This window comes from Pyrgilauda ruficollis, unplaced genomic scaffold (assembly GCF_017590135.1).
Source record: "Pyrgilauda ruficollis isolate IOZ18807 unplaced genomic scaffold, ASM1759013v1 scaffold79, whole genome shotgun sequence".
Lineage (NCBI taxonomy): Eukaryota > Metazoa > Chordata > Aves > Passeriformes > Passeridae > Pyrgilauda > Pyrgilauda ruficollis.
This window is the reverse complement of record NW_024529821.1, coordinates 2,811,992-2,883,238: the sequence shown is the minus strand read 5'-3', so window position 1 is coordinate 2,883,238 and position 71,247 is coordinate 2,811,992. Positions and strand designations below refer to the sequence as shown.

The 71,247-nt window shown below is 41.3% G+C and overlaps 3 protein-coding genes across 4 annotated transcripts in view; 2 read left to right on the top strand and 1 right to left on the bottom strand.

Moving 5' to 3' along the window:
* RBP2 (retinol binding protein 2) overlaps nt 1-7,557 on the top strand; it is a 7,924-nt gene extending 367 nt beyond the window's left edge. Inside the window, exons 2-4 of the mRNA XM_041487016.1 lie at nt 2,447-2,625; nt 5,637-5,738; nt 7,434-7,557. Coding sequence (XP_041342950.1) covers nt 2,447-2,625; nt 5,637-5,738; nt 7,434-7,487 — 335 coding nt within the window. The 3' untranslated portion in view covers nt 7,488-7,557. The remainder of the gene's footprint in view (nt 1-2,446; nt 2,626-5,636; nt 5,739-7,433) is intronic.
* Nucleotides 7,558-26,292: 18,735 nt separating this feature from the next.
* Nucleotides 26,293-40,169, top strand: COPB2 (COPI coat complex subunit beta 2). Of its 2 annotated transcripts, none has more exons than XM_041486893.1 (22): nt 26,293-26,431; nt 27,595-27,732; nt 27,984-28,070; nt 28,934-29,060; nt 29,623-29,771; nt 30,885-31,031; nt 32,074-32,173; nt 32,303-32,445; nt 32,664-32,863; nt 33,244-33,354; nt 33,600-33,688; nt 33,765-33,871; nt 34,154-34,297; nt 34,945-35,075; nt 35,367-35,574; nt 35,804-35,914; nt 36,685-36,899; nt 37,175-37,267; nt 37,347-37,527; nt 37,644-37,712; nt 39,343-39,432; nt 39,823-40,169. In XM_041486893.1, the coding sequence occupies exons 1-22, from the start codon at nt 26,429-26,431 to the stop codon at nt 39,916-39,918; spliced, it is 2,739 nt and encodes a 912-aa protein (XP_041342827.1). In that variant the 5' UTR covers nt 26,293-26,428; the 3' UTR covers nt 39,919-40,169. The 2 variants fall into 2 exon arrangements, with proteins under 2 accessions (XP_041342827.1, XP_041342826.1); XM_041486892.1 differs by having other exon boundaries at nt 39,340-39,432.
* Nucleotides 40,170-40,658: 489 nt separating this feature from the next.
* On the bottom strand, nt 40,659-47,114 carry MRPS22 (mitochondrial ribosomal protein S22). The gene is made up of 8 exons (XM_041486894.1): nt 47,006-47,114; nt 46,632-46,792; nt 45,727-45,891; nt 43,837-43,980; nt 43,293-43,376; nt 42,242-42,387; nt 41,080-41,188; nt 40,659-40,834 (listed from the first exon to the last, which is right to left on the bottom strand). Exons 1-8 carry the CDS (start codon nt 47,103-47,105, stop codon nt 40,742-40,744), a joined length of 1,002 nt encoding a protein of 333 aa, XP_041342828.1. The 5' UTR covers nt 47,106-47,114; the 3' UTR covers nt 40,659-40,741.
* Between the last annotated feature and the right edge of the window lie 24,133 nt (nt 47,115-71,247).

Genomic DNA, 71,247 nt, shown 5'->3' with positions numbered 1-71,247 from the left:
TAACAGTGCAGCCACAAGTTGGTTAAAGAGCAATAAGATGTTCTATAGCAGTAAATTAACAATAATGCCATTATTTAATTAGTGCTTTGAACTAGTTATGGTACAGAGATGAAAAATTTGATGCTTTAACTGATTTTCTACTAGTTTTACCAAAGAATCTTAATCCTAATTGATTGATCTGTTCAGATTGAATTAGAAGAAATACATAAATGCATAAAAATAAACTCTCATCATTATTCATCAACAATTGAAAGCAGTTAAAATTTTCTCAAAGCTTTAACTCTCTTAAGAGAGAAAGGCAAGTTTCACTATTCATGGTTTTTAGCTTTTGCATTTGTGGAAAAAAAACTCAATAACTTCAGGGACATCTGTAAATAATATGCATATACACTTGTGAGGGACAAAACGAGAGAGTGCTTGAAAATGAGAATGATTAGGACAATGCCTTGAATTTCAGGAGAAAGATACACATTAATTGAAGTGATTTTTGTGCATATATAAACTATAACTTATATCTACACAATCAGCTTTAGTAATTTTAAATTGCCAGTGAATAAGCAAAAACAACCCAACACCGAAACCACTGCAAAGATGCATATGCTGTAGGTGATTCTCAGAAATAAATGGCAGGGAAAGGGTTAAAAGATATTCTTCGGCTCTTTTTCTCTCCATTTTACATTTTGTTGCTATTTTAAGTATTAATGTGCTCAGATTCAAAGCACACAGGTTTTGATGGGTGTTTTTAATTCATCTGTCCTTTTAATTAATACATACACATTTCTATACTTTAATTAAAGATTAGGTTTGCCCTCTAAGTTAGAAAGTTTGATTTTATCATAAACATGTTACAAAGTATTTAAATATACTGTAATAGAACTACATATCATTTTTATTGCTTGTATTGTTCAAAATGCAGTTATGAAAACCATGCTTTAATAAAACCTCCCTGATTTTTCTCCAGGAGCTACAAGACCAATATATTAGTCAGGAATAGCATTTCTTTAGAGGTCTAGACATTTTTCCCCTCAGAGAGAACTAAATTTTATGTTGCCTGGCTATAAATCAGCCCCGGAGATAGCTTTAATCCACCACAGCAGATAAAATATACCCAAGAAGACTTGAATATAAATACTGAACAAGACCATTATTCCCCACGTTTAAAAGTCACATTTTTTTCAAGCCTATCCTCTTACTCAACTCGATTAGTACTTCCCAAGTAGGATAATGAATCCAGCAGAAGGAAAGGGCCCCGTTAGTGAGTGGCAGTGCTGGGCTGGCAGTGATTAACACCCACGTGAAGCCGCCAGAGGAGGGCCAGCAAACCAAACCCATCTTTCAGTCTCTTGCAGAAGCATGGGAGGGATCTCATTCGCATACAGCACCACAATAAGATCCCCTGGCAGCTGGTCAGAAATGTTCAGTGCAGACAGGGATGCTGCTGGCACTGGGGCAGCCTGCGATGGTGTCAGGGATGTTCTCCCTGTGTACACCTCATTGTGAACAAAATAAGGGTGTCAAGGACATGAGCACTGCAGCAAATGTTGACAGAATATGAAACAGAAACTGTCAAATGCTCTGCACAAATGCCCTTTTTTGACTTTTCACTTTGAATGTGTCTCCTTTTGAACTGCAATTTATTTGTGCGTCTGCTATCGAACAATAATGGATTTCGCTTTTTATTTCATTGCTTCTTTTTTCATTAATATAAGTTTCATTCTTTTAAGCTAATTAATTAACCTCTTGTATACTCCCAGACTATAGGTTCATCATAAAAGTAATATGCCCAGGTCCTCTTGATTACCTACCCAGTCTAACATGTTAAATCTCTGATAAGGAATGTTATTCTAAGATCCTTCTTTAGTGAGGCAAAAAAGGCACTGTCAGGCTTAATAGCCCCTCTTGTTTCACATTCTCAAAAAAATTCAGGTGATTAAACACACCAGCATCTATTCACTCCTGGCTGTGTGTTGTATGCTCACAACATTCCCACGGATATCCCGTTAATAAATAAATGTATTATCGGTGGAAGAGCCTCAAGTTGAAAGTGTACTTGTAAACACAAGATGATTTTTCTTTGAAATGATCTTTTTCTCTGAAAAATGTTGCACATAAAAGCACCATTTGTGGAACTATGTTTGACTTACTTTATTTTTTAATGTGTAAATATAAATGTTGTGGGGCTTTATTTTCGTTAGCAAATACTGGAATTGCACGTAAAAGCACCATTTTTGGAACTATGTTTGACTTACTTTATTTTTTAATGTGTAAATATAAATGTTGTGGGGCTTTATTTTCGTTAGCAAATACTGGAATTGCACGTAAAAGCACCATTTTTGGAACTATGTTTGACTTACTTTATTTTTTAATGTGTAAATATAAATGTTGTGGGGCTTTATTATCGTTAGCAAATACTGGAATTTTCACTCTCTTTTCTGGTTTTTGACAGGTATTGATTTTGCAACTCGTAAGATTGCGAAACACTTGAAACAAACAAAGGAGATTGTTCAAAATGGAGACAATTTTAAAACCAAAACACTCAGTACTTTCAGAAACTATGATTTGGATTACACTGTGGGGGTGGAGTTTGAGGAGCACACCAAAGGACTGGATAACCGATCAGTAAAGGTAAAACCTGGGGCTGATATTCATACTACAGGCAGCACCAGGAGCCTGCAGCTCCCAAAATCAGCTGAATACATTAAGTAAAACCCCAATATTTTACAGACATCAGAGGATTTTTATGAAGCAGAAGTAATTTGCACCCTGAGACAGTTTTCTTTCCTGCTACAGGCATTTATTAGAAATGCAAATCAGGATGGCTACTGAGATACACGAGGACAATCGTTAATTAGGTTTTTCTAGTGGGGGATTTTTCCAGCTTTTCTGATACACCTTATGTATCTAGAAAGTAGCAAAATAGTATTTTTACTTATGCATCCTCCTTAAGGAAACAGGGGGTTGACCCCTGTGAATTTAGGACTGCATCAATAGAACTTTTCACTTTGGGATGGCTGGGTTTGCACTGGTCAGTCTCAGCTGGGCAGTTTAACAGTTGGGCATTGTCAAAAACAAACCTGCACTCAGCTTTTACTCTTAGGGGAGCTTTGGGAAAGGGCAAGGAAAAGATGTGAGCCAAAGGCTGGAGCATGGCAGGGCAGGAGGGCAGGGAGGCAGCAGTGTGTGCTTTACTGCCCTGGGGATAACTGGAGGAGGCTGAGCTCAGAACTGCCCCAGGAAGCCGTGCCCATTTGTTCAGACACCTCTCGGGGGATTTGTGGGCAGCACCTGTATTAAGGCCATGTTGTAGCCCCTGCCCTACCTCCTGAGGCAGTCTCAGTTCCTGGGGGATTCAAACAAGACTCTCTCAGAGAAGTCAGGGAAGAGACCAATACACACGAGCACTGATTCACTCCCTGAATTCAGCTTCATGTTGCTGTATCAATGCTGCCTCTGTTTTACTTTCTTCTCACCCTAAAAGCTTAAGCAACACTTTCAGATGTAGAAAGGCCAGTAGATCTTACATTTCCATTGGCTGTCCCTGTCGGAGCCTTGCTAATCCAGCATCCCCTTCCTCCCTTGGTCATCATTCACTGAATCTCCGTTACCAGCTCTGCTGATTTCCACACCTCTATCTCCACACCTCTCTTCTGTCACTCAGCTCCCAGCTGCCAAACTCTGAGAAGCTGAGATCAAAACTCTCTGTCAACAAGACCTGTTTGTTTTGGCAATTGCCATAGGAAAAGTGGCAGCATAAAGGACATATTTACATTTGAACTCACATAATCCTTTACTGGAGGGGCACAAATTTAGCAGAAGACATGGTTTGTTCACCATGGATCACTTTTGATTCTCAAACTAACTTTGTGCAGTGTAACTCCTAATTATTTCTCATTCACAGCACTGCAAGCTGTCAAAGAGTAAGACCCATTTTTTTTCACCATCCTGAACATCCCTATATCGAAATTTTCTTTCTGTCTCCTTCTCCAATGGGCACTGAGTGGAACTAATTCCTGTAACAAAGTCTATGCTTAAAAACACTGCTCCCACATCTCTTCAGATCAGTTGAAGGCATTGCTAAGGATCTAAGGACTCATTAGTTTCATCCTTAAATCCATCAATTAGTGCTCCTCTAGTGCTCATCACCACTACAAAAGCCTTGCTCTGCAAAGAGGGAAGGAAGGAAGGAAGGAAGGAAGGAAGGAAGGAAGGAAGGAAGGAAGGAAGGAAGGAAGGAAGGAAGGAAGGAAGGAAGGAAGGAAGGAAGGAAGGAAGGAAGGAATTGTTCATTTATAACCCTACCTGATTTAATTACTTTTGCCTAATATTAATTTCTAAACAAATCATGTTATTTGTTTCTAAAGGGGAGAAGGAAAAAGAACGCATGTCACGCCATTACTTTCTGAATTGCTCTAAAATTATTTTCTGGTCATTTTATTAACAAAACAATGCCTCAAATACATTAAAGTTAGATGAAGGTAATAAAACTGATAGGCAACATTTAAATGTTGCATGGATAAGAGGGCATGGATAATTTAAAGAGCATGTAGCTTGAAAATTCCGTAAATAAGAAAGAAATTAACTGAAATGGAATGAGTTTTGTCTCATTATTAATGGAAGGCTCCCTCATAAGAGAAATAAATCATCCAGTGCTGGACTAGAAAATGAATTAAGCTCCCAATACACTTGGAGCTTTATAATAACTGAGCTTTCATGGACTGTAACTAGTGCCTAATAAAGAGTTGTGTGATACATGGTTAAATATGCCCCTAAAGAACAGTGGTTCAAATGCAGAACAATTCCAGCAGAGTTGCTTTGAATGTGCCCTGGCACATCTGTATACAGATAATTCAGAACTTTTCCTTGCTGAGGGTTATCCTGCCCCTGGACAAGAATGAGCATACCCAGGACCTTTTCTGCCTCTGCTAGACTGAATTATGCCAGACCAGGAGATGGTTGAGCATGGAAGGGATCTCCTGAGAGCACCAGGTCCAACCTGTCTGCTCAGGCAGGGCCAGTCACTTTGTCCACCTTATGATCACATCTCTTTAAATTTCTTACTAATTGTTTTAATGCTGCAGGAACTGACTTGTGAAGAGTGTGCCATCAGACGTTTCAGAAAGTACATTAAAATATACAAACAAATTTAGTGTATGAGAAGATAGTAATGTACTGTTCCTCTTGTTACTTTATTCAGAGCTGGAAAAGGTGTTAGCACTGCACTTTGCAGTACAAGCCTTCAAGTCTTCACTCATGAAACCCTATAACTTTTTTCATTAATGGCTCTAAATAGCGAGGAAAAAATGCACTTTGCATATATTGCACCAGTAGCTGTAAATCCACTCAACAGTTCACCAGTTAGTGTGAACACTTGTTACTCATGTATGTGAAGAAACACATGGAAATAACAACAAAGCACTGCAAAAGCTTCCCTCTGTCACACTGCTGTCATCCTGAATGCATTTGGGTTTTGTTTAAATGCTTTGGGTTTTTTTTGTTTGTTTGTTTGTTTTTTTTTTATGAGGAAGTTGGAGAATGATAGGAAGAAACTAATTCTGTATTCACATTGTTTGAACTTATTTTTATATGTTCATAAACTTCTGGTTGACATAACTGAGTTAATTATCTGATTCATGCAGTCCCTGGTGACCTGGGATGGTGACAAACTGGTCTGTGTTCAGAAAGGTGAGAAGAACAACAGGGGCTGGAAGCACTGGATTGAAGGAGACATCCTGCATCTGGTAAGGGCTGCTCCACAGATCCACAGCACATCACTGAGGCTGCAGCACAGGCTCAGGGTTTCCATTTCAAAGGATTGGGGTTTTTTTCTAGTTAGAAAGGTCTTTAGACAGTTCTGATCTCTGAACTCTAAGGAAATTTCTCCTCTGTTTCAACTCAGGAATGCTCAATTTCTGTCCACCTGATACCAATTAAGTCACAACCCTGCAGTGTTTTTTTTGCTCCAGTCCACTTCCCTCCAGCTCTCAACCCTTCCTGTTACCTTGCACCTCTAACATAATCTTGTTCTTATACAATCACTGGTAGGGGGAAAAAAAAAAAAAAAAAAAAAAAAATCAGATTACAAGATAGATGTTATTGTTTTTTCTGAGCAAAGCAATATGAAATTTTAGCACACTGTGCCATAATACAGATCAGAAATGCCTGGATATTTAAGAGGATCCCACAAAAAAACCCTATACTGCAGTTATTTTTTCTTAGTTCAATAATAAATTCAAACACCTAAAGTAGCAAGCTGTAGCCTGAAGACAGATGTGGTGAATCTGAGAGGCCAGAAAAGCCTGTGCAGGAAATCAGCAATCAGTGATGTGCAGAAAGATTTCAAAATAACAGTATTGTAGAGTCACACAATCATTAATGTTGGAACAGACCTCCAAGATCACAAAGTCCCAACTTTGACTGAACAACACCATGTCCATTAACCCACATCACAAAGTGCCACATCTACTCATTTTTGGAACATTTCCCATCATGATAATGATTGCAGAGTTTCCTGGGAAAGCAATCAGAAAATGGGCATGATAATACTGGGTGGCACAGTAGGTGAGTGGAGAGAGATTCTTGAGGAAAGCCCACTGTTCTCTCCTAAGCTTTGCTGTGAGCTATCTGCTCCTTCACAGGTTTGCTTTACTTGTGTGGGCAGTCACAGTGGGGCACATCTTCTGCTGAAAGGGCAAAGACAGGAATTCAAACCCAAAAAGAGCCACCCAACTAAAATCACCTGTCCAGTGCACCTCTCCAGCTGTCTGAACACACATCCAAAAGCTGACCTAAAATGTTCTACGTGCTGGCACCAAGATTTGCACTGAGGCTGGTGGAAATAAAGCCAAGCAGATCCTTATGGCAGTCTTCAGAAAGCGTCCTGCAGAACTGGCCCTTTGCTGGCCACCTTTTTCAGTCCCTTCAAAGCCCTGTGTGGCACAGGAATGCTGGCTGATGGCACCAGCCAAACTGGCTGCACTGCAATGTGCCAGCCTTTAAGGGGCCATTGCAGCCCTGGGCAGCAATGCTGCATTGTTCTGGCCCCTAAGAACGAGCTGGGCACACCTCTGAAGCAAATCAGCTTTTGAAAGCATTCCTCTTTTTTGTTTATTTCCTTGAATTTTGAGGCAACATGAATTATAAACTATTACACTATAGAACACGAAAAAGTCTTGAATTAAAGCAAAATTTTAATGCACTGTTCATGTTCATTCTTCTTAGAGTTCAATTCATGTTTCAAAAACTAATTACTGCAACATGAAGTGCATACCTGCTGTTTGGTTACATGTAATGCACTTTTCTTACTGTTCTCTATTTCATAAGAATAAGTTTTTAATGCAGTGGTTCAGCTGTAGCAATTTCTGGTGGGATCTGATATATATGTGAAATAAAACTTCTACCACTATATACTTACTAATTGTTTTAATACTGGGCAGGAACTGACATGTGAAGACCAGGTGTGCCATCAGACATTTAAGAAGAAGAACTAAAATGGAGCAGAAAGCCTCCCAGATTTCAAAATGTTATGCTGTTATGTTTTGTCTAAAAAGAAGAATGAAGCCAGATTTTCATTCCTTTGACACTTCTATGTGAAGATATTATGTGCCTGTTTATGGAAACAAACACATTTTATAGAAATAACATCAAACAGTTATAAACTTCATAAATTCCTTTGCCTTTCAGTCTAGAGTTAAATAAAAGTAATTGTCTTTCAAATTATGTTTCCCTCCATCTTTATAATGATTTCCAGAGGAATGTCCATTAGCAACAAGGCTGAAAATTAACAGTCACAATTATTTCAGTCACAGTCCATGTCTCCATACTGCTGGATTATCATAATGTCTCTGGGTGACTGAGTAACACTGGATATTCACTGGACTGTTTCTACTTAATTTAGTGCTGGATCACTAAGTCCACAGTTTCAGGCAACAGAATGCCTCACTGAGCACAATACATGTCCTTTCACATCAGGACTGTTCCCTTGGATTTGGCCCAGGTCTAAAGCTGCTGCTGGTTATCACTGGATCAATATCTCACGGCCTTTGTGAAGTGCTGCAGCTCCTCCGTACAATCCTAACATGGATCAATGACAATGCTGTAACTTCCAGTTAGAACTGGCAGCCTAATAACCATGCCAGTGGAGAAATCTGCTGTTTGAAGCAAACCCTGCATTGAAGAGTTGCTCCATGGTGTGAAAACTAAGGCACACTTAGGACTGTGAGAGGGAAACTGCAGTGTATACGCAGTCTGCATGTACCCTGTGCAGAAAGAGTGCCCAGCATACTGCAGTCTTCACCTTGTACCACCTTTCAGAGACTGTAAAAAGAAAAATCTTTTCCATGCAATTCTTCTCAGTTTTATTCAGGGTTTTTCAAAAGAATTCATGTTCTTTGCTAAAGGCAAGTTTAAGTTAACCATGGATGATGAACACTACTTCAGTAGATAGAAACTTTTATTATTCAACAAAATGTGTGCACACCTTCCCCAGAAGAGCTTGTATGCCCAAAAGCTCATCTGCTTTTTCCAATGACATGAATTATTCTAATAAAATACACTGTCTTTCCTACAACCTTGCCTTTCAGATATAAAAACTTTCACATCAGCTTTAGCACTGTTAAGTTCTCTCTTGTCCAGAAGCCCCCATCCTCTGTATAGTATGGGAGGAGTGAAAATCCACAGAACAGATCAGTGGATCAGCAGAAGTACAGAAAATATGTGAAAAAGCTTTGGCAGAAATGGAGGAGCATATGCTTTCTCCTCATCTCCACCTGCTCCTCAGCCCACTCACTGTCAATAGCTCAGGATAGGGAAGGAGGGAGTCTCCCAGCTGACAAGTAGGTTACTGCTGCAAAAATCTGATTAATGTACCACCAATACTTCTATGCCATGGCCATTATCCTGGTTCCAGCTGGGTTTGAGCTAATTTTTATTCTAGTAGCTAGTACAGAGCTGTGTTTTGGATTGAGCATGAGAATAATGCTGACATCACACTGATGGTTTAGTTGTTCCTAACTAGTGCTTCCTCTAAATCAAGGACTCCAGGTTCCCTGTTTTGCCTGTGAGGAGGTGCACAACAGGCTGGGAGGGAGCAGAACCAGGTGTCGACTGGGTTTGACCAGTAAGGGATATTCCACATCTTAGAATATCATGCTGAGCATATAAAGCTGCAAGAAGGAAGGGGGAAACTGCTGTGTTTGGGATGGCATTGCCCAGTAATTCCTTGGTCTTCCCAAGGAGCTGTTACACGAGACAGACCCCACTGTCCTGGACACGGCTGAACATCCGCCTGGGAAGTGGAGAATGAACTCCTTGTTCTGCTTTGCTTGTGCAGGCAGCTTTTTCTTCACCCATTAAACTGTCATTAGCCAGCCCTGGAGTTTTTTCAGGGATTGGCACTATGCTGCTTAGTTGCTGGCTGGAAATAAATCACAACAGGCACAGAAGTGCATATGTCAGGATATTTTTATGAATTGGACTTTGCTTCTCCTGATAAAAGTTCACTTGGTATCAAACTTCCTCTGTCCATTGCCTGGGCAATGCTTTCATGTTAGCTTGCACAGAAGAAACTGCACTTGGAGTTAGTAAACTCCTTATCTTTTTTCTGATTCAGCCCTGATCTGGACTTTTCAGTAGAAATGTATTTAGTTCACAGTTCTAAGTCCCTGCTAGTTACAAGGATAAAAAATTACCACAGCTCATTAAGCTTTCAAAATATTATCAGAATGTAATCACTAGGAAGCAAAATGTGCGTGTTTTAATCAGTGACATTTCTCCTGGTTTGTTCTTGCCAGGAGTAACCCTGTTTGTAAATTCACACCAAATCATAAATCCAAAGAAAACCTTTCATATATCACAAGGAACTACCATCAATTCACTAATGATGAGTTCATGTTCTTTGCTAAAGGCAAGTTTAAGTTAACCATGGATGATGAACACTACTTCAGTAGATAGAAACTTTTATTATTCAACAAAATGTGTGCACACCTTCCCCAGAAGAGCTTGTATGCCCAAAAGCTCATCTGCTTTTTCCAATGACATGAATTATTCTAATAAAATACACTGTCTTTCCTACAACCTTGCCTTTCAGATATAAAAACTTTCACATCAGCTTTAGCACTGTTAAGTTCTCTCTTGTCCAGAAGCCCCCATCCTCTGTATAGTATGGGAGGAGTGAAAATCCACAGAACAGATCAGTGGATCAGTAGAAGTACAGAAAATATGTGAAAAAGCTTTGGCAGAAATGGAGGAGCATATGCTTTCTCCTCATCTCCACCTGCTCCTCAGCCCACTCACTGTCAATAGCTCAGGATAGGGAAGGAGGGAGTCTCCCAGCTGACAAGTAGGTTACATCTGCAAAAATCTGATTAATGTACCAATACTTCTATGCCATGGCCATTATCCTGGTTCCAGCTGGGTTTGAGCTAATTTTTATTCTAGTAGCTAGTACAGAGCTGTGTTTTGGATTGAGCATGAGAATAATGCTGACATCACACTGATGGTTTAGTTGTTCCTAACTAGTGCTTCCTCTAAATCAAGGACTCCAGGTTCCCTGTTTTGCCTGTGAGGAGGTGCACAACAGGCTGGGAGGGAGCAGAACCAGGACAGCTGACCCAAACTGGTCAAAGGGATATTCCACATCTTAGAATATCATGCTGAGCATATAAAGCTGCAAGAAGGAAGGGGGAAACTGCTGTGTTTGGGATGGCATTGCCCAGTAATTCCTTGGTCTTCCCAAGGAGCTGTTACACGAGACAGACCCCACTGTCCTGGACACGGCTGAACATCCGCCTGGGAAGTGGAGAATGAACTCCTTGTTCTGCTTTGCTTGTGCAGGCAGCTTTTTCTTCACCCATTAAACTGTCATTAGCCAGCCCTGGAGTTTTTTCAGGGATTGGCACTATGCTGCTTAGTTGCTGGCTGGAAATAAATCACAACAGGCACAGAAGTGCATATGTCAGGATATTTTTATGAATTGGACTTTGCTTCTCCTGATAAAAGTTCACTTGGTATCAAACTTCCTCTGTCCATTGCCTGGGCAATGCTTTCATGTTAGCTTGCACAGAAGAAACTGCACTTGGAGTTAGTAAACTCCTTATCTTTTTTCTGATTCAGCCCTGATCTGGACTTTTCAGTAGAAATGTATTTAGTTCACAGTTCTAAGTCCCTGCTAGTTACAAGGATGACTTGGTATCAAACTTCCTCTGTCCATTGCCTGGGCAATGCTTTCATGTTAGCTTGCACAGAAGAAACTGCACTTGGAGTTAGTAAACTCCTTATCTTTTTTCTGATTCAGCCCTGATCTGGACTTTTCAGTAGAAATGTATTTAGTTCACAGTTCTAAGTCCCTGCTAGTTACAAGGATAAAAAATTACCACAGCTCATTAAGCTTTCAAAATATTATCAGAATGTAATCACTAGGAAGCAAAATGTGCGTGTTTTAATCAGTGACATTTCTCCTGGTTTGTTCTTGCCAGGAGTAACCCTGTTTGTAAATTCACACCAAATCATAAATCCAAAGAAAACCTTTCATATATCACAAGGAACTACCATCAATTCACTAATGATGAGTCTGAAGAGGGAAAACAAACATTCTTCAACTGGTTTCTTATTATGCTCACTAATTCTGTCTAATGGTTATGGTTCAGAAGTAAAGGAAGCAGGCAATTGAGCACAAGTAGACTTTGATTAGGAGGAAACTGGATCTGACCCTATTTTTTTGCCTAGCTCGAAAATGAAAATTTCAGACTTTTTAACAGGAAGTGAGGAAATATGCAAGATTTTTACTCTCCAAAACAACATTTTATTTTTGCACAGACTGATACACAAGAACTTAACAACTGCACGCACAGCACTGGAAACAGAGGAGATACTCTTTCTGTTGCATCATAATTCCTTTCAAAGTTATCCTTGTTTGTATCATATTTGTGATGTTGGGCTGGTCTCTAAGCTGTTCAAAGTCCCTTATCTCCTTGTCAGCAGATTAAATACTTGTGCTGGAGGAACAGACCTTGCTGGTAAATCAAAGAATGTTCATTCACATTTTTTCAGCCCTGTGGCACACAGTGCTGTCTCAGCTGTTTTGAAGGATTACCATTTGCATGGATTCTTTTCCTCACAGAGAATATTGCTCAAATACAGCCCCAGGAAGGGAATTTATCAGCAACCTCCTGATCCAGTGTAGTGGGTTGACCCTGGATGGATTCTTGGAACCCACCACACAGAGGAAACTTCCAGCAGCTGCTCACAGAAGCCACCCCTGGAGCTCCACCCTGCCAAAGCTTGGCCATGCAAACCCAGCAAATCCAGAATAGAAAAGTCTGAGCAATTCAAAATCACTTCCTCATAAGTGCAGTAATGGGGAAAGAATCAGTACCATTACCTGTCACTGGGCTTTTCAAATGACAATGACAAAGCTGTGTGGAAAAAATGTTTATGGTGGAATTTCTAAAAAACTTCTGCATTGAGCCAACTGGCTCTGCATTGAGCCAATTTCTCTTCCAGAAAGTTAAGCATTTTATTGCCAACTGCTAAAAGAAGAGAGCAACACTGCAGGCAGAGGCTGTAGAATAATGTTGTTAATGTTCCTGACAGTTGTGTTCTGTGGCAAAGCCCTGCAGTGCTGCCTTCCTCTGCAGCTCTGGACGGTCACAGACATGCACAGAATGCCTTCTGAATTTGCCATGGATATCCTGGATGCTCTGCTGCTGTGCTGCTTGTGAAAGATATTCCACTGCCATCTGGCAAGAAGTCTTAAGTTTTTAAATCAGTATTTACTTCAAGATCTGATGGAGACAAAATTAAACAAAAAAATGTTGCTTAGTAAGATTTATTTGTATTCTTTTAAGCAAGGGTATATATTTTTCTTTAGTGGGGAGAGATTGATAGAAATTATTTCTTTAGCAAGTTTTTATTCCACTAGAAGACATTATTTTCTTTAATTTGTGACTGATTTAAAGGGCAGAGGTTGCAGATACTTTAGTTTCAGCTTGCTGATTACTTTTTATGCAGATTGTGAGGATTAGAAGAAATCATTTTGTGAAAATGAGATTTAAAATCATACTAATGAGACAAGCTTTTCACTAGCTGCAAAAATTTTGTCAGTTATTCTCTAAATAGCACATTTGCTTTAATTATATCTCACACTGCAGTGCTTCAGTCCCCATTAAATAGAAATGGGAATGCAATAGATGACAGTAGATATTCCAGAGTTCTTCAGGGTGGAGGAATCCTTGGAAAGATGAGGAGCTTTGTCTTATGTGAGAGCAAACATGGCTTCACTTGGAGAAAGACTATAAACATGGAAGGAATAGGGGCACACTCTCCTCCAGGCTCCAGGAGAGGAAAAGATCGACAGGACAAGAAGGAGCAGCGTTGTGTTGTGCTTTCCAGGCTGTTAGTTATGCTAAGTTGTATATTGTAATTATATTGTAAGTTGGTTTGTTCCATTCACCCCTGTGGTTGTGTAAGGGTTCTACCCAGGTTGTCTCCTCCCCTGCAATCCTTGTCAGTCTCCCTGTCCCCTCCCCTGTTACCCCAGTTAACATTGTATCCTTTGTTTTGTCCCACCCGGTGCCCTGTCCGTCACTCACTACCCATCCTCTCCATCCAGAAGCTTCTCTCCTGGGCATCAAGTGATTGGTTTAGGGGCTGGGGCCCCTCCCCATGTCACTCCCCACTGGTCCCACACCAGTGTCCTTCTTTCCCTTTCCACTTCCCTCTGTGCCTCCATTGGTTGGAGGGCAGGCCCCACCCCTGTTGCCACCCCCCTTTATAAGTCGCTGTAAGCCCTTTCCCACTGTCTTTGGTGTCTGGATTCTCTGGACTTTTCATCTCTGTGCTCCTCCCAATAAACCCTGTTTCACCTGAATTCAGAGTCCACTTTCTTCACTCCCGTCAGCATCGGCCCAGAGTCCTTCAAGGCATTCGTGCCTAAGGCTCTCTCCTTGCAAGCGCAGGTCAGGAGAGTGCTCCCTCCCCCTCGCTGTGGCTCTCGTGCCAAAGAGCTAGCCTGGGGCAGCCCTCAGGGAGGGCTTTTGGATGCACGTGGCTGCAGAGCAGCCTGGAACTGCAGCATGGAAACTGCAGCTGGCCATCAGAACAGTGCTCTGCTCTCCAAAGAGCTGAAGGGCTGGAAGAGACCAGCAGGTGAGCCTGGAGAGTCTCTGTGGTCCCACCACAGAATCCACTTTCTTCCATCAGCAAACCTATCAGTGTGCCTGCAGCAACATGTGGCAAAAAGACTGGCAAGAAGATCCCACAGATACTACAATTCTGACTGCTTTTATGGGGGAAAAGGGTCAAATAGAGTCCCTGCAGCAAGACAAAGCTACTACTGTATGGCAAGACCCAGAAACAGGAACACTGGAAGTTCTCTTTACCTGTTTTCATGCTACTGTTCTTCAGATTTCTGCTGGGTTTCGTTTAGGTTAGTCTTTCAAAGAAAGGCTTCCTGAATATCTGATAAACCCTTCACAAAGGCTTTTCCTGTAAACTTAGTTATGACTTCAGAATTAAATCATGGCATGGAAGTTAAATGGGATGGCTCCCTGCGAAAGCTGCAACAGGCATACTTTGAATTGCTTTTTAATGTGCAGCGCCCTTGCTGCTTTTGTCACTGCACCCAAAGTTAATTGTTTCCCTGTAATTTCTTAATTGTGACCCCTGTTTCCTCTGTTTCATTCACTTTTGGATATGCACATGTCCTGTATCCATGTAGTTCTAAGATGTGGCCGCCTCCCACCATTTGGGACACTTGTCCCCCTTATATTCAGTCTTCTGGGGCTTGGGGCTCAGGAACGGAGATTCTTCGCTGAAAGCCGAGAGTTTTAACACACCCTCCCCCCTTAGTTTTTGTTCTTTTGGCTTCTCTTCGCAGCCTTATCATTTTTGGCTTCTGGCCAGCCGCCTCCCCTAAGGTGCAGTTTCTGTATTAACGGAAGAACCTGGCTTCACCCATGGTTATGTCAGAGGAAAAGTCCGGCTCAAAGCCACTCTAATCATTTCTTCCATTTTGAGTGCTCTATTTGCTGGCATTCTTTCACTTACTCAAACTTTTTCATCTTTCCCCTCCTCCATCCTTTCTCAATTTCTAGCTGAGGAGGATCAGTGTTTTTACAGCTTCTATTGTTTCAATGCTAAAAGGGTTAAAAGCACAGCCTGTCTTGGCAGCGGCTGGGCACTTTGCCCACCCCTTCTCTTCCCGACCGCTTATCCTTCTCTCCAGGAGGGCTGCCCAAACTATCCCAAAAACTCCTCCACTTCTGCATCTTGCAGCAGCTCCGGCTTCCCTTCCTCAGGCCGCAGGCCTTCCCCCCCCCACTCCCCCACCCAGACACAGCTAGGGGGGAGAAGTCTAGTCTGCTCACTTGCCAAACTCCAAAATTGGTGGTTCTGCTGCTCACAACAGTACTTGTTTCATTGTCTACTTTACAATATTTAATATTTTTTCTACTTTCAAAATGGTATGATTCATCTTTTTCTGTCTGTCTCTCTAGGACCTGACTTGTTTTCTCAAAATTTGCTCATCTTTCCCTATACACGTGTAGGGAAAAAGAACTTTAATAACAAAAGCATATGTTTTCTCTTGAGGTGCCATAAAGCCAAAGATTGCTTAAATTTCCCAATGATCAGACTAAAGCAGTGCTCTTCCAACAGGGCAGCAGTCCTAAAGGCCAACTGAAGAGTTTAGTGTGCCTTTTCTGCACACTGCCTGAACATCCCACCACTCCATGGTAGTGCTTTCCAGCTTGAGCAGAGAAAGGTTATTGAGCTTTGGCACAAAAGTGAGTCACAGTTGTAATAAAAGTCACTTGGTGTAACAAGTGAGACAACAGTAGGTTCTCAAAATATATAATTTTATCTTTTCTTGATATGGTTTTAGTTAATTTTCAGCTTTTTAAATAATTATAAGGGTGTCAAACTAGATATTGGAGCTTGTTTTGCAAGTCACAGCACTTGCAGGGAGTCATTTATTCAGTTCAGCCAGATCAGATCCTGACCAGGCCTCTACTGAAAGCAGACTGTAGACTCTGAAGCTGCAGAATTTAATGCATTCAAAGTATCAGGGTCAGAAAAATGCTTATTGCTATTCACTATTGTTGATACAATAAATTAATGCAGTGAAGCTCCTGAATGTTTAGAGACAGGGTTTTAAGTTAAAACATTTTTCTTTTTGTTTAGATATTAAAAGAAGCAGCTAAAAATAAAGGCATGTGACATGTGGCATTTTTTCCTGTCATTTAACAAAAAAGTTAGAATTTACATTTATTTGCATACACGTGTCATATTTCTTTAATAATAATGTACAGCTTAATTTAAATTAGACTTTCGTTTTCTAAACACTTTTGAGAAGCCAAAAGCAGTCAAATAGTCAGGAAAAACACCTGGAGGATGAGTTTTGCTGGTTAGAGGATTAAGGCAGAGTTGAATTGCTCCCTTTGTGAAATAACAGCCTTGGCTCTCTGAAAACACAGATTGCTGTTTGCTGCTAATGGGTGCCTTGTGTAGCATTACAGCAAATTGCTTTCCTTGATGGCATAAACTGAATATACAGCAAACACGAGCACTTAGTTAAAATGTTAGCACAGCCAGAGTCGCTGAATGAAAATAACTGTTTTCCACAGCAAGGCCCTGGATGATCAGAACGGAAGGATTTCTGTTTTAGGGGACTTGTGACATCCAAAACAATAAGCAGCTCCAGGTTTTCTGTGGCCCCACTGATTGCACAGGGGTTCTGCAGCAGAGCAAAGGACAGAGGCTGGGACTAAGGGACAGTGGAGGAGGAGCTGAACCCTTGGCCACATCAGTGTGGTTCCAGTGGAAGCCCAGGCAGCTTCAGCCTTTGCCTGAGCTTGGCTTTCTAGGTTTTTATAACTGCCTTCTTCACAAGGATAAATCTCTAGGTGCTGTTAATACAGTTTTTGTCATCTGTTTCAAATAAGAAAGTCAATCCTTCATGAAGTCACCCAAAAAAAAAAAAAACAAAACCCAAACCTGTTTTGCTTACTGTGTATCTCAATATAAACAAATATAGGCAAGGTCATGCATGAAAACACCGTAACAGCTTCTCAGATCTCAGGTTTTATTTATAAAGTATGTGACAGAACTCTGTTCCTGTCCTACTGCAAATAATTTAAATAAAAAGAGACCCAGAACATATTTGGAATCTTCCAGTGAAAAATTGAACACATTTTGGCACCTTGGAATGGGTTAAATGAGTCCCAAATAGCTCACCTCTTGCTGCAAATTTGTTCCCTAATGGAATTGACACGGATTAAAATTCTTTTCTAGAATAAATCAGTATCACAACAGTGCAACAATTTATCTCATATTCTGGGCTTGCAATTTATTCCAAATATTTGCAGTCCTCTGCCTTAATGGCCAGCAATAGAACAACCAAGAGTTCTCAGTCCATCCACTGCGGATAGAATTCTGCAGCCAAGTGTGTTCCCAGTCTCACACCCAGCAGCCAGTTTTCCCTTAAATAAGTAGTTTTCTCAAATATTAGGTCAATGCTAGAGCATTTGAGGGACATGTTTTGTTTATTTTCTGGATTCCACTTGGACTTAAGGACCAAAATATGAAAATATTTCTATCAATTGATCTCACTTTGTTAAAAGGTTATAATTATCGTTCTTCCCTGACCACTCCATAGGTTTTGGAAATGAAACCATTAAACTATTACTATCCTATCCTTCCCTGCCAGCTGCCTCAGCAGTAATTAATCTCCACTGACTGAGGAGCATAAAGGTGCTTTTATCACCATTTTCCTCCTGCATTATAATGATTATATAGCAAAAAAAAAAAAAAAAGGGGGGGGGAGGGGCGGAAAGCACCAGAGAATATCTTTTGGTAGAAGATTTCATGTGAGAACTTCTATATCCAGTTCAATGTCAGGTCTTCTTATCTGGCAGTATTTAGAGAGCAAAAGAAATAAATCTTGGTTTCTGTAGTTCCCTATAAAGTGGAGGTTGTAACTTTTAGAAGTTACTTGGAGCCACAGAAGAATTTGCAGCATCTACTCTGGAGATAAATGCTTTAACTTAGTTATATTTAGTTTTTTAACAGCACTTATATGAGTAGTACAATAAGCACTCTTTTCTGTACTGTTACCTTCAGCATAGAAAAATTTCCTTAAATTTCTGGTCTACACTGCAGAGGGTTATTGCCAAAAAACTCCTTTTGTCACAAATCTATAAACACAAACAAAGACAGCCAACAAAGCCCAGTTTGTCTTGTGCAAATCAAATCTACTTTCCCAAACAGCAGAATTCTCTCAGCCAACACACAATCACTAAAGATCCTGCTGGCAGAATGACACAGTGTCTCCAGTGTTATTTTATAAACATTTCCAGCATCTATTTGCATCCAGAGTCAATCTTGTGAATCCCATCTCAGAGGAGCCCTCAAACAACTCCGGCACTGATTTCTTCTACATTGAATGCAACAATTGTCATCAGTTGTCATGGAATAGGTCACATCAAAAATCAGACAGCATTTTCATTCAAGTAATTTTGTAACTAATTTTAAAAAGTTTCAAACAGTGGATGGCACCTCTTCCAGTTACAAACCCATCCAACAAACCTTGATTTTGTCAGCGAAACAGACAAGTGTGCACAGGACAGAGCAAAATCCTAAAATCTGTTATATTTGGGGTTTTTGTGGTAGGTGCAGTGCAGCCCCTGGACACAGGAAAAGGTATCACAAAGGAAAAAAGCCTTGTCGGCTGATTTGATGCCAGGAACCGTTCCCATGCCGTTGTCTGCCCACATATATTTACACTGAAGAACTGCTGAACCAAAATTGAGGGAATTCACCTTTTTTCACTGAAAGACTGGAGTTAAAAGGAATCAGTGAAAATTTAAATAATTTTATTTACTTCAGCAAAAGACATTAAAAACTATCTTTTAGAAATATGTGATAGATATTTTTTTTCCCGGACAGATTTACTACAAAACCAGTTTTGGGATTTTGTGTCCAGACATCAGAGAAGAAAAAGAAATGGAGATGAACAGAATCAAGGCGCCATCGAGTGGTGAATCTTGCACTCACACTGCCCTCTCCCCTCAAACCAAAAATAGTCATTTTTGTCATACCTCTGTGGAAAATTGAATAACATCCTTGTCGTTTATTTTCAAGAACAGAACTGTTCAGATAATTTTTGTACATGTTGTTAAAACTCCTCAGTTTTAATTTGGAAAGCCATATAAGAAATAATCCATCTCCATTTTAGATGGAAGAATTGCTAAAGGATATAAAAGTATGTGTGGGTGATAGTTATTATCACTGCTTGGAGGGAGGGGGAAGCTGACTGTATTACAGAATGGCAAGAACAGCAGCACAAGTGTTGAACCAGAAACCTCTAGCATTAAAAGTCTAAACCTTTTAAGTCTAAACCGAGATTCTTTGCTGATCCTCACTCATCAACAGATTTTATACTTCATCTTTGGGAATTAATTTGTCCAGAAGATCTGAATGCTGCAAATCCTGTGTCAGGTTCCATTTATGTATTATACTGAGCAAAAATTGAAAAAGAGGTATTCAAAGATAAAAAAATTCATTGCTATAGTCTGAGTTTAGAAATTCAAACAATGGGCAGAGATTGTTGAGATAACTTGCAGTCTTCAGACTACACAAAGAAGGTACACACCAGACACTAATGTTGTTGGATTTTTTATATATGACTGTATCTCTGAAAAAATTAATGATCCAGGTTCTACTAGAAATGGGAAAACAAAGAAATAGTGCTTGTATAAGACTTGTACATATAAATATATTGTTTTATTTGCCTCTGGCAGTATGTTATTTATGTATGATTATTGTAAAAGAGCAAGGATAAAATTTAATATAGCTTTCATCACGGCCTGCTCTCCTACATAAACAACTTGTTACTGGGTTATTGTGAAGAAAAATCTTCCGATACAAAGACACGCATTCAGTGCTGCAGAAATGCCACAGAACCCTGTGTGCTGCTGGTTTTCTGAACACAATGCAAACTCATACAACATGCAGCTCCAATCATAAATGTAGAGGGCTTTGACCTTTCCTAGAAAAACACCTACATATTACACTGCTGTAAATTAATTTTAAAATAATAATAGGTTTGGTTTTTTTTTTCTTTTTTTATTTCCAAACCTGTTGACAAAGCCACCTTCCATTTGACAGGATATCTTGAGAGAATAGTGTTGGAATATGGGCACATGTGGGGTCTCTAGAAGGTTCTTCTGATACCCTGTGTAAATTACCAAGACACAGCAGCAGGATTTGGTGTTCTGTGCCTAGCACACCACAAGGCAGAGCTGCCTTTGAGCCCTTGGGAAACGACTGCTATCAAATGATAAAGACAAAGGACTTTGTGCCTTGGGATCTTAGTGACAACGGTGACACCTGTGCTTTAAACCCAATCCCCTTTTCTTTGTTTGCTGATGAAATGCACACGTGGAAGGTATTGTCTGATATCACTGCACTGCCACAAAAGCAGTTTTACCATCATTGTTGCTCCTTTGAGGCAGACACCATGTAGGCTGTTGGACAGGATATTGAGATCCTCAGATTCTGGATTATTCTGGACATTGTACAGACATTGCAGTAGGAGCTGAAGCCTCACTTCTGCATCTGGAAAATGCAAAACTGCCAGATCAAGAGAAAAAAACCTACTTTCTTCCTTAACAAGCTACAGTCAATTATCAAAGTCTGGCCACGAACCTTTCACGTTGACTCAGTGTCCATAGTGATGCTCTTAAATTTCCTTTTATTACCACTTTGTATCTGGATAAAAAAAAAAAAAAATCTCTATGTCAATTTTGTCTAACTTTAATAGAAAACAAACACAGTGTTCTCAGTTTTCCAGGGTGCTGGCAACCCATGCTATTCAATAAACAATTTCTGCAAGCTTATGGAAAATCTGATGCTGAATCCTTTCCCAAGAATGCTCCAACTCTGCAGTCAGCAGCGATAAGTTAAAAATATATAAAAGCAAATAAAAATGGAAATCACAGAATCTCTTTGTCCTGAAATCAATGTCATTACAGAAATTTTTAAGTAGCTACTGGACTGATACTCCCCAGACAAGAAGAAGTCATTTTAGGATTTCTAGTTCATGTTATCTCAAGACTATATTCAGGGCAAACTAAACTGCTCACTGAATCAGATCTTAGGAACAGTTTGGCAGATTTGAAGATGAGCATTGAAAATGGAATAAGTTTATCTGAAGCCTCAAAACTCAGTAAAAGAACATTAGCACCAACATTCAACTATAGAGGAAGGCATTGTAAATCTGATAAAGAAATTACAAGCTCCAAACTTGGAATACCTGGGAGGATATAAACTGCTGCCTTCTGAAGCACTTCTGTGGTTTAAGGCCTGCCCTATTGCCACCAATCTTAATGGAAATGGAATCATGCCAGAATTGGAACTGTGGCCTCCAGGAAATAAAACAAGAAGCAAGTGTTAATAAATCAGGAGTGCTAACAGGTCAATCAGGATGGTTCTTGCTAAGTGATTACATGAATGACATAAAGATAGCACTTATCTAATGAATCAAATGGGCCCAAAGAAGCTGTAGCACAAGAGGTCAAGAACTGGAGTCTTTATATTATGTACAACACTTCAGTCTCTCTCACTGACAACCTTTTTTTTTTCCTCAGAGTTGACTGTTTAAAGACATCTCTCCTTGTTATTAGCATGTGGGTATCACATACTACAGTGCTACCACAATTACTACTTTTGATTTTCTCTTTAAATTAAATCCGTATCAGATGCTGCTGAAAGTATGCTGATTATCCTGTTGCTGATTTTAAAGAAGGTGGTATTTGTGTTCACTTAAAACCCCTTAAAAATAGTAAACCTTTCTACTGAAATTTGAAGACAGTCTGAAATAGGTTATCTTGTTGAGACAAAGACTCCCAGTACAAAAAATCCAAACCCATGTGGCTGAGGTTTGGCAGAATTGTGAGTTGAAAAGGCAGGTCTGTAATGAAAGTGTCAGGCAATACTATTTTAGATGACACAAAATACAAAACTTCCAGTCTCTCCTTTACTGACTGCAGTAGCTCATTCCTCTGCATGCACCACATACATGATTGCATTTGAAGGAACAGCCATTTTTAGAAACAATCATTTTATGCATCATCAGGCTACTACAGGCAGGTTGCAGGTTTTGGAGGGATTATATTTGTTCTAATCTGAACTCCAGCCTTTTGGCAGTTTTTATTTCTTTACTGGCATTTAAACTCCTCATTATTCTAGTCAGGTTAATGTTTGGTGCGTGGGTCAGGATTGTATCCAAGGCTGGGATGTTTCCTAGAGAGCAAGAGACAGGCTGGGCAGCTCAGACTAAAGGAGACAAAGTGCATTCCACACCACAGCTGTCCCTGAGCCACCAGAGAGTGAAATGCTGTCCTAACAAGGGAGGCTTTAATGCAGATTTACAGCAGGGTTTGTCTCACAGCTCTGCCACCTCCACGTTAATAACACCTTTCCTTTAAACCCACCACGTTCCATCAATCTTCACTGGCTGCCAAGTTAAGGCTGCAACGAGTTTGCTTCAGTTCACTGCACTGCAAGTATTAACCCCTGGCAATCAGATGCCCAGCACATTAATTCCACATGAAATAAACACTTCACAGTCCTGTAGAGCTGACCTGAAGGGGTGAGTGCCTCTGTTTCTCCTAAAATAAAGGACCTTATGAGAACAGTACAGCACTTCAGGTTACAGGGTAGCTCACTTAGGGAATTGGTAAACCACCAACAACAGCTCAGTTAGCCAAGCCCTGAGACCCTGGGGAGCTGAGCCCCAGGTGAAATTCAGAGATCCCAGGAGGGGCCACAGAACCCTGTGACGAGAACCAGCAGTGCCTGGAGAAAGAATTTGTGTCCTGGGTACATCAATCAGGGCAACAAAACCCTGGACCCCAGGACTGAGCTGCCTACTGCAGCAAGCAGCAGCACACATATTTATTGCATATAAATATTACATGTAATACATATGCATTACATTATATTTATTATAGCTAATATTAATAATAAATTACATTTATTATTTATTTTTAGATATGGTTCTACCTGACAGCACTCCAGAGCTGAATAGGAATTTTCACACATACGGGATGTACCACATAGATATGACTCTTGTTTCCAGATCTCTAGTCTTTACTTGAGAGAAAAAGAAAGTGGACTGGTAATTTATTGTTAAAACAGCAGTTAGAATTCATTTGGTACACTAAAAATAAACAATCAGTGCTTGTGATTGGCATCCCAAACTGTTTTCATCTCTCTGAAATAATGATACTGTACCTTTTTTTAAACCTTAAAATGCTATCTCCTACTTCCAAAATAATTTTTATTGCCAAATAAATTCAAAACCTGCCAATAATTTTACAGCCAAAATAATTAAGCTGAGATCTCAGAAAAGTAAGGTTGAGTGGATTGGCTCTCCTGAGAGACAATTATTTGGCTAATAACAAAGGTTTTTAATGCTTTGCACTGAGAACTTTTAAGAGATTTTAAAGTAGCTTTGCACCTACAGGAAATGTGTCCTGCAACACCCTATTAGCAGTTCCTCTGTTACACACTTGTGGACACACCTATATCCACACTTACAGAAATGCTGGCTGTGCTCCAAACAAAAAGGACTTGTGGAATGGCCCTTCCCACTGCACTGAAAATGTTCTGTACAGCTTTATTCTGGTTTTTGAATGAAGCCAGGCCTGCGGCTGCACAGGCCTGTGGCTTCTCATCTGCAGTCATCTCATCATTTCCCTGCATCATCCTCTCCCCTTTCCCTGTCTGTGGTCTATAAGAAAGCTGGTAGCTTAAGGAGAGAGGCAAACTCAGGTTTGTGTCCTTCCTGCAGAGTAAGGAAAATGTCAGATTTCTTCCAAGCCTGGGAGGAAAGAGCCAAATGCCCAGCCCAGGTGTGCTGCTCCAGGTAAGCTGCAGCAGGTGCTACTGCAGAGCCAGGCAGGCAGAGGTGAGAAAGGGGCACTGGGGAACTTCAGGGCAATGCCCCCAAGGAACAGAGTTACCTCTCTTTCACTGCTCTGCAGTAAAACAGTGTTGGGGTTTTTTACCTGAAAAATATCTTTCAGTAAACAAGCATAGGAATCGCTGTTGAGTTACACAAAAAACCTGAAGCAGAGAGTGTGTTCTCATGTAATCCCTGTACTGAAAGGCTTCTCAGGGACACACCACAGGTCCAGCTGGTTTGTATGCAGCCCCTGATGAAACAGTGGTCAGCACAGGATACACAGAAAACCACAGGAAAAGCAAACCAATACATAGTATATTCCCTCTGTATACCCATTTAATTTCCACAACTGATCATGGTTTGGACTCAGAACTCATACCCAGCTGGTAAACTTGCCTCTTACAGCTTGTGAGGGATATTTCTTATTTGGAATTTAATTGCTTTTTTTCATTTCTTCTTTCCTCCTGTAAGGTCAGTCTTGGCTTATACCCTGTGCTTTTTCTCTCTCCCTTAGCTTTTCTATTAATACAACTTCCCAGGAGAAGCTAACAGCAGAATAATTTCTTCCTTTCTCTGCTGCTATTTTCTTGATTAACAAGCTCTACTCCTTCATCTTTCCCTTACCTTGCTGACCATCTCTGATTGCCCTGTAATAGTCTCATCTCTCTCTGGACAGGACTTCATTGAGTTTTTCAAGGAAAAACACACACTGTGTGCTGTATATCCCCCATCACCTACATTCTCTATTATGGTCACTTTCCTCTACATCTCTTCTTTCAGTGTTCCATCTCAGCCATTTAAAAATCCTGAACTACACTCAAAATTTTACTCAAATTGTTCCTTTTAGGCAGGGTTATCCAGATTCTGCATCCTCAGATTCTGTACTTTTAAGTGTTATTCATTACACTGTAGAATCATCGCTGTAATAAATTCAAAGTGGAAAGCAAGACTTAAAGGAAGCTGAAAGTCTAAACTCATCCATAGCAGTTGACAATATTGTGCCCCTTTTCTTGCTTCAGGCATTTCTCTTCTCAGACTTGTGGGGTTTTTTTTAAGATTTAATTATCTGTCATTTCTCCCTCGCAATGAAAATGACAAAATTGCAGTAACTGTTCTGTTCTCTCTGGCTTTTGTTTGTTTATGTCCTTCAGACTGTGAACACTCCAGGCCGGTGTAATCCTTCTTGCAGTGTTGTGGGATAGAGGCCACAGGGCTCCTAATCGCCAGCTGAACACTAGTACCCAAAGGAGAATTTTCTTTAACTGGATCCCAATTAATATAAAGATCCTCTGTGTTATCCCTCTCCTTTATACAACAAAATGTGGGGGATGCAATTTTTAGAGATGGAACTTCAGTCTGGGAGTAGGGGTAGGAGAAATTCCCTCAAGAACGGTTCCTCATGTTCTGGTGCTTCCCAAACCCTCACATTCCCCACGTTTCTGTTACATGCTGTTTGGAGTTGGAGCAATTTTAGCTGGCAAAATGATAGAGAAAAGTGTCACACTGGCTGTCTCGGGTCCGCAGCACTGACCAGGCTCGGTGTTTGCCTCTGAGGGACACGGGCACGCTGTGCTCCCTGGCAGGTCGGCCCGCAGCGCTGCCACCGGGCCCCGGTCCCCTGGCAGTGTCAGCACACCGAGACTGCCCTGAGGGGACAGGAGCGGGCACAGCCCGCACTCCTGGAGATCCTCACCGCGCCTCCTCACTGAGGGGGACCCTGAGGAGACACAGTTTGGGGCGTCACAGCACAGAAAACACATTCAGCTATTCGGGAGTGTCCAAAGGAGGCCACGAGCAGGCGAGGGCGGGGGTGCCGTGTGGGTGGTTTGGGACACTTGGTCTGTTCAGCCTGCAGGAAACCCGGGGAGAGCTCACAGCAACCTCCAGCATGCTCATGAGGGGAAGCGAGGGGCCAGTGGCGATCTCTGCTCTGTGGTGTCAGCGACAGGACCTGAAGGAACGGCAGAGAGCTGGGTCAGGAGAGGCTGAGGCTGGAGATCAGGAAACAGCTGCTCTCACGGAGGTTGGGCACTGAACAGGCTCCGCAGGGCGGTGGGCACAGCACCGAGCCTGACAGGGCTCAGAAGGTGTTCGATAAACGCTGTCAGACACACGGAGTGCCGCTCGGGCTGCGGTGCGAGGACCCGCGCTGGGTCGCGTCCTGCCCGTGGATCCCCGGCCCCGCGCCTGAGCCACCGCGCGCCGACTACAACTCCCACCCTGCCCCGCGCCGCGTGCCCCGGCGCCGCCGACTACACATCCCGGCATCCCACGGGAGAGCCTCGATCTCGTGAGACTGAGGGCAGCCCTGGCGAGGCTGTCGCGAGAGCGGCGGGTCCGGAAGCTCCACGTCGGAGATCGGAGCGAGCCCGGGCGGCGGCGGCGGCGCCGGAGCGGGGCCGGGGCACACCGGGGCACACCGGGCGGCACCTGGGACACCGGGCGGCACCTGGGCACAGCGGGGCCATGGTGAGCGACAGGCAGGGTCCCGGGGGCGCCTCGTCCCCGCTACGGGAGGGTGACCATCCCAGCCGGCCCCGGCAAGGCAGCGCAGCCCCGCGATCGGCGGACCGAGCGCATGAGGGGCCGGGGCCGGGGCCGCAGCGCGGTGCCGCCCGTGGTGTTCTCAGCCCCAGCGAGCGGCTGTCCCGGGCTCTCAGCCCTCGGAGCGGCCCTTCCCGGCCCTCGGGAGCTGAGGTCCCAGCGGCTCCCGGGATAGACGCGGAGCCAAGCGGAGCTGTGCTTGCCTTCCTGGTGTTTGTAGCAGAAGTGAGCCCAAACTCATCTCCACAGCCCATGTCATAGCTTGGTTCAGCTACTAGCTGATAACCCGGTGGTTCTTTTCCTTGCAGTGTCTAACATAGGGAACTGCAGGTTTTGTTAATACTTGCAGTGTTCTTTGGTCAGCCATTATCCACTGGGTTCTCTGAGATAAAAGCAGTGTTAAATGATCGCCAGTGAGTGCCAAAGGAATCCACAATGCCTCGAATTTATTAGAAAATCACTTTGCTAGACTTCATGCCCTTTCAATACTCTAGCTTTACATTGCCAGTGATTAAAGGGGAAGGTCGGAGCCTTTTTTGTAAGGGAAAGACTTAAACTTTTCCCTGCTCTCAGTTTCTACAAGACAGTATTCCATTCTAAAACGTAATTTTGGAATTGTGAATGGAAGTAAATTTATAATGGGCAAATGTTGTGCTCTGTTGTAGCTGACTTTTCTTGCTGGTTTGTCAGGTGAAGTAGCAGGAAGTTTTATTTTCTACCATTTGTATTAGGAGTAAATTCTCTTTGCTCTGCTTTCATAGTTCAGGGACACCAGGAGGATGTGCACTGTATCTTTTTTTTTTTTTTTTTTTTGATTCTGCTGGAGATACTTTTACAGCATGAAGAAATTCTGAATTTCACAGAATTAAATCAGAATTAAATTAAGCAGAGCCACTGCCATTGGTGGGGATGTGATGTCTTCCTATAAAAACAGATACGCAGCTAGATAGAAAGGAGTAGTAACCTTCTGTCTGCCTGGACAGCAGGATTGGATCCTTTTATCCTAAGAGTGATCTGCAGCATTCCTTTTCCTTCTTCTGAGCCAGTTTGCTGTTAAATCACCCGCTGCTCCCCACTGTTTCCCCCAGCCTCTGCGACTGGACATCAAGCGGAAGCTGACTGCCCGCTCTGACCGCGTCAAGAGCGTGGACCTGCATCCCACGGAGCCATGGATGCTGGCCAGCCTCTACAACGGCAGTGTCTGTGTTTGGAACCACGAGACACAGGTGAGGGCTTTAGCTGTGCCTTACTGTGAAATGGGCATAACTGGCACCTGTGTATCTGGTGCTGGAGAATGGAATTGTACAGAATCTTCGGTCACTGCTGCTAACTGACTGCTCTTCTCTGGCTGAGTACAAGAGTCACTGTATCAGTAGGCAAGGAATTGACATATTGCAGGCTGTTAAGAAAATAGAAAGAGCTCGTTTCAAAGTCGGTATTTCTCCAGTGCTATGAACTGAACTGTTTTTATTTTCAGACTCTGGTGAAGAATTTTGAAGTGTGTGATCTGCCAGTGAGAGCTGCCAAGTTCGTGGCGAGGAAGAACTGGGTTGTTACTGGAGCTGTAAGCTGTTTCCTCTTGTGATTTCCTGTTCAGCTGCATTTTCTCTGATCAAATTTCATGCCATTACTTTCTGCATCATGTAATAATCTGATCTGATCTGAATTTGTAGAGGAGAAGGGAATACTTCACTACAGCTTCCCAGAAGTTTTCTCCTTTAAGGAAGCTTATAAGCTTAAATTTTCATTTCAAAAGAGAGCAACCTGCTAAGGTGACTGACTCTGCAGGTAATGCCAGGTAGATAGATTTCAGCTTCTACTGCCAGCTGGAACATACTCAGCACAGAGTTCTGACTCAGTCTCATGGGTGCTACTTTAAGTAAGATGAAACTATTGACAATCCTAGATAAGATGAATTTGAAGTTGCTTTCTGGTTTTTTCTTGGTTCTATTAAAAATAATTTTTTAGTTTAGCTCACCACTAGAAAAAAATGTCTGCTTTTATTTGGTGAATGTACCTTGAGAGGAATAGTTGTATTTTGATCTTGGTAACACATTTTTCTTTATGGAGAGAATATTTTTTGGCTAGATTAAGGTAATGCCTAAATATTTTTGTCTCAACTTTCATTTCCTAGTCTTCTGCCCTGTACCCAGAGTAAAGTAATTTCATTACCATATGCTGCCATGACTCAGTTACTTGTAAAAATGAAAATTTGATTTAAGTTTTTTCCATTTCATAAATGACTTGAAACAGCAGTAATTTATAGCCTTCTGAATCCCAAGTATAATTTGTATCATTAGGAAGCAAAATTCCTTAAAGATTTTGTTGTCTTCAAGGGTGGAATGTTTTTTCCTAGCTTCCCTGCATTGCATAGAAGGTGCACTGCACAAGAGATTCTTTTCATGTGGCTTTTCCTCCCTTTCCCAGGATGACATGCAGATCAGAGTTTTTAATTACAACACCCTGGAAAGAGTTCACATGTTTGAGGCCCATTCTGACTACATCCGGTGCATCGCAGTGCACCCCACGCAGCCCTTCATCCTCACAAGCAGTGGTGAGAGTCTTTTGGGATCTTTGCATGGTCAGCTGTTCTCAGGCTCCTCTTTCCCGTGGGGTGAGGGCTTGCAGGTCTTCTTGGGAAGACTCAGGAGTCCTTGAGCAAGAAGCCAACATGACAGTTGTCATTTTGTTGTTTCTTGGTAGATGTTCATGTCTTTTAATGGAATATCATTTGCACTTAAAATTTGAAATATAATGCCTTGCGTTCTTGTCACAGAAGAGCAAAGAGCCTTCTTTCTTAATATCTGCCAGAGGAAACATTAGTGTATGTGCTAATTAGTGTGGCAGACTCTCAAATAAGAGCTCGGGTTGTGTTTTTAAAAAATTTCATCGTGGTTTGGAGTAAGTTTTTAGCTGGGAGTCTGACTTGAAAGCAACAGACAGCTTTCATCTCCCTTTGGTCCTTCTGAAGGACTGGTAATCCTATAGATGCAAATAGATTATTAGCAGTGCCTCCTTTCCAGCCTGTACCATGAAGTTCTGGAGGATTATGCCCTTTAAGGAGGTTGTTATCACCCACTGAAGCTTGATTGTTTGTTGTTTGTGGTTTTTTCCAGATGACATGCTGATCAAACTCTGGGACTGGGATAAGAAATGGTCTTGTTCTCAGGTGTTTGAAGGACACACCCATTACGTCATGCAGATTGTCATAAACCCAAAAGACAATAACCAGTTTGCCAGTGCCTCTTTGGATAGGACAATTAAGGTAGAGGAATTATATTTGGGTTTTTTTAGTCATTAAGTGGTCATCAGTGTACACAAGCCAATAATCCTGTATGGATGATGGGTCAGAAATTGTTAAAATCAGGTGCAATAATAGAACTTTGACTGAACAGAGACCTGGACATTGGTCCAGGCATCTGCTGAGTAATTCAGTAAATTTACCAGATTACCTGTTGTCTCTTAACAATTGGAAAGTAGTTCTTAAAACTCTTCTGAGTGCTGTATCTCCATTTGGACTGCACAGAAATATGGGAGAGGAGTAAAGGTTTTGCTGTCAATGAGTGATTTGGGAGCATTGAAACCATGTAGCAGATAGACTTTAACTGTGCACTAAAAAGAAAAAACAACCCTGGTTAAGGTGTTTCTCCCATTACTTGCATGTCCATGGCTGTCTGTGTATGGAATTGTTTCTAGAGATGCCTTCAGCCTTCTCATGGTCTCATCTGATGTGCAGCTGTTACTAAATATCTGTGACTAGAGATTTGCAGCCACTGAGCAGTGACACCTCCTCACATTTTGTGTACATTATTAGTATATTGGCTGTAAAAAGCTAGCACTGATTTCATATGGCCACAGATGTTGAGATCAGTTGCACGTAAATGTTGATTTAATGTGATAAACGTGAGAAAACACTAGTGTATCTACACTTGACTTGCTTCATTTTGTATCCTCATTTAACATGAGATTTTATATTCTGTAGCTGGAAAAATTAAAATTCAGGGCACAGTTGGAGGAAACTCATGTATAATAACAATTAGTTACTAGTTAATTTCATAATCACATAATACTTCTTTAAAACAGTGCTTTATATGGTTTCATGTCCTTAAAAAAAGTTTAAATTTAAAAAACAATTTCAATGTTTGCAGGTATGAGCAGAGCATGGGCAATGCAGCGTGTTATTTGTGTTTATTGGGGGAAGGACTGCTGAGCAGTTGTTGAGGTTTTTCACCTAAGAAAACAGCAGTGTCTTTGGAATTCTGTGTTATTTCTCTTTGGACTTGTGAATTACTTGTGGACACAACGCCTGTTGTGTGTGCCAAGGGTGACCAGGACACAGCAGGTTGCTGGCTACAGGTGGTTGTGTTTTACTGGTCAGGTGTGGCAGCTTGGATCATCCTCTCCCAACTTCACCTTGGAAGGCCACGAGAAAGGAGTGAACTGCATTGACTATTACAGTGGTGGGGACAAGCCATACCTCATTTCTGGGGCAGATGACCGCCTGGTGAAGATCTGGGACTACCAGGTGTGTGCTCAGCTCTTCAGAAGCCTTTGTGCAGCCTGCCTCATTTGGTATAAAGTTTCTGTTGTTAGATTTTTTTCCTGTGACAAATTGATTCCCTGCCTTTTAGGCCTCACGTTTGTGGATTTAGCTGTTCCTCTTCTATGTTCAAGTGTAAATATTGCTCATGTATCAACTCTCTCCATTCTTCCACCTCTTTTTATTGATTTTTTTTTCATTCTTTATAGCTTCCCCCCCATCCTGTTTCATGCTGTGCACGTTGGCACAGTCCCATGTGTTGCATGCACACCCATACAGTGGTTCTACCCCCAAACAGGGCAGGAGTGATGAGGTGCCCTGCTTGAATGGTCCTCAGGAAAGAGAGATCTAATCCAGGGATTCACTTCTGTTGCTGGAGCCTAGAGCTCCTGAGTTCTTCCTGTCTACAAGTGTCTGAATGGCCAGCAGGGCGAGACAGAAGTTGTTAGTTGGTACTTTCTGGTCACTAAAACTTATTGCTCTGGAGTAAATCCAAGCCCAGAAGTTGAAGCTGGCACTGTTAATTTAAGCATTCAGTGCAGTCACGAATATTACACGACAGTGCTTGAGATTTTGCCACCATGTGTGGCTGGAGACACTATACATGCTCAAATCTACCTCAAGCAGAGTAGCCTGTCCTTCACAACTGTGTGAATGAAGATTCTTACCAAAGACCTAAATTAGATATGTTTTCACCTGTCATGCAATGTTTGGTTGTGATTTTTTTTCACAGTGAACTCAGCTTTCTATCACGCTTTAATGTGTTGTGCTATGCAGCTCTGAGAAAGCATATTTTCTAACCATAAACACGTCTGAAAATAGAGGAAAACACTTCTGTCAAGGGAAGTATTTTCTTCTGGGCAGGAAGCTCAAGACAATCCGTTTTTAATAGCTTAGTGCTGTTGTTTGAATGCCTTGCAAATGTTAAGAAATCTAGAGAATTTTCAGATCTATTTTTGATTTGGGCGAGATTTTTTTTTAAGAAATAAGTATTAAAATGAGGCATTGTGTTCTCTCTTTCTTTCAGAATAAAACTTGTGTCCAGACACTGGAAGGCCACGCTCAGAACGTGTCATGCGTCAGCTTCCATCCGGAGCTGCCCATCATCATCACCGGCTCTGAAGATGGTAACTTTGGGTTTTCTGGGGTGGAAAGGACAGGAAAAGCACTGAGGGGAGAGCTCTTGTGGTGGTGTGGCTGCACCCCTGCTGCCCTCACACTGAGATGAAAGGATCCATGGCTGTGTTTTTCCCCAGGCACGGTGCGGATCTGGCACTCCAGCACTTACCGCCTGGAGAGCACCCTGAACTACGGCATGGAGAGGGTGTGGTGTGTGGCCAGCCTGAGGGGCTCCAACAACGTGGCTTTGGGGTATGATGAGGGCAGCATCATTGTTAAGGTACAGTTAATGGTTGGAAGTGAGAAATTGTGATTGCGCAACAACTGGTTTCTGATTCTGGGATAATACATAAAATACTGACATTTTGGCATTTTAATTGGCATTTTTTGGTAGAGGTTAGCTATTTCACTTGGTATTTTCAACTGAAAAGAAAATGAACAATGTATTTTTTTCCATAGCTGAACTTCTTTCTTTCTTTCTTACTTATTACTTTCTAGCTTGGTCGTGAAGAACCTGCCATGTCCATGGATGCAAATGGAAAAATTATTTGGGCTAAACATTCCGAAGTCCAGCAGGCTAACTTGAAAGCAATGGGAGATGCTGAAATCAAAGATGGAGAGAGGTTGCCACTGGCTGTGAAGGATATGGGCAGCTGTGAAATCTATCCTCAGACAATCCAGCACAACCCTAATGGACGGTAACACGTTGCTTCATCACTTCCCTTGAACTGGTTGGGGTTTTTTTGTTAACAGGCTCAATTGAAAGGGATCCAAAGTCCAAGAGGTGCTCAGTGGAGACCAGAAGGAGCATGACTCAGGGAGTGGTTGGGGTTTTTTTGTTAACAGGCTCAATTGAAAGGGATCCAAAGTCCACGAGGTGCCAGTGGAGACCAGAAGGAGCATGACTCCGGGAAGAAATTGAGTTCCTTGACATTTTAGGCATATATAAAGCTCATGCTCTGTGTTTCAGTGATTACCTTGGGCATGGGAGCCTTTACCTTTACAGATTATCTGCCTTCTTGCTGCTGCCTGTTGACCTGGACACATACCTGACAAGTGCCTCTCTCTCCTGCCCCAGGTTTGTGGTGGTGTGTGGTGATGGTGAATACATCATCTACACAGCCATGGCTCTGAGGAACAAGAGCTTTGGTTCTGCACAGGAGTTTGTGTGGGCACATGACTCTTCAGAGTAAGTCTTGCAAGTTTTTTCCTTTGTGTTACGTTTGCAGCTGCTACGTTAGTTTAGTTTTCAGGCCATGAAAACATGCATGTAAAATTAACTTTCAGTAGTTGTCCTGCTTGAAAAGTTTGTATTTTTAGCACTCTGCTGGTTTTAGACGATAACTCAAATGCAGTTGTTTTTTAGCAGCTTATAGTTTAGTAATTTACTACTTTGGAAATGAAATAATTGTTTACAATTTAATCTCTATTTAGGTATGCAATCAGAGAGAGCAACAGTGTTGTAAAGATATTTAAAAATTTCAAAGAGAAGAAGTCATTCAAGCCTGATTTTGGAGCAGAAGGTAAATACTTTAAAAATAGATATGCTGGTGTGGTTTTTGTACAATGTGGATTTCTTCCACCTTTATTTTCTTGCAGGCATCTATGGTGGCTTTCTGTTGGGAGTCAGATCTGTTAATGGCCTGGCATTCTATGACTGGGAGAACACAGAGCTGATTCGCAGGATTGAAATCCAGCCCAAACATGTGAGTTTCTGCATGGGACTGAAGATATTTACCTGTCTGATTTACTGATTTATATTTTTTTTACTAAACTGGTTTTCTTGCATGAAGCAAACCTGTCAGTAATAAAGTAATAATTTAAGTTTATCTCAGTCGTGTAACAGAAGGGGCAGAAAAATTCCTGTACGTGTTACTTCTCAGTACTAAAGCTTCTAGAGTTGGTGTGTTTTACCTTTAATTCCCACATCATCCTTCTTAGCCTGGGGTGTATAACACTGCTACTGTTGGTTGATTCTGCTGTCACAGATATTCTGGTCTGACTCGGGTGAGCTCGTGTGCATTGCAACAGAAGAGTCATTCTTCATTCTCAAGTACCTGTCAGAAAAAGTGACAGCAGCCCAAGAAACACACGAAGGTGTCACTGAAGATGGAATTGAAGATGCCTTTGAGGTACCTTCTGTTTAAAAAATGGAATGAGATTAGAGATGTAGAAGCAAGAGAGTGCAGCAAACTTAATCCTTAACATAGTCCAATTTAAAAGTTAATTTCCAGACCATTTTTAGTATCACACTTTGTGCACCTGCCTGAGGAACACTTAATATTTTTTTTTTTGGATTCCTGAGGAGTGTATCCCCATCTGAATCCCAGCATAACAGACCTTGATGCCAGCATTTCTCTTCATCTGTTCACTATTGTCAGAGAGTTATAGAGATCTTTTTTAAAACTTTTGGGTCATTGCTTAATTTTTTTTTTTTACAATTTTCAAGTTTTGAAAATGTTATTCAAGTTTGAGAAGTGAAAAAACCTCATGTGGTGAATCAAAATTTCAGAAGGAAAGTTGCCTTTGGTTGTCTTGCTTAATGCTTAGTTTGGTGCTTGTTTCCTAAATTTATTATTGGCTTCATTAAGAATTAGGGTAGCATGCATGTAAAACGAAATTATCATTTATGTACTTCTAATCTATATCTAAACTTATATTTGCAACTTGCCCAACGATTAAAGTATAGAATATGGAATTATATTTTAAATTGCAGTAGTCTTCCTGCTAACAAGAAGTACCTTTTTATGTATTTAATTACCCAAAATTTGCTTTGCAGGTTCTTGGTGAGATCCAGGAGATTGTGAAAACAGGTCTGTGGGTTGGTGACTGCTTTATTTACACCAGTTCTGTGAACAGACTCAACTACTACGTTGGAGGAGAGATTGTCACCATTGCCCACCTGGACAGGTGAGCTGCTGCTTCAGTTCAAGTGTTCAGGGCTCTCTCAGTGAAGGGAGTTCAAGGTGCACGCTGGCAGCTGCTGCTGTGCTCTGCTTTAGCACCAGGGGTGGGAATGAGTGGGGTGTTGTGAGGCAGCAGTGCAGTTCTGAGGGATGAACAGCTTCATGTTTGAAAGAGTACATCCAGGAAAAGCAAAATGTTTGATGGGAGTATTCTTGCTACCATAAGAGCTACTGGAATGGTTTTCTACAGACTGTGTGGATCTGTTGAAGCTGAGTGCTCTTTGTTTTGTTTCAGAACAATGTATCTCCTGGGGTATATCCCCAAGGACAACAGGCTGTATTTGGGCGATAAAGAGCTAAACATTGTTAGTTACTCTCTGCTGGTCTCAGTGCTCGAATATCAAACTGCTGTGATGAGGAGAGATTTCGGCATGGCTGACAAAGTTCTTCCCACAATCCCAAAAGAACAGAGAACCAGGGTCGCACATTTTCTTGAAAAACAGGCAAGAAAACTACTTCTTAGTTATCCAACTAAATAAATCAGTTTATTCACATTCATAATTGAGTCTGCTAAGCAAAACCCAGTGATACTAACTGTGAGCATTAACTCTGGTTAATTATCCTGTTTGTTTGAGATCGCTGTAACCTTCTGTTCAGAGTGCTTTTGTTAAAGTATTTAGGATTATGTTTGACCTGACAGGTCCCAGCTTCACTGTCAGATTTTTATTTTAGGGCTTCAAACAACAAGCTCTTGCAGTATCTACAGATCCAGAGCATCGTTTTGAACTTGCTCTTCAACTTGGAGAATTAAAAATAGCCTATCAGCTTGCAGTAGAAGCAGAGGTAATTATATAAATTTGGGTGATTCATCCTTTGAGTATTGGTGGGAGTCTGAGAGGGCCTGTAAGAAACGGCAGTGGTACATGGGGATGTAATACAACTCCCTAAACACAACTGAAATGCCTCCAACTCCTGTGATGAAGTCCTTCTGCCTGTAATTCAAAGGATTCTGAGCTGTGGGATGGGGTCTGCTCAGAAAGCTACGGGAACTCCTGGAGAACACAAAACTTGAGCTCAGAACCAAGCCTTAATCACCGGTACTTAACAGTGAGAGGAGGAAAGACAGGGCTGAAGCCTTCAGAGCTTTGTTCCAGCCTTGGCAAACTTAGACTGCTGCACTAAAAAACTGTTTTGTTCCATCATTATTATGCAGAGAGTCAATCTCATTGTTCCTGCTGTAAAATAATCGAGCTATTTAGGAGTTACAGACACAAATGCCTTTCAGCGTTCTGAGGGTTAACTTGGGAGCTTTAAGAGATTGTTGTAGTTAAATTTCCAGAGTTATGCCTGCCTCCCATGTTTACTGAGAAGCTGTTTATTTTATGTAATGTTACAGCTGGGTAGGGATCTTTTAACATTCACTGTGTCATGCTGGGAAGCTGCAGTAATCACAGTACCTCAATGAGAAGACAAGTGTAGTCATGGGATACAGCACCTTCACAAGTCAACTTACATTTTCATACTGAGTGCTCTCAAAACCTTTAAATGCTGTTCAGAAATGTGAGTGGTTTGGTTTTTTTCTTTCCCTCCCTCTCCCCTTTTTGTACAATCAGTCAGAGCAGAAGTGGAAGCAGCTTGCAGAGCTTGCCATCAGTAAATGCCAGTTTGGCTTAGCCCAGGAGTGTCTCCACCATGCCCAAGACTACGGAGGGCTGCTGCTCCTGGCCACAGCTTCAGGGAATGCCAGCATGGTGAACAAGTTGGCTGAAGGTGCAGAAAAGGATGGCAAGAATAATGTGGCATTTATGAGCTACTTCCTACAGGGAAAGTAAGTAGCAAATGAGCTTCTGATTGTTCAGTTCTGCTGTCTCAGTGTGGAGACCCTCAGGTTCTTCAGGTGGTTAATTTCAGTTAACTGAAGACTTCATGGAGAAACATGGGCATAGGTCCTTCTTAGAAAAGCTCATTCTATGATGGCTACTAGATGTAAAGTCTGAAATGAACGCACTTTAAATTAATGGAATAGAATAAACAGCTGTTCTAATACAAAAATTTGTCTTTATTAAGTTTACTGGTTAAAATCACATCTTGAAATCTTTTTAGGCTTGACTCATGTTTGGAACTCCTGATCAAAACTGGCCGTCTCCCTGAAGCTGCTTTCCTGGCACGGACGTATTTGCCAAGCCAAGTTTCAAGGTAATTTCTAAGCATATGCAGAGTGTGAGCTGTGTTGTCTGAATGAGCTGTCTGTAACAAATCTGGTTTGCATCTCCAGGGTTGTTAAACTCTGGCGGGAGAACCTCTCTAAAGTCAATCAGAAGGCTGCTGAGTCCCTTGCTGATCCCACAGAATACGAAAATCTTTTCCCTGGATTAAAGGAAGCTTTTGTTGCTGAAGAGTATGTTAAGCAAAGTCTTGCTGACTTAAGGCCAGCCAGGGAATATCCCCTTGTCACTGTAAGTAGAAGGTTTTACTGTCTCTAGAACTAGAGTAAGATTTGGTGCTGTGTAAAATCAGCTCTAAGCAACTCAGTGCAACACTTAAATGTGTCTGGGGTTTTTTTTACTTTTAGCCAAATGAAGAAAGAAACTTACTTGAAGAGGCAAAAGGATTTGAGCCCTCTGGAATAATGACATCTCAGGTCAGTGAGTGATGAATCTAAGGGAGAACTTTGCTATCTTACAGTGACTTCTACCCTGGAGAATATTTCACCAATAATGGACAAATTGTTGCTTTTATTACCTTAACTGTAGGTGCTGCAGTTGGCTTCATGTTCTTTTGCCTCAGATTCTTTTTAATCTACATCTGTACCTACTAACAGCTTCTTGACCGTGACATTTTTTGTGTGCTTCCTTACCTTGGGTCACCTTGTGTAGTGTGACTAGTTCTAGAGTCTTTCCATTGAATTCATCCAACAGAAAAGTAACTCCAGTTGCATTTACAAACACTGCCTCGACTGCAGCTGGTTTTCTGAAAGCTCAGTAGCTGGAGATTGAAACTCTTGCCCATTACAGCAATGACAAATGCTGTGTTCTTTGCTGGTGTGCTCCATGGTTGTGGAATAACATTGCTCCATAACTAACTGACCAGGAATCCTACTCGGGTACTTGAACATATAACAATGTCTGAAGTAACAAACTAATTTTTTACCACCTCAGTTGTCCAATTCTTATGCAGAAAATAAGACATCTATAAAGTGTAAGCATAGAGACTGAAACAAACTTAAAGCTTTTCAGAGCCTTAGGAGAAGATGACAACTTCTAATTTTGCTCAAGTCAAATACACTTTACATTTGTATGTGAAAATCATAATGTGAGGGTTTCTTAAAGGCAGTGATAATGGTACAACTCTTGGAGGCTATAAACATCTATAATCAAAACTGCACTGGAAACTGAAGGAGAAACAGAAAAGCTACATCTCTTCATTGTCTGTGTGTTTTTCCTCACAGGAGGTGCACTACAAAACATAGTTTTGGACATCTCTGACAGAGCAGAGAGTTTAGGTTACTTTCAAGCCTCTGTAGTGACTCTTTGCCTCTTGTGCATCAAAGGAAATAGTATTAAAGCAAAATCAAACGTGTCTGCACATTTGTTAAAGATGATAAACAACACTGTCTGGGCTACCTATGGGAAACAAATGGAAAGAACTGAGAACTAGCTTGCCATAGAGGCTGACACCAAGACCTCAGTGTATCTTTGCATTCAGCTCATGTTCTCATAGAAGCCCCAATTGTCTCTTACAGCTGAGGCTGAATATGGGACATTTTGTAAGAGATAGATTAATTATATAATTAAATACAGTTAATTGAATAGTACCATTGCTTCAATAATAATACTGACTGATGAATTATCTTAGTGTCAAATTTGTGCAGCAGTGAAGCAAGAAGAAAGTGTTAAACCATTATAGGATTTGGAACACTAAGCCCAGCAACTACTAAAATTTGCTGTCAGTCTCAACTAAGTCTCTCCTGATGAGGATGTTGAAAATCACTAACAGCACTTCAGTGTTTAAAATGAACTGATAATTTCTCAAGGTTCTCATTTTAGTTAGTTCCATCATCAACTCCTTCAAATATACTAGGGAGGGAAATAGTCTCCAGTGGGGTGAGGACTAGAATCTTTTCTGACAGTGAAGATCTGGCTCAAGAGTAACTGAGGGAAGCTGAAAGAGAACCACTGGGCAAGGGGCATTAGAGGTCTGCTTGTTTACCTGCTTTTGTTGAAAGAATTAAACTGAAAAAAAAACTAAAGGAATTTCTTTGCCATTAGAAGAAGGCTGAAGAACCAGTTCCCTCTCCTAAACAAGAAGTGATGAAGACAGTTGTGCAGAATTCTGATAACCTTCCAGCAAGAGATCAAAAGGTACCCAAACAGTTTATGAGGGGAAGCACAAGCACTCAATTCATTTTACATTAGACTTCAGTGAGTGTGGTTTAACCAAGCTACTGCACACGACTCTGGCAGTGCCAGAGCAGTGTTCTGAGCCCTGCACACAGTAACAGACCAGGTCAGCAGGCGGGGGGGGCAGGGGGAGTTCAATCCCAGCTGCTCACATGGTAAAAAGCTGCACTGCTGGAAGAGGCTTCCTCACCAGGCAGCTGCTGTCCAGCCTCCTTCAGCACTTGTGTTCCTCATGAGGCCTTGGCTGGGGTTTGCAGAGTGCAGATCCATCCTACAGAGCCATCCATCCCACAAGCTGCATCACATGTAACCATAGTGGTATCCTCCTCATCCAGTCTTTTCTCTCCCTAGACACTGCTGGACTTGGAAGATGACTTAGATAACTTGGATCTGGAGGATATTGATACCACAGATATCAATCTGGATGAAGAGATCTTAGATGAGTGAACATCCTTTTTTAGATGACCAAATCAGGAAATAATTTGGTCAAAACCCAGAGGAATGAAGTTCTGTGGACTATGTGCTCCAAGTTATTTTGATTTTTATATCACAAGTGGACCATGTACGTGTCGAAGGAAGTATACAGCTAAAAATATTCAGCTTCCAGTATGTTGAAATTCAAGGTGTAAGCCTGCTCCAGAACACACTAAAAAGTGTTTTCATTTATCAAGCGATTCAATAAATCCTTTTAAACATTCTGCTCCTCAGTTCTCCATTTACTAGTAGTATTTACTAAAAAGTTCTTAGGAATAACCCAGTTCCACAGTGTATATTCCAGATCTGTGAAACAGGAGCACAGCAGCTGAAAAATAGTATTTTACCCTGACTTTTCTCAGCACCTGCACTGAGGTATGTGGTTATGTTTTCACTGTGCTGCTATCTAGCACTGGTAACCATCAGTATCAGCTCAGTTTCTCTTTCAGACACCACTTAAGGATTAGAAGTGGTGTTACACCCTTTCCTAAATGAAGCTGTCCAGACCCTGCACTTACCTCAAAAACTAAAATGAGTTGTGGGCAATTCCTTAGATTCAAGATGCTGCAACAATAAAAGAATTGAACTCAGGGCATAGTGTCAGTGAAAACAAGTCATGAGGGCTGCTCTAAGTTCACTTACAGAACTTTTCAAAATAAACTGCTGTAGTGATTCACATGTATTTCAGTAAAGAAAAATACATTCTATAGCAGTCATTTTCAAGTATTTATTGTGGAATCCTGTACAGAAAATGTTTACAAACAGACTTAAAACTTCTGATGAGCTGAGGTTTACTTCATGAAGCTGAAGAAGTAGCCATTGCTTCTTCATAAGCTTGCAGGGCCAGCTGGATGTAACCTTCTCTCTGGGATTCGGTTTTCACAAATACCTGCAGCCATGGCAGGAGAAAGGTTAATGTAACAGCAGAGTCATCGTGCCAGTGGCAGATCAGCCAGCTACAACTGCAGTCCTGGTGCAGCTGTACGTATAGAGTTCAACAAAAACCCCAGCATGGCACGTACAACAGTTCTGGTTAAGTATCTGCTCCCTAAGGTAAGGAGACACTTAACTGCTCAATGGGGTTCTGCTGGTTAAAAGCTCTTCTGCAGGTTACATAGAAGCAGAAAAGCTTACCTTGATCAGATCAACTCCTTGAAGTTTCTGTTCTTTAGCTTCCTTTGCTGACTGACATTCAGGGTGAAGCATATGATACAGTGTAATTAAACTTGTAGCATCATCCAGCCTAAACAAATAAAGGCTCATTTTAGCAACTTCTCTCAAGAGTATTTACAGAGTGTATTTTGTGATGTACTTTGCACAGCACAGGCTGTCAAAGTGCTGGTTCCACTGAGTATCCAGTCCCTGGAATACACAGGCAAGGACCTATATCTATCCCTCCTGCAGCTGAAGCCTGCTGGCCTGCTCAGCAGTAATACAGCTGACATCCCTCTGAAAATACAATTACCAATAATGAGTGTTTAGTGGAACTTTCTAACACAGACTGCAATGACCAGTATGTTTTACAGTAGTAGCATTAGAAATCCTGTGACACAGAGCTCTCAGCAGAGTTTAAAACTACTGAAGTGTGTGGCAGGAAAAGACATTCCAAACTGTTTAAATTGGCCACATACGTGAATTTTCCTTTTACCAATCCAATTCTACACCAGGAACCTTCCTGATTTCTCCATATGCTCAAGTTAAAAAAGCAAGATCTGACCACCTGTTCCAAATGTCTAACTGAAACAGCAGAAATTAAATGCCACTATCACTGCAACCTGGAGTTCTGATTGTACAAATTTCTCCCAGCTCTAGTGGCATTTTGAACTACTGAATATTATTCACTTCAGGGAACTTTGAATAAATTTAGCACCATGTTTTATAGAAATTCATCCATTTAAAATGAAACCTTATCTACATGTTCCTAAGCTACTTAGGAATTGCTCTAAAACCCAGACTGTATCAACCTTATAAGCCAAAACTGAACTCAGTATGGAAATACCAGGCTTTAAGATCAGAAGTGCTCAGAGCTGGAAGTGTTCTGACAATTACATGGGAAACAAAAATAAAAACCCAAAAACCACAGAAGGCTAATTTCTGCAGAAACCTATATATACCCTACCACTTCATGGACTGCTACTGGTGCTCCTGTACAGCTAACAGTACCTACACAGCGCTGGCCTAAAACATCAGGTAAATGAGAACTTTCCTACATCTGACAGAAACACTGTTTTTATTGTCAAACAGCAGTACTTGTTCTAAGGCGAGGCAGGATTACTGAGTGCCAGGCTGTACTTACAGGTCTCTGTTGATCATGTCTATGAGTAAGCCATCTGTCTTCTTCCTGCTGAGCAGGTACCACACCATGCCCCCGAAGTGCCTGGTAGAGCGCAGCAGGTCGTACTTGCCGTACTTCTCGATGTCCTCGTAGGTGCGGTGGTGAACCTGCACACACACGGGCTTGTTTCATGGCAGAACTGCAGCCTGGTGACAGCTTTCCCCCTGTACCTCTCAGAGTTTTTAATCCTTTTCATTTCCCTAAGGTGCAGGGGTAAGCCACATGCTGAACCATATGCCTGTTATAATTCAGGGCAACATGGGCTAGCCCAGTCCTTGGTACTTAGGCATAGACATCCTTATGGTAAAAGGAAGCTAAATCCTGTCTCTCCTGAATTTTTGGGGGGACAGGGACATAAGCTCTGGACCTTCTCTGCATCTATTCTTTCAGGAAAAAAATGCTGGAGCAAAAAGCTGTGAAACTCAGGAAAAAAAGTTACTTGAAAAATCACCTACTACAAGTTACAATTTCTCAAATCACTGAGAAAATTATAGTTTAAAGAGAAGTACACATTTTAAAAGCAAGTGTAGACTAACATTTACCAGCAGCTATAGCTACTAATTTTATTCTGCTAGAACTACATTTTTGTAGCTGGTCTTTGTCAAAAATAATACTTTGTGCACAGTGCTGTCTCTCAAAATGCACTTTGTCAGCTCCCTAGCTGGTCCTGCCAGCTCCTAAGCCAGCAGTCAGTGTGACTTCAGCAGCAGTGTTACCTGACAAGTGTTACCATCAATTCTGCTTTGATACCAAAAGTACCTGAATAAAGACTATTTTTGTGTGTGCAGTACCCTTCTAGGCTGGTGAAAATTACTTGTGCAAAATCCTCTTTTACTAGTCTGCATAAAAAAACCCCAAAACTCATCACAAGGATAATCTATATGGGAAAATTAGAGCACATATGACCAACACCTCTGCTCCCTAGATAAATATTTATGTTTAGAAAATAAACCCTACAATTCTCCACTAGGATTTTTTTTTTTTTGCTAGAAAAAATGGAAAGTGAACTCACTCTGATATAGTCAGGAGAATCTGGCTCAAACTGAGCAATGCACATGTTCAGGACATCTTCGTGACGGTCTTGCTGAAATACAGTCTGAAACAACAGTTTAGATTCAGGGGCAGATTATGCAATCCCACCATCCCAACTTTCCAAAATCAGAACAGCAGCACAACTCTGTTCTGGATAACACAATGAGTAACCCCTTCACCAAAAGACAATATGGACAGAAGCAAAGCAAGTGCCTTGATGACATTAATATAATGTTTCTTGATTTTTGATTCTGAAACACCAATTCACATTTCCAGATTAAATGTACAATTGTTTCTAGTATGACACAGTATTTACACCTAGCCAGGATTTACCGGGCCTAACCCAGAACTTTGTTTCAAGTATTTTAACCAGGTTACAATGAAAGGCAATTGTTCAAAACAGAATTCAAGCAGCTAAACACACCCATGCAGAATGGTTTATTCTGAGTTACTCTGCACAGAGAGCAGAGTTTCACTATCAGACTGCAGTGAAGTGCTCAGTTTCAAAACCAAGAAGAGCTTACCCCAAGGTTCTCATCCTTGAATAATGTTGGGGGAATCACCCTGCGCCCTTCCTTTGGGAAGAATATCTGGATCATCCTGTCTCGCTCCTCCCAGGTGGCTTTGCGTAACACCCCATTTGGTTCTCTAACTACAATGAAACGTTCCTGCAAATGAGGTAAAAACCAAACATTGTCCAAAGCCTTCTCTCTTCATAGCCAGAACCATCCTAAAAAAGCCCTCATTTGTCAAAGTCCTTCTGTTCCTAAAGTCATCCTAATAACACCAGTTTCTAACTGACTGTTGGCATATGCCAGATTCATCATTTCTGCCTTACTACCTGCTGAGTAAGTGCTGCTTTTGCACCTCGGTTTTACTGCCTGACAACTGTGCATGTGCCAATACTGAAAGCCATGGCTCTGGGAAGTTTAGAGATAACATGACTCACACCCAGGCAGCGAGTTAGCCTGATTTTATCATTTAATAACCCATACAAAATTAGGAATGCAAGTGTTGTGCACTTTTGTACCTTTTTTCCAGAGGTAGGCTAGAATCAAGTAAGAGCAAGTGCAAGGCAAAAAAATACAACAAATTATACAATATACTCAGATCTGGTCACAAGCATAACTGCCTTAGGGTGGCAAATGGGAAAGTTTGTTGGACAGAAAAGTTTTCAGTATGATTATTGGGGGTTGGTTTTTCTTTCCTTGTTACTTATGGAACTTTTTCCCATTCAGTTGGTAAGAAGCACTGATGCCTGGGTGCTTGAGACAGGCGGGAGGGGGAACTCTGGTTTTTGGGAGTTTTCTTTCGGCAGGACAGATACTGTGACAATAGAAGCAGGTAAAAGACAGGGCTGGGGAGGACGGCCAGGCTGTCGCCTACTGCAGGGACAATCAATTCACCGGCACCGCTGGAGCCCAGCCCTAGCCGGCACCGTCCCGCAGCTCCAGCGACCGCCGTGGAACCTCGGCTGCATCTCGCCCACCAGCCCGGGATTCTGCTCATTCCTGCGGCTGGGACGGGAACTGCACCAAAGGGGGAAGGGCCTGCAGTCGAGAGGAGTTACCGGGCCCCTGGTTCTGTTTGTTGTTAGTGCCACAGTTACTGGTTTTTGTTCGCCTTGTTATACACACTAGTAAAGAACTGTTATTCCTATTCCCATATCCCTGAGTGCCCCTTAATTTCAAAAGTACAATAATTCAGAGGGATGGGGTTTACATTCTGCATTCCAGTGGAGGCTCCTGTCTTCCCTAGGAGACACCTGTCTTTCAAACCAAGACATTGGTGCAGCAGGAGAATAAACAGCAGTTTCCTGGAGGAAGCTCTCAGGCAGAGTAACAGATGGAAGACTGGGCAGTACATTTCACAGGATCATCACTATATGCACGTTTGAACCATGAAGGGTTCTTGGAATCAGAACTTGGTTAAGAATTTTTCTAGCCTCTTATTACTGGTACTTAAAGACAACTGAGATGTTTCATTACACAAAGGAAACTTTATCCTTACACTCCCCAATTCCATTAGACTTTCTTTACAGCTTTCCTGGGAACTCATTCATCATTTCCACAGCTTTCCACCAGATCTTTGCAAGCTTGGAGTAGTTCCATCTTACAAAGGAATCCAACCACAGAAAAAGCTTCTAGGAGCATGGAAGAACTCAGCACTCCTAGCATATCACAAGCACCTGCTTATAAAATAATTAACTACCTACCACACAGCTTTCCCATGCTTGCTTTTGAGTAGCAGAATGTAATTTATGATTACCAGTTAGAAGCAGGTATTTGGAAATACATTTTTTTCTACTGCCTTGTACGAGACTGACTCCTCAGCCCTTTTGCAAACTGATCCATCTACATTTGCATTAAAGCTTATTTTGAGAACAAATTAATAATGTTGATCACGTTACTTACACGATGTGGAATGGAGTAACTTAAATCTGTAAACACATATTTTGCAGTTTCAGTTCCTTCAAGAACTTTGTCTTCTGCTAAGACATCATCAATTGGCTCTCGTTCATTCAAAACAGGAGGCATGATTAGTTTTGTTTTAGCTTCCTCAATGGCTTTTCTTGTGGCCTTGTAGGGGGGGAAAAAAGTAGTTTAATTTTACAATTAAAATATCACCCTATTGGAAAGATAATATACAATTTGGGGACAAATATTTTCATTTAGAGAAGCTTGGTTTTTTTTCTTCTGCAGTTGAGAAAAAATGAGACATCAATTCCACCTCTGGGTAGGTGAACTTCATGTAAACAATTCACCACTACTAAAACCTGGAAAAAATGCTGGAGCAAGTTACAAAACTACAAAGGACAAACTATTACAAACACCAAGTTTATTTCAGGTGTTTTTCCATGGCAAATTTCCCCCAAAGCACAAACTGCAACAGTTTGTATATAGCTTTAATTGTGGCTACAGCAGAACTGGCTTAAGTCAAGCCCTTTGTAAGCCTGAATGAAGTCAGACCAGAAGAGAGAGGGGGGAAAAAAGCAATCAAAGGATTCCCAGGGCTATAACTTAAATATCAGATGAAGGTATTTGACAGAGTTAGGAAGCATAACAGGCTAATAAACTGTCACTCAAGAAAAAAAAAATCAGATTTCCTTCCATCTTCCATCAAAATTGCACAAAAGTGGGCAAATCAAGCTATTACAAGTGAACAAACACTGATTTACACTGCTTTAGGGAATAATCTGAAACAAAGAGAAGAAACCATAATGTTTTCAAACGCAGCAGTAAGGAAGGCAGAAATATGGGTTATTACAGGCATTTTGCTAAAATCAACACTTATTTCCGAAGGAAGCAGAGCAGCCTACCTCTTCCAGCTGAGCTTCGGTCATCAGCTTGTAGTGGGGCGGCTTGAGGCCCTTTTTCACAGGCCGGAACACCTTGTGCAGGTCGAGTCCCGTCATTTTGTACAACAGCGTCTGAACCGCTTCGTCCGTGAAGGCGGGCTTGGGCTGGGCGGCCCTTCCCTCTGCGGGAGAGGACACACGCTGTTACCGGGGGCTGAGGGGACGGCCAGGGTCACCGAGGGGACACCCCCTGCCCTCACGTCTGCCCCACACCCGCCCCGACCCGCATCCTCCCCAGGGGGACCGCGGCCGCCCAGCAACACGCGGGGCGGCTGGACCCCGAGGCCGGGGCAGCCGGGAGCTCTCCGAGGGTGCCCCCGGGTCCCCTCGCGTACCGCCCGCCTCCGCTGCCAGCGCCCGCCGCGCGGGGAGTGCCCAGAGCGCCCGCAGCCGCGCGGGCACCGCCGCCGGCCCCCGAGCCCCCAGCGCCGCCATCTTCGCTCCCGCCCCTTCCCGCCCCGCGGCGCGCCGGGAAATGGAGTCACGGAGCGGCGGAGCAGCCCGAGCGGGCAGGGACCCACCGGGACCAGGGAGCCCGACTCCTCCTGGCCCTGCACAGGAGAGTCACCCTGTGCCAAGAGTCACATCGTGTGCCAGGAGTCGCACCCTGTGCCTGAAAGCGTTGTCCAAATGCTTGTTGAACTCAGACAAGCTTGGTGCTGTGACCAGTGCCCTGCAGAGCCTGTTCCAGTGCCCAGCCACTCTGGGTGCAAAACCTTTTCGTGATATCCAACCCAAAACCTCCCCTGACACAGCTTCGGGCCGTTCTCTCGGGTCCTGTCAGTGGTCGCCAGAGAGCAGAGATCAGTGCCTGCCCCTCATGAGGAAGCTGTAGAGTGCTATGAGGTGTCCCCTGAGTCTGCTCCCGGCGTGGGGAAGACACGCAGTCCCCTAGCACTGTCCCCGAGGCAAAGGGCAAGAACGTTGCTGCTCCAAGCGCTCCCAGCGCTTTAATTTGCGCCTTCAAAGCGCTGCTGAGGGCCTGACAGGGCGGGGAGCCCATTCTGCGGCTGTGGCATAAGCCCGGCAGGAGCGCGGGGTGCCCGGCTCCCTCAGCCGCCCCGGGCGCGGAGCAGGGCTGCGGGCTCCCTTCCTTAGCGGGGTTACTCCGTAGTAGGAAAAACGGTGGAATTGAGGCCACCGTGCGGGATTAAAGCGCTGTTGACCCGCGGGTGCGGAGGGCTGCGGGCGGCAGCGGGCGCGTTGCCCGCTGTGAGGGGCAGCTCCCGGCCCCGCGGCCGGGCAGGCTGCCCCAGAGGGAGGAACACGCTGGGAATTCGCCCATTAAACCCCACCGGGCTCTGTCTGTGCCATTCCGGCCCTGCGTGGTGCCCTGAGGCGCCTGTACTGTGTGGGGAACGGGCCTCGTCAGCCCGGCCCCGGCTTCTCTGCCGCGGTAGTGAGGAATTGCTGCCCTCATGTTCAGGGAGCTTTAACGCTTTTGTAAAGGAAGGAAAATACATAACTGCTCTTAACCATAAAACCAAAATTAGCTTTATACTCAATAATTATGACATATGGGCTCTAATGTCTGTGAAGAGGGAATATTGACTTCTTATAACTGGGCTTGTTTCAGGAGGTTGCAAGTTTATTATGACTTGAAATTTATTTATTCTAGTTGGTCTGTATATCTTCTATTGTGAATTCCAGTCTTACAGACTGTGCTTAGGGAGGTGTGAAACAGAATTTGATCTTAAAAGTCTCTTCCAGTCTTGATTATTCTGTGATTCTCTTATCAGCAGGCAAGTCTCTGTCCAAGAGTCCTGAACACGTCAAGTTCCAGAATATCAAAGCCACCCATCGGCACAAGCTGGCTCCTGCCTTCCCATTGAAACAGGAAAGAGTTATCTCCGGGAGGGGCAACACAAGCAAGGCGTTTATGTTCTGTAGATCTCCAAATGTTTTAAACTTTGGAGGATTGTTCATTGCCTTGCCAGAATAAAGCCGAAGTTATACTACTTTTGAAAATGATGATTGAAGTCTGGGAGAAAATGGAGGCTTTTTAACATATATTGGGTTTAGTTAAAATAAAGTTAGTTATCAGCTTTAAAAAGTGTATTATTTCTTATAATTGATCTTTTTTTTATTGGGGAGTATTCCTGTTTTTCTCAGCCTTATATCCAAACATGTGCTCTGGGTTGAATTTATTATTCAGGCTTTTCAATATCTTGGCTTTGTCGGGAAGGTTGCAGGAGGATATGTTCTTCTCATATTTGCTTTGCTACAACTAAGTTGAAATTACTGGGTATTGCAGAGGGCAAATTAAACCCTTAATATTATTTTAATGTAATTTTGTGCAGAATTTATTTAAATAATGCTAAGAAAATGAAAAATAATTCTGATGAAATGGAGAAGGTGTTGTTTCTCAATTCTTGCATGGAAGATCTCTGGAGTGAGAGCTATACCCTATAAGGGAATTGGGAAGTTATTTGGCGACGTGCCTAAAAGCCACTTCAGACCTGTTCATGAGTTTGGATGGCAAGCCAACGTCCATTTTAATTCACAGAAGTGCTTAGAAAAACAACAGAATTTATTGGGCAATATCCAGGAGAGGTTAAATTCACATTCAGTCTGTGCTGGAGTAGTAACAGCTGCTGTGAGGATTAACCTTTTTGGCTGGTGGGATGAAAGGAAATATTAACTAACTTTACTGTAGATGGAAGTATAGCAGGTTAACATAATTATAAAGTAGGATCATTTATAATGGGTAGGTTGGTTATATTGTATTATGGATTAAATTTGTACTGAAGTAACAGCTTTAAGTAGGATATTTTATTTTGATGTAGTTAAAAATGTAACACCAGCTTGAAGAATCAGTGGTGTAAAAATTAATAATGAAATAAAGAATCTTTCTTTTTTGAGCTTTTGTTGTTATTTTCAGTGTATCCCAGGACAGTTGGCTGTTGGAAGTTACAACCATCTGATGATGGGTGAATGTCCCTATTGAAACCCATTGGTGGTCCAAGTCTGGATTCTACTGGGAAAGTGTCTATACAAAATCACCTGCACAGTTGGCATTAATTTCCCTTTCACTGACAGTTTCAGGAGAGCAAAAGGATCAGATGGCTGCTGAGAGTGCACCAGTTGGTTGACATCTCAGGGAAAGAGGAGGCAAATGAGGAGCTTAGGAGCTTGTGTTGTTGCTTTGCCTATTTAATTGATAAAATAAGGGGCTGTAGTTTACTAGTCTTCCTGAGCCATAAATATGCCAAATTAGTAGTGAGAAGTTGTTTGGAATGAAGAATTCTTTCTTGGAAAAAATACAGAGAAAAATACAAAACGTCAGGTTTGGTAACTGTGCATCTAATTTTTATGTGAAGAACACAGAGTGAACCCAGTCAGGCTGCGCATGTGTTCACAGTTGATGTTGTGACCTTTTTAGAGTTAATAGCTGGTTCTCTTGATCCTGATAAGAAAAAACCTGGCAATGCTGTGGAACATTTTTTTGAAGGACACAATGGACCAGGTTGGAAGCTCTTTTTACTAAACCTGCACGGATTAGTCTGAAGATAAACTATTTTTTCCAGAGAAGGTGTAGAGTGCTGACATAGGAGAGATGACACAAACCTTGTTATATCATCCAACTAGTTTTTAGATGAACTAAATACTACACATGTTTTGGTTTCACCACGTATATTGAGGGAGTTGGTATTTTTTGCTAAAATTGTTGGAGTTGTCATTTTCAGTAGGATTGCCTGTTTTCAGAGCTGCCCACTGAACCTCAGGTGCTGGAGCTCAGCTGCAGCATTCCCACCGTGTGTGCCAGCTGCCTTGTGCTGCTGCAGACATCCCCAGGGAGAGGGCCTGAGGAAACGTGATGCAAGCGGCTCCCAAAGCTGTGCCTTCGGTGCTGTCACTTTTAGCAGGTGCTCCTAGTCAGCAGAGGTTGAAGACCAAATGCCCCTCAAGGTTTTATTTGTGCCGGTACTATTTGACATCTATGTTTCCAATTCGAAGGGGAAATGACAAAGCAGGAAGGATTATCCGCGCTCTTTATTTTCGGTTTTCAGCCTTGTTTCAGCCACGCTTGCCCTGCACTCTGTGCTGTGTTCCTGTGGGCCACGGCGGGGCAGGAGCGAGGGCTTAGAGCAAGGGGAGTGCCTGAGGAGCTGCAGCGGGTAATGTAAATAAACTGTTTTCGTTAATGACCCACATTTGCCTCTGTCTCACATAAAGCTGCCATAATCTCACTTTAATAATGATGAATTAGATACACACAAAGACTGTCTCCAGTAGTTGAGATTACATACATTATTTATAGTAGGGATATAAATCCCACTTCAGTTTATATTGTTTTCTTTGCTACACTACAAGGGCTTGAGCCAAAGCCCATTAAAGTACTTTCCTAACATCAGCGGGCTCTGAATTAGGAGTCCCTATTTTTCAAATTAATTTTATTATTCCTTTCTCCTCTTGTAATACTTATCTTTTAAAAATAGTTATCAAGGAAAGAAATAATAGTACGTATTCAGTATTATTGAAAGTAAGATATGGTTTCAGTAATTGGGTTTTTTCCCCCAATCTCAATAGTTTTTAACCTCCCTCTACATTCCATCACTATTTCAAGTCCTGTCCTTCTGAATCCAAGCATTTGCCGGGGCACTGTGAACTAAATCTGGTGTGCAGCACAAACTGTTATATGTGGGCAGGTGGGATGTGTCTGGTCCCTTTGTTTTCACAGGAGAAGGAAGAGCAATGATCCTGGCAGATTTGTTCATTTGTTTTGTTCTTTGCGCACAGGAAAATTAGGAGAGGATAGCACCTTCCAATTCAAAGGTTAATTACCATATTTTCCTTCTCTCCTGTTGCTAGCACAAGTAGTTAAACCTTGTTCTCATAATTGTACTTTTATAAGGTTTTCACTGAAACATGACACCTGGGGAAATCTTCTGCAACCAAAACTGTCCAAATTTAACCTAGACATGCATTGTGTGTATTGCCTGGCGTGTTGTTAAAAATTTCATAAAAATCTAAATCCCATGTGTCTGCTAGTTACACCTTGTCATGTTTTGTCATCCTTACAAAGAAGCCTGGATGTCTGGTTTTCCTGCTTTTTTTTAACCCAAGTTTCATCTGGGCTATTGTCTCATTTTATGGTTTTTAATTTAATTATGTTATCAATTAATTTACCTGGCAAAAAAGCACATCCTCCTATTTATAAACTGTTTTAATACCACTCAATAGTAACTGCCAAGTTTTGTTTCTTCTAGCCTGTTCTTGATTTTATTAATGGGCAACCACTTCACTCTTCAATTGCCTCAGAAGTTGAATATATTTTTCTGCTTGTGACTTGTGACAGTTAACTACATTAATTTTTTACTCCAAAACTGGTTCAATTTCTATTTTTTTTTGTTTATTTTTTTCCAGTTTAAAGAGCAGTTACTTCACACCAACCATCTTGTTGCTTAGTGATGCCAAGAAACTACTCTTATCTGCATGCCTTTCCCTTTTCAAGTTCTTTTTGCCTCTCAGACTCATCTGTCTGGGATTCTTTTACAATTTCACTTCTCCTTTTATGCAATTATTTTTCTTTAAGTCTCTTAATTGTTCTTCATAGTACCCCTAAGCCTTCCTGTCTTCATATTACTTTTAATTCATCTGGATTTATTAGGATTTGTTTTGTCGCCTTGATTCTTCTTTTGTCTTTTCCCAATTGAATTTTTTGTGGAAATAGCTCCTGTAGTTTGCTATTTAACAGTCTGCACTTTTTAATTTACTTGGTTGCTGTTGATAAGGGCAATGTGTACCTTTGGCTTGCTATCATATATATAAATAGCCTGCATGATAGGGCCAACATTTTTAACTATATCATACCAATATCACACTATTTAAAACAGAATCACCTCTCTTCTAAAGGTGGCATTGGAGATGTCTTTGTGTGTTTGGTTTTTTCCTTCTGTTTTTTTCTTATTCTTTCCTTTGGATCCAGACTGTAATACAAATTAAATTTGCTTAGGCAAACCCACTGTGCATTTTAAAAAGTCATTTTAAAGACAGAATCCTGGGGGTCTGACAGAAAAGCTAAACCAGCTGTGCTCTCCAGGACAAACAACACATAAATCTACATTATCTTTTCTTCAGGATCAAATAAGTGAAAGAAAAGCCTCAGAAAGTAAAAGATATTTTTGTCTCACAGAAGCAGAGCTAAAAGAATTTTGTGTCAGTTAAAATCTTAGCCATTCCTGTTAGACTCCTAAAATCCAACTTTTTTTTCATTTTCATTTTAAGCAGAAGCATTTTCATTTGCTAATAAAACAGTTCTATTTACCTGTTTGATGTGAAGGTTGTCTTTAGATCCAGGAAAAAATGGTTATTCAGCTCTTTAGTGAAGAGCCAGTCTCACAAGAACACTTTCCAGTTGTGTTTGTTCTAGCTGATTTGCTTAAGTAGAAAGGAAGCAAGAAAATTCTAGAAACCGAAACAGAAATATAATTAATTTGGTCAAATAGTTACCATATAGTAAATATAGTTACCATATAGTAAATTCTAGAAACCAAAACAGAAATATAATTAATTTGGTCAAATAGTTACCAGTATTTTCCACATTTATTTCCAAGTAAACCTCTTGACATTTATTAGGTTCCTCACTGGAGCTAATAGGAAGGCTCCCATCCATTTTTGGACAAACTGTCTGATTGGACAACAAGATGTCACCAGGTGATTTCCAGAAAAGCCATGACAAAAAGTGATTCAGCTGGTGCTATCCCTGCTGTATTTGGGACAACATATATATGTATGCTCTTCACAAATTGTTTTAAACCTGTGCACTGAGGAAGCAATTGTATTTATGCTTCTGGGAGTTTTCAGAGAGTGTTTCTGGGTAGAGCCCTGCATTTCCACAGGGCTTTCTCCTGCATGCTGCCCATGGCATTCTGCAGGAATGGAATGGGCAATAACAGATGTCAGGGTTTGTAAACTGGGGTAGAACAAGTGCTGGCATTTTGTGAAGGCACGTATTTCATATCTTAATAAATTATGTAGCTGAGCAGTTGGAGGCATCTAGTAGTGGTTTTATTAAATGCTTTAAGGGAAATAAAAAGCCAGCAGACAGCCAAGCATGGCAGTTGAAATATTAGTGACAGAAACATAAAACACAGGCCTGACTCTGCCCTGTGCACAGTGCAGAGTGTCCCCATTGTCAGAGAGATGGATAACTGTGGGACGCACAGAGCAGGGAATTCTTTCATTGTTGGGGAAGGGGATAAAAAACAACCCTCCAGCAAGCAAGTAGACTGAAAATTAAAGTAAAGAGTGAAAAGTGCTAGAAGTCCAAGTGTTTTTGTCTGGTTAGATATTTTTATTTATTTAGTTTTTTTACAAGTGCACAGGAAAAGGGAATGTCTTGGTCTTCCCTTTTATTTACCCATTCCTGGGCAGGCTGTCTCTGATTCCTCCCTTTATACCCACTCTAAATACACATATCTTTTAGTAAACACCTTCAGTATATTATCTAAGTGAAAACAATCAATTTTCTTTTTGATTATTGAGCTGAGTCGAGTCACAGAGGGACCCACTGAGTTCCAGACCCTCTGAAGGAAAAAATGGAAGCAGAATCTTCCCACTTTGTCAGCAGCAAACCTCCGTATTGTCACAGATTTCAGGTAATTGCAGCCTCAAGATGAAATTTTATATCTGCCCAAAACTGATCTCAGACTTTCCTGTTCCCTCTGTTCAAGCCCTCCCTAAAAACATTTTGTTCTTTGTAATAGTCACTAAACAGAGTCAATAATTTTCTTGTGAGTTTTGATTAAAAGCACAGTAGTTTGTGACACAGAAATTCAGGATATGACTCTAAAAGGCAGCTTAAATGGAAAAGCAAACTGGATTCCATCCCTTTTGAGTCTCTGCAGCAGCATGGACCTCTCCTAAACCTAACAAGGTATTTTACTGAGATGCAGCCAAACCAAGAGTATTTCACAGGAGAGTTTGGCAGCACTGAGACAATTCACTTTTGTAGGGAGGCAGGGGAGTTTTCAATTGATACGTACAAATTAAGCAGAGTATTGCTCGGAGGGTTTTGTGTACCAGTCCAAAGTTAACTGTACAATTTTATGCACATTTCTGCCTGAAGGACTGAATATTTACCCTTAAAGCAGAGCATAATTTGAATTAGTTGTTCACTCTCTTCCCCCCTCTTTTCCTCTCTCTTTTTTTCATTGTAGACCAAATAAAACTTCTTCTAAATGCGGATACAATATGTGCAATTTACTATAGTCTCTAAATATTATTCTATTTCCTACTAATGATAGTTCCACATTGCTTATAGTCAGACATTCTTTTGCTTTCTTTTCGTAATTTCCTCAGTCCTACTCAAACCGCCCCCCCCCCACTTAAAAAATCTTCCTTGTCGTCTGTTAGAAGCGATTGCCTTATCATATAGTACTGCAGCTGTGAAAAACAAAACTGATCCGTGTTTGTTATTGTGAACTAATTTGGAATATCCTTTCCAAGTTCTTGCTGTCGCTGCGGGTGTGGCCTCGGGCGCTAGATGGCAATGTGGCTGTGCGACATCCCGGGAACGGCAGCAGCAAAAGTCTCAACACGTGAGAGAATCCTCATGTTTCAAAAATATTTGTAATATTGCCTTCTTATTATGAAAACAATTATAATGTGTAAATGCTCCTTTTTTGCAGTCGAAAGGCTTTACAAACTTTCTGTTTCCTGCATTATGACTACACGGGGAACATTTCTTAACGAGTTAGACTGGTGAGTACAACATTTACCCATTTTTTGGTCTACTGTAAAGGTGTCCGATTGATTATCTATCAAAAGGAAGAATTTTCAGTTCCTGGTATCATCAGCGTGTTCCTTACCATGAAAGAGGAAGGAGGAATGACAGGATGTTGCCCTCCCCTCTCTCCTCAAATGACCTTTTACTTGGTGTCAGTGCAATGATGAGAATGAACATTTTAAAACTCAGGTAAAAGCAAAAGGTGTTAAGTGGCAATAGCAACCTTATACCCCTATTTTGAGCTACAGAGTCATCCTGAAGGCAACCAGTGCAGCAGCTGTTACTCTGTCAGTGTTTGAATGCTTTTGGATGACTTCAAAAGAAATGGCTTCAAAGCCACTGATCTTACACAAGTGACAATTGTTGAAGGGCCGGATCCTGCACAGTCTCTCTAGAAAATATTGTGTGTGTTTTGAAGAATGAAGCTGATGGGAACTATGCTGAACCCCTTGCGGTGTGTTGCTACTTTTCCATGTCATAACCTACCTCTGTCCCACTGCTTTAGGTCTCCCTCCTGACCAGCCTGTGTGGGTCACTTTTTATCAAGTTAAGCTGGTGCCCCATGTTTGTCAGGCTCAATGATCTCACTTTGCAGACAGGCAGGCAGAAATAATTCGTTGAGGAATTTTTCATGGAGCGTATTATTGCTGTTCAGACAAGGGGGAAACCTGGAATGGTGAGGGCCCACCATGGCTGTCAGGGGTGGGCATTCTGCCTAAGGCACCCCGGAATGGTTGACTGCCCCTGCACTGGAGTGCTCTTCATGAGGCAGGAAGGGTTTGTGTCTGCAGGTATGTCTGCCTCTGCATCCAGGAGGGTGAAAAGGCTGTTTCAGCTGTGCTCTGATGGAATTGAATGGCCATCCATGGCCTGTGGTTCCTGTTGGAATGTAGGATGAAGAGAGCACTGTCTCATTCTTTCTCTTCTCAGAGGCAATGCTGCTTCCCATGCCCAAAAGGAGAGGCAGAGCCCAGAGCAAACATTTGATTTCCAGTTTCTCCTTGTTGCCTTCTCCATCCTAGTGCAGCATCTTGTGATAAACATCAGTGGTCATTCCATTGTGAAAGGAAGCTTGGATGGGAAAACTAAGATATTTATGGTTTTTATTAATGACCCTTCCCTGCCCCCAGTCTCTTCTTTGCTGTTGGTTTCTCTGCTCCATGTTCCCCACTGGTGCTTTATTTTGACTTTTTTGACCCCTCGTGCACTTCCTTGTTTTCCACCCATTGTCTCTTTCTCTCCTCCTCTTCTTTTCCTGGTAATAGGGCATATCCCTGTGGCATTTGGTTTTGTTTGGTTGGGACTGACACCAGTCCCCACGGAAAACATTTTGGTTTGGGTACTCATAACTACTAGGTAAATGTAAACTTCTCATGGCTACAATTTTTATTTCTCAATGAGGAACAAAAACAAGGAAAGCCCTTGTTTAGTGGAAATGAGATTTGGGACTTCCTGCAGACTGATCAACTGTAAAATTAAAGCTGAACATTTTGGAGAGCAGCACTAAAGTAAAACAAAATACACCCAATGAATCATGAAAGAATTTTCCTGAGGTTTGAAAATCTGGGATTTTCTTTCAATGATTCGAAATAAAATCGGAATCCAAACTGGCCACAGAGCTGTCCCCATCCTTTGCAAAGCAGTCAGTCTCAGAGCAAGCAGATGAGACATGCTAACTCCAAACTGCATCCCCAGTGCTTTAAAAGCCAAGGGTCTCCTTGCCTTCCCTCTGCCAGGGAGGCCACCTGAGGGGCTGGGGCAGGGCAGAAGCTGCAACCCAGCCCACTCCAGGAGCCCCCAGAGCCTGGCTGGGCCCTGCTGTGGTCTGCCTCGAAAGACAAGCAGGGCACAGATACTGCTTGGGAACAAAGCTGTCCTTTGAGGTTATCTCAACGACCAGATGATATCCCCTCCCTAGAGAAGGAATTTTTCCTCCCATCCTTCCCACTGATGGCACCAGTGCAGAGGACACAAAACTGAGTGTGCTGTGTCTGGGGAGGTGTCGGTGCCTCAGGGTTCTCAGCTGGTGGAGGAAAACTCTTCACAACAGCCTTTCCAAATCAGTTTGTTTTAATAGCAGATTAAATGTCCTCATGTCTCCTACTTGTGTTTTCAGTGAGAAAATGGCCAAGCAATAGCTGAAGCCCCTTGGAGAAACAGGACATCCTGAGCTGTGGCAGATGGACTTCCTTTACACAGTTTTAATGAAATTTTTGAACAATAGCTCTGTGCATGTTCTTAGGGGGGTTAGCAAGTGCACATATTTATGTATACACACACACTGTGCAATGCTTCACAAGCTTTTTAAAATAACATACAAAATACTCGGTATATTTTGCTCGAAGAAATTTGGGTTGTAAATACAACACTATATATATATATATATATATATATATATACACTGTGTTATGACATAAGGCAGGATTATGTAGAGAGAAAATTTCAGGATGTGAGTGGCCACAGTTGAAGGTCTTACAGGGAGTGTTGAGTAAAATATCCTTGCAACAGTAAATTAAAATAAATGAAGAATAAGCTTAACCAAAGAATCAGTGGACATAAACAAATCTTCACGCTAAACAAATAATCCAAGGAAGCTGAAGTGCAATAATTAGAAAGGGATAATTATGCTTCCTCTGCTTCCTGGAAGATCTATGTAAGATTTTCAGTAATTTTCTAAATGCATAGTGTAAGATACTGGCAAAAAATTACAAACTGTTAAAGTTTATGATATACAATAATCTACTCTGGCTGAGGGTCTGTTTCATGGCAATAAAGACATAGTAAATGAAAAACAAAATTAAAATATTCTAAAGGTGCTGTCTGCTATAACACAAAACTATCTGGAAATATAATGTATAAGAGAACAAAACAGTTACAGTACTGTAATTTAGACAGGACTATGGTAACATATTATCCACTCATTGACTATGTTGTCTTTAGCTCACAAGTTTTCCTCTTTTGAAGGAGAGTTTTTTTAATCTTTGTGATTGCTAATTTCAGTTCATTTCTGAGGTACCAGTTTTCTAGGAGGAAAAACAGATGAGTACTGCTCTGATGTCAATTATCTGGAACTGTTTTGTGGAATTCAGTTTAGATTTTGAAGGAACGCTCTGAGGTAATAAACTATTCTTATGATATTTTAACAAAATTACATTGTTGTCAAAATGCAGTAACAGCATGAAAAAGTATTTATTAAAAACTCTCTGCATTTTTTCATATATAATAAACAATCTGGTCTGCCCATCCCTTCTGGATGAACTGAACCCCATACCCATGCTTAGACCCAACCATAACTGCAGCATCACCTTTGGCCTCTCTTTTGTGTTTTTATTGTCTTGTATTGTCAGAAAGGTGTCAGCATTAGAGGCCCACAAGCACAGTGAAAAAGACATGCCCCAAATTTTATACAGTCAGAACTGGGACACTTTTCTGTTGTTCCTGTTGGCATAGTGTGGAGAAGCCTTCCTAAGGTGCTTTAGACAGACCAAGGCTATGAAAGAGCAGCACTCAGTGATTTGTTTCAAAAGTTTGAGTCATTCTTAGAACTACAATAGATAAATACTTTTTGTTTTTCTAATCTCAAATGAAGATGTGAAAAGTCTCTCTCATTTTGTGTTTCCAAACCGGAGCCTGGTTTTGGTGTTCCTGGGAAGTAGTGGACTGTGAATAGGGAGTGTTTGCTCTGAAGGAGGAGCACCGTGGTGTCCCCATCAGCTGGAATAGCTGAGCCCTGACAGTGTGTGGCTGTGGGATCTCCCCTTGTAGGCCAACAAGAGCAGTCCCAGATAATTTATAGCTGCATTTAACACGCACTCAAGAATAGGGACAAGGAGCAAAACTCATGCTAGAAAACGTGGAGGCAGGTTAGCAGGGTTTGTTTAGATAGATGGATGTGAATTCTGGAAAAGAGAATATAAAAACACAAAATGTATTTCATGCAGAAGAAATATTTCATCATCTTTAATTTTTCTACAGATTTGACAGTCTTGCATCTTAAACTCCTCCATGAAAAAGATTTTTACCATAAACTTAAATTTTCAACTTTCTGAGAAGATTCTTAAAGATACTGATACAGCATCAGAGGAAAAAATGATTGGAACAATAAGTGGCAATCAGATGCATTTCACTAAGACAGACATTTGCAGGCATGTGCTGTGTCCAAGAGTCATAGAACTTAAACCCGTAGACTTTAGGAAGATGTTAGTTTTATACCTCAGGCCAAAAATCTTCACTGAAAATGTCTTTAGAGTCACTGTGGATTTAAAAATTATGTCCAGAATATTTTTGTTCTAGGGTCCTTAGAGCCCTTAGGCAGGGGAAAACCCATTGCCAGCTGTTTTGGTGTGGTCTAACACTGCACCTCTTTAGGATCTGTGGAATGCTTAATGCTTGTGATGGGTGATTAGACCTGTTACTGGGAATATTCCTGTAGGTCTCTGTAGGAGCTAGTGAAGAGGAAGAGAGCTGATAAGTGGCCCTAAATCAGGAGGTTTGTGTGTTTGGATGATGATGGAGTTTGCTCAGGGACTCTGCTTCCTGCACGCTTGGAAGGTGAAGCTGCACATGGGGCTGAGGAGGAAGAGGATGAGTGTGAGCAGACAGACACAACCATTTCAATGCAGGGCAAGAGCTTGTAGGGATGGGATTTGCCTCCACACCAGGAGAAGACTTACAGTGGACAAAAGCAACCTGTGGCCCTGTATCCTGAACTTTTTGTTCTGTTATAAAGCTTTGATTTTAAGGTATGCATTTCCATCTCTAATCAAATCTGAATTCAAAGCTGAGCCTGAAGCTCAGGACAGAAGCTGTTACCCTGCTTCCTGTTTTATTTCTAGAGTTGTGCTGCTTGTGGGATTGAATGGATCACTAGTCACTTGTTTCCAGTTAGGATTTCAGTGACTGGTTTCTTACAATTGCCCAGCAGATCCAGTTGAGCTGGATATCTTTGAGAAACCAGATGCCTAGTTTTCAGTGGTTAAATGTGGTTTCAGGTTTCCTAGAAATTTAATCCCACAACTGTGTACAAAGACAATTTGTACCAAAAGCTGTGATTTAGGGTTATGTGGATGCAGCTCTATGTTGCCACATTTTTCTTCTTTAGGATGATTTAAGATATTGGGATGCAATATTATTTTATGACCCAAGTGTCCAATTCCAGTCTTATCTTTCTCTGAAAATGAAAGTTCAAACAAGTCATTCTTCAGCTGAAGATTTGATGCACATACTGAAATAAATCACAACAGAAGTTTGATAAATTCTTCACACAGATCAAAGTCAAAATAAGGCTTTTCTAGACTTCATTTTCCATAAATAACCAAAAGCTGCAAATGCATTACAAACTCGGTTAACATCCAATCATCTATTAACATGAAACAAGTAGAAACACCTGCTGTGATTCAATAACCCTGTTGGCTAGAGGGTAGGAAATTGAATTGGGTAATGCCTGGTTCCAGATCATTGTTAACTGAACATGAGGTAAAACCTCTCTTCTAGAGGTTTTACTTCCTTTGCAGGTAGCAGCACTGAGTAGGATCAAAATAGCTCAGAACACAAGGGATAAAAAGGGATCATCTGGGAGCACCAGGCAAGTGACCTAAAGCATGAAGTGGTTTATTGTGGATTAGTTATCTTATTTTGGGGTGGTCCTCAGAGAATGAGTGGAACCATCTCTCCAGCCAGAACCCAAAAGGGTATCAGCTCCCAACAGGAACACATGGGATTTATTCTGTTTTGCTCAAATCTCAGACATTAAGCCACTCAGGCCTGAGAAATAAAGCTGACCTGTTGAAATTATCATACTGCTTTCTGTAACTGAAAACTCTAGGCTAAATTAGCTGAGCATGTGAAGGTGTCTTTTAGAGGAATGAGTGTCTTGGTTTCTCACAGCTGGATTGCACAAGGAGAATGTACTCTGTGTGACAACTGAAAAGGTGTCATTCAAGAAATTACAAACCCTCTATGTCCCCCTTTAGTTTTTAGGCTTAGAAGAAAGTAGGGAAATTAATTTATCTTCCAGTGGAGATAAATTTCTGTTTCCTGATTCCAGCAGTGTCACAACTGTGCTCTCACTGGCTGGAGTGCACATCCTTTTTACTCCCTCCCTGCCAGCTCCTGGGGAGTGGGGTGTTGCCTGCCTCGGTGTTTGGACTATTATTGCCCAGGCTGCTTGTGATCATACAGTTTCACCTGCATTAGACCTGGCTCTGCTGTTTCTTCTGTACAAAAGCTGCACCAATAACACCTCCCTTAGCGTTAATTAGCTCACACTGTAGAGGAGGGTTGAGATACGGGTATGAGCTGCTCTCACAGGAACAAGAGCCCATGGCTGAAGTTAACCCCACAGGACTTTCTTAAAGCCATGCAGGAAATATGTGACAGATCCCAGAATAAATCCCAGATTTCCTGTCTCCTTCACTTGTGCTGTAACTACAAGACCCAGAATTTCTTAGCTGAGGAAAGTGCTGTCCAGTATTATCTTCCTTTTTCTGGTTTACTGTTGCTGCATTTTACTGCACAAGTTGCTGCCATATGTTAGGCTGTGACTGTTCACCCCATGACTCTTTTTTTGTTGTATTTTATGGAACATGCATGAGTGCTGTACAGTGGGCAGTGGTAATGCTGAGTACCACTACTCTAGCATTTAAACAAGTAAAACTCAATAAAAGTGAGTATTTGCAGATGAAGGTAATTTATTGTCTGAGACCCTCTTCAAACTAAACTGCTCATATTTCTAATCTAAATAGCATTCACAGAAGCAGGTTTGGTACATATCAAATAATAACTGCCTGTGCTAAGATAATACATACTGATAGAGTTAAATTATTTGAATAAGTAATTTTCCTTTGTGCATATGCCACTTTGTACTTTGTAAAATTGGCATGTTCTGTTGTTCTCAAACGTTGGTCCTCTTCAATGAATTATAAATTAACAGATGCAGCATTAGCAAGGGAAAGTAACTAGTGGATCTATAATTGAATGAGATGCTCTGAGCATACTATGACTTTTACTAGGGCTTGATAAAGAGAAGTTGGAGGAATTTGGTTTGCTCTTTGGGTATCTTAGATGTTCACATGGATTGCTGAATGTCTCTTTTTTTTTTTTTTTAATTACTTTGCCGCTAGGTTAAACTTTAATGGTTTTCATTCTGTGCTTCTCAATTTGCTGTCATATGGTTCTTCTTTAGATAACATTACTTGTACAAATTCCAGCCGAAGCAGAATCAGTAATCTTCAGCCAGTCTTGACAGCATTTCTAATGCAGTACAGCTATGGAATTTCATTCTATCTTCTTGTTGCTAAATAACTGAACAGAAACATGGGAACAAATGAGCTTTGTGTGTGAACACCCTCTTTTTAATTTATAAGATGACATTTAGGTCACTTATTAAAGGTGTAATTATTTTGAATGCAATACCTTTGTAGACTTCAGTGGGCAATTTCATAAGCAGGATGCTGAAGATTTGTGCTTTACAGATGTTTAAAAACAAAGCCTAACTTCCAGCACAGAAACTGATGCACTAGTCTGCAGGGAGCTGCTCAGAGTGGAACCCAACCAGTGCTGACATGAGGGACACCCAAGGAGACCTGCCTGGTACACTCTCCCCAAAATTCTGGGCCCGAGAAGCTTTTTCCATGGAATACAGGAAGGCAGGTGCTTTTCCACAGTACTTGGTTCTTTCTACAGCCAAGAGCAGTGAGCACCGATGTGCAGAAATCCTCTGCAGGATGAGTTCCCTCCCACTCACCATTATCCTGGTAGGCCTTGTCTGGCCCCACACAGCTCTCTGTGCACCATGCAGACTGATAATCAATTCAGCCATGGTGCTCCCTTTACTGTCCTGGCTCCCACTTCAGCCATGGCTTTCCCTTTACTGTCCTGATTCCCACTTCAGCCATGGCTTTCCCTTTACTGTCCTGGCTTCCATTTCAGCCATGGCTTTCCCTTTACTGTCCTGATTCCCATTTCAGCCATGGCTTTCCCTTTACTGTCCTGGCTCCCACTTCAGCCATGGCTTTCCCTTTACTGTCCTGGCTCCCACTTCAGCCATGGCTTTCCCTTTACTGTCCTGATTCCCATTTCAGCCATGGCTTTCCTTTTACTGTCCTGGCTTCCACTTCAGCCATGGCTTTCCCTTTACTGTCCTGATTCCCATTTCAGCCATGGCTTTCCTTTTACTGTCCTGGCTTCCACTTCAGCCATGGCTTTCCCTTTACTGTCCTGGCTCCCATTTCAGTGGATAATGGACAGCCGGATGGATTACAATTGTTTTCATGTAAGATTGATTACTTTTTGTTGCTGGAAGAGTTACTCTTTGGTGTGAGTGCTACCACTGTAACATCTGTACTGATTTTGAGCACACTGCCCTGCAAAATAAAACAGAAAATATCAAATTGAGGAATAGTACCATTCACAAGGCAGAAGGATAGTGAAGAAGAAGATTTGGAGGATGATGGTAAGGGGAATGACATCTCCCTCACAGAGCTTTAATGAGCACAAGAGCAGCATGGCACAGATCCAGATACTGAACTCCAGCTTAAAACAGTGCAAAGGGGAAGGGTCTTAACCCAGGTGGTTATCAAAATCTTAGACGGTAACAAAGCATTAAGAGAGCACTCAAAAGGTAAAACTTCAATCTGAATATGCTTTTGAGAAAGAGTATGCTGTGGTTCTTAATTAGCACAGAGCTGAACTGCTCCATGTTCGTTTGATAGTTGTCTCTAGCCTCCCTTTTATCTTTGCAGTTTAGAAATACTTACATGTCTTTGTAGCTGTAGCACTGTTCTTAGTTCTGTAATGCCTTATGAATCCAAAGTGATGTGATTAGCAAATTATGTCACTATTTTGATCGTGATTAAGACAAGTTAAAGAGAATACAAACCAGCTTCAGTAAGAATATTCTATCTTTTTCATAATTTACCCTTTATTTAATCTGGTTGCTTACAATGGTTCTGCCTGGTTGACGAGGCTACATGCAGTAGTGGTGTTAGCAGAAACCATCAGGTCTCTTCATGCTGCTGTTTTTAGTAAGTCTGATTTTTTTTTTTGTGAAAAACAGCTGTTTTGTACTTGGACTATCCGAGTTCAAAGACATAATCAACAAACCTTGTAGTTCTGAAGTCAGAAAGCTGTTTAGTTCTATGAGACTAAGGATTGATTGCAGGATTAGAATATCCCTAATAACAGCTGGCTGCATCTGGAGAGTTCTGCAGCCATAGTTTCTTTCTTCATCTCATTACAGTCATTGGTTTCTATTGTTTCTTTCTACATTGATCTGAGATGCAAATAAATTTTTAAAATTCAGTTAAATTTCCCAAACGAAACTTAACTGATGCTTTTTAGGATTGAAGATAAAAATACAACCATCATGTAGCTATATGCACTTTGCAAATATGAGAAAAACTCAAGTATTTTCTGCTTTGTATGGAGCATATGCATAAATCATTAATCATGCATATCATAAAATAGTACCAATTAAAGCAATAAAAATGTAATCAGTGATGTTTAGCACAGGCACAGGATTTCAATTTTATATGAGTGGTGAAGAACATCCACCTTCAATTCTTATTGTAGTTGTCTGTGGAAGTTCCCCAGCACCTGGTCACCATGAACAACCACTCTCCATTTGCTGCCTAAAATGGCTCTTTCTTCCCTCCTAATTCCTGTTTGTCCTTTGTGTGCATTCAGTGTCTATTTCAGGGATACTGACGGACCTGTTTTAATACCTTCCTGATTTACAGATCCAGTTCTGCCAGGCAAGAAGGAGCTGGTTTATACCAGGTTTCCACAGTAAACACAGACCCATTCCTAAGCAGAATGAAGTGCCCACCCCAGGAGCTGTGTACCCAGAGCCACCCCCAGCAAGGGCACCCCACTTTGCCAGAGCAGCTTTCCCCACTGCAGAACCCCTGGGGAAGAGCAGCAGTTCCAGGTGAGGCTCTGCTGCCTGCAGGTGGATGCAATCTCTGAACTGGTGGAGAAGGTGTGCTGGTGGCAGAAAGGGAGGCAGGAGCTGAGGCAATGCAGCTGCAGTGCTTTATCTGAAAGCTTGATATTCCACCTCTTGTTGAGTTACTTGTTTGCCAAGTTGCTCATATGTCAGCACTTGCAGTTTAAGATTCCTCACTCTTAATGGCATGGACAGGATGGACTTGCAGTGATATTTCCCCCTAGATAATCCAGGCTGTTCTGCACCTCTGCAAAGCAATCATCCAAAGCTGGTGGGCAGGATTGCTGTGCCTCAAATGAGTGGGTTTCACTCAGTTAAAAGCTAATATGTACTAACTTTGCTTAGTTGCTGATAATTTTTATTTATTTGTCTAATAATTATTTTTAAAGTTGAATTTTTAACCATTGCACTTACATGATTTTATAAGGATTTATTATCAAACCACCTGTATTCAGTACTTTAATGCAGGCTGAAAATCAATTGTGCAGTATTCTCTGGCAGGGAAATCACTCTCTTTCTAGAAACATCTGTTATTGTGCCACTTTGAAAACAGTTTCATTATTTTCTCAGAAAGTGAGCAAAGATAAATGTAAAACTTGACAGTAAAAAAAGGAGTAGAACTGCTTAGATTACCAGGTGTATCCCAAAATGCTTTAGACAGACAACAGAAGATGAATTTTCTTGCAGAACATTTTAGCCTAAGCTCTTTCTAATCTTCACACACGTGAAGGCAGCAGCCCTTACACATAATTGATATAGGTAAGAAAAAAGTTTGTGGCTTTTTTTCCCCTAATTTGCAGTTTTAAAACAAATGCTGTGGTGCTTGTCTTGATGCTTTGGAATCACAAAAAGCATTTTTAGTTTCATTTCAGTGGATATTTTCTCTTGTTTGTTATTTCTAGCAGACTCACCCCATCTTAAAAACCTTCCTGAAACCTTCTTGGTCTAGAACTGAGCTCACAATTTGTGTAGGCTTAAAGATCAGCATTCCCAGGGAATATCCATGGGAATGGGAGTTGTGAATAACAGAGAGGGTCACCCCTTAATCCTCCTTCTGCCCTCAGTGCTGTCATTGCTGCCTCCTCAGTGTGAAGGAAAAACTAGATCAGAAGCAATGCAAGTCAAAGCTACTAAAAACTTATTTCTTTTAAGATGTTCTTCCCCCAAAACCATCACTCCCCTTTACTGGAAAAGCTGCTTTCTACAGCATCCCTGTCCTCTCAGCTTCCTAAAATGATAATGAAAAGAGCAGGGCATACCTGCTGAGTCAGCTGTTGCTTTATTAGAAAACCAACTGGGGGGGCTGCAGAGGGGGAAGCAAAAATACCCTGGTGTAGAGAGTTCACTGCAGAGTCAGTTCAATAAAACTTGTGCTTCTCAGTGCTGGCAATGTGTTTGGACATTTCAAAGGGCCTGATAAACAGCAATAGCCTTGTCTCCCACACATTAAAGCTTCATCACGACATTGCATGAAAAGAAGCAAAACCTGGCAGCACAGTAAAGCAAAGGGTAAGGTGTTCCTTGGATGGGTCAAGGTGCTCTGAGCTGCTCTTGCTTCTCTGAAATAACAGCATTGCTTTTCTGGCAGCAGAACATCTGTAACCTCTGTCTGCCTCAAAGCAGCACATCTGTTCACAGTTATGGGTCAGTACCCTACAGGAAGCTCACTCGTACTGCGCTTAGAGATGCTGGATCAGAGCTCCCAAAAAGCATTCCTAAAACTTTAATTAGTGAAGGAATACAGGATAAAATGAATACAAATCAAAGCCGTGAGAGTTAAAACCCCAAATAACTGCTTTTAACTTGAACATCTAGACAGAGCTGTAGGCAAGCAATCATCATGTTTTATTCAATGCTGTATTTATTGATTTCAGTTAAAATTCCCTATTCTGAAAAATGCCAAGGAATAAAGTTTATACTGGTAGTGATGCTAGGCTCATGAAGAGCCTGGTGGGCTGTCTGATCACAATGAATTCACAGCACAGCATGTTTGCTGCAGTCATTCCTGTCTGGCCAGCCCAGAGCTGCTGCAGTGCTTCCCTCTGTCAGGCAGCTTCTGGGAAGTTCTTCCAGCTTTAGGGGAATGTTGACACATACAGCACACACAGTTTGCAGTGACATTGAAATCAGTTTACTGCTGCTACAGTTGCCCTGTAAACAACATTTATTTCTTTTGGTTCTCTTACCTCTGAAAATAGATTTGAGTGGATTGAGATGTATATTTTCAGTCCAAAAATATGTAGACCTATATACATGCAGCTGTCTAATTATAATACCTGCCTTGAGCCCAGTTATTCCAAGTCTACTTTAACTGGAACACAGAAATATTTCCGAGAATGGTAGCACCAGAACCTTTGCCCTGTGGCAGATAAGACAGATCAGAAAGCAATTTAGAAAACTAAAATTTAAAATACCTTTATATTTCATAACATCACCCAATTACTTTGTTCAAAAGAATTAACAAACTTGTTTGAAACATACCTATTATAGTACAAAATAGACTGAGCTGATATTTTCCCTGTGATTGGTTCTGCTTCTTGATAATCTTAACTATGAGGCTGACCTTGCTCTCTACTTACACTTATTTAATGTAGTCCAGTTTTATTGCTGTCTTGGAATGAGCTGATAATACTGAAATTTGCCTATAGGATGCCTGGCTTTTGAGCTGCTGGAAATATGGTGTTAATCTTCCACTAAAAAAAAAAGGAAATTACACTTCCATCTTCTTATTTCCTCAAAGCACAAGCACTTCAGCATTTCAGTGCTCTAGCACAGTGTCTGTTCTGTGAACTCTAAATTCCATCATGAAGACCCTGAAGGAGGTCACTGCTGCAGACAACGACTTCTAACACACCAGAAGTTGTAATTGCTAAAACAAGTTAATCTGATGACTGATCTTTTGTTCTTAATTGACAGTCATGACTTATAACAAGCATACTCACTATGGCATTGTATGCATTCATTTGTGTGGCAGGAAGTGCTTTGTAACCTCAAGAAATAATGTATAAAATATGCCTGGAACATAAAAATGTCCAAGTTATTTACAGAAGGACACTTGGGAGGTGTATAATGTGCTCATCTCTGGCTTAACTCTCTCCTAATTGCAGTTAATAAAATGCCTCCCCACAGCTCGAAGGGCAGTGATGTTCCTGCTGAGGAAGTTGTGGCTGAATTTGGAGCTCCTGACACTTAGGGGATATCCAGGGAAAATTCTGTCTTTGTTGCAGGAATTTCATCTGCCCAACTGCCAACCACATCCTGGACTCCAGAAAATCACTACATCATGTTGGACAAACTCCTGCTCTGCTGCTAAAGCTTGAACCCTTGACTAATATTTATGCAGTATGACATGGAGAGATTGTTGACATATTATTGAATGGCATGATTCAGTCCTTTTAATTCTTGAACATCAGCATTTTTCTTGTGCAATGTCCTGGGTACCTTCAAAGTGCCTAAATAGAAAACATTAGTAATCCCACTGAGTCATCAGACAAAACTAGACAAAAACATTTGCTAATAAGTATTTGTTCTTTTACTAATAAATCTAACAGAATACTTATAGGTATTTGAATAATACCAGTTTAAGGTTTAAATTTATAGTAAAGCTGTAAATGTGAGACTGTGAGATGTGAGGGAAGAGCTTTTGGCATGGATTCTGTGTTCAAGTGTTCTGTCAGCTTCGTGAGCTTGATAAACAGTTTCAGTAACCTGGCTTCAGACATCACTTTGCAAAGATCTTGGTGCACAGGTCAGCTGATCCTCTATATGCAAGTGCTTCAGAAATAGACCCTATAAAATATTACCTGCTGGGCATAGTCCAGAGGAGAGCAGTCATTACAGGCTTGGGTTTTAGAAAATGTGCAGAAAAACCATCGTGGCAAATGTTCTTGCAATTGCTCTTATGGCACCAAGGTCAGAAAGGTACATGAGAGGCAATGAGTACCTGGCTTTCTATATAAAAGAGATTTACTTGTTTTTTCAGTGCACAGGTTGAGGGGGAAGAAGAGCCTGTCAGTGATCATAATTTAGCATCAAGAAGCTTAGTTCAGAATTAACAAATATAAACAAGGCAAAACTGAAGAACATCTATTTGAAGGCTGGGATTTGAACTAAACCAGTTACCATAGCCAATGTAGTTAGATCCAAGGCTTCCTATAGCAGAAAAAAGTTTGAGTTTCCTTTTAAAAAATAACTTTGGCCTCAATGACTACGTGTGCTGTCTGGCAGGAGATACAAAATCTCAAAGTACACCATGGGCTGCAATGGCTGAAACAATTAGTGTAGTAAGCTTTTTCATGGAACTTTTTCTTCCAAAATATTCACAGCAGGTAATTTTTTCTGCTTGCTTTCTTTGGAACCTGAACTTTGTTAGTAGTTAGTGTAAGATGTAGCAAGGTCCTTGTTAACTTCAGGTTTGCCTAATTTCCAAAGAGAACATCATAAAGTACTATTGAGCAAGTCATTCAGCAATGGAATCAGAAAGTCTCATCAGCCCTGGATGCCTTGCACATGATTGGTGCTGCATGTTAAAATCCATTAGAGAAACCTGTAAGGATTTCTTCTGTAAACACAGTAGCACACAGACAAGAAAGCTGGCAAAAGTGTTGAGAACAGTTAAAGTGCAGAAGGCAATGATTTATATTGATGTTTAAGGCTGGAGAGAAGCATATGATTGTTTTATCAAACATTAGGAGTTTTCCCAGAGAAACTTTGCTGCTTTTGTTGATAAGTGCACAGCTGACAAGTTGCTTTTCACTCTAGCAAATTATTCTGCTGATTGATAGCTAAGTTAATTTCAGAAGGAGCCTTCTTGCTGTAGGTGCAGCTGCGAGTTCTAATCAAGGGAACCAATTAATTGCTATCTCTGTGGCTGCAGAGGAGCCAACTGGAGAACCAAATGTACTGAGAACAGTCCTCAGCAGATAACGGAGAAGAGTGAAATCCTGCCTAATATTTACTCCCTGTAACATTCCCTTCAAGTACTGAAGTATTTAGTAACTGGATTTGTCAGTACTACTCGGTCAAGATTTCTATTTTCATTATTTTTAATTTTTCTTAGTTTGGCAGCTGGTATGAGTGATTAAACAATGAAGACCTTAATACTGTAATTAAGTTAAATACCTGACTCCCACGTTTTCAGTCTGGATACAATATAAGTATCCTGTATCCCAGGTAGACTTAAACATTATCTGCCACAGCTTTCAGTGAGAGCAAGTTTGAAGCCAGGTTGTATAAACTCAATGTCAGCATATCAAACAATACTACTAGAGTAAAAACTTCATGGTTATGTCTTTCTGGTGTTCAGCTACAACAGGTAAAATTCTAAAACTTCTGTAACTGCTAATAGTGACTCACACAAATAAGGAAGAGAAGATGAAAGCAGGTGTAGTTTTTCAGAAGTGATTAAATACAATATAAAAATAGGATCACTGAATAGAGTTGCTAACCTGGTCTATAATATGCTTTCACACACAATTTTTCACTTTAATGTCAGTTGTATTCTATTCTCACTGAGTGGAAAAGCAGCAGTTAAATGAAAAAAAAAAAAAGTGATGATTAATTATTTAAGCAAATGAAGATGCAAAAAAGTTTATCTCATGTGAGGCTAATACAATAATACCCCTTGTACTAATATTCTGTGTAAAGAAAAAGGATTTCTATAAAAAACCGGTATCTAAAAAGTCATGGTGTATCAACAGGTATTGAGCATACTTCTTACAACTGCCACCCTTAAGTAAAATAAAGACTCAAAATAACCTTTCCCACACTAGCTCTAACTCATCCTGTATTTTGATTTTCATTATCTCATTTGCATGATGCATTTGCAAACTGATAAGAGAATGGAATTGTGCCCATGATTCAAGAACTGGGGCCTGCCTGACCTCCAGCTGTGCCTGATC

Coding starts and splice junctions, on each gene's coding strand:
- MRPS22 (XM_041486894.1), bottom strand. CDS start 47,105: ATGGCGGCGCTGGGGGCTCGGGGGCCGGCGGCGGTGCCCGCGCGGCTG. Junction 41,189..42,241: donor GACATGATCAACAGAGACCT/GTAAGTACAGCC, acceptor TTATTTGTTTAG/GCTGGATGATGCTACAAGTT. Junction 40,835..41,079: donor AAGGAGTTGATCTGATCAAG/GTAAGCTTTTCT, acceptor CCATGGCTGCAG/GTATTTGTGAAAACCGAATC.
- COPB2 (XM_041486892.1), top strand. Junction 31,032..32,073: donor TGAAGATCTGGGACTACCAG/GTGTGTGCTCAG, acceptor TCTTTCTTTCAG/AATAAAACTTGTGTCCAGAC. Junction 37,268..37,346: donor TTGCCAAGCCAAGTTTCAAG/GTAATTTCTAAG, acceptor TTGCATCTCCAG/GGTTGTTAAACTCTGGCGGG.